We start from the raw sequence: 72,089 nt of genomic DNA, 5'->3' as shown, positions 1-72,089 counted from the left end.
TCAGGCTGCAGGCTGATAAAACTCTGAATAATCTGAACTCAGGACGTCAGAATAAGATGTGAAAATGTGTCTCTGGGCACAGTGTGAATTTATTGCGTGTGTTCCTGGAATTTTTGACCTATTTTCATCAACAAATGTGATCAAATGCGTAGATGGGTTTATTAAGCGTGTATGTGTGTTTGCCAGTGATGTTTGAGAACCAAGAGACGAAAACAAAGACACAGTGAACAGTCCTGAGGGGGCAGTCATGATACTATGAATGAATTCCTCTCCTGTACTAGAAACCACAGAGTCAGCTGTGCTAGTTTGTGTGTACAAGTGCAAAGTCAAGCCATGACAGAGTCCTACTTTATACTTCTACTCCTCCACTATTTAGAGGGAGATATTGTCCTTTTTATTCATTTGTCTCTAGCTGTAGTTACTTTACAGATTAAGATTTTACATGCAAACATATGAATGATCATCTTATAAAATATGATGCACCGTTTATGGACTAAACCACCCACGAGGATAAAATTAGTTGCAACTGCAAAATGCTTCTTAACAGGAGTATAAACTTGAGTCACATGACTTGGAGTCAAGTCACAAATTTAATGACTTTAGACTCGACTTTAACTTTAACACCAATGACTCGTGGCTTCACTTGGACGTGAAACTTTTGACTTGAAAATACTGGATATCTTCCCCCAAGCCTGAAGATTAAGAAGTAACCTATGTTATATAAAAAGTGCGCGCACAAAGACGATCAACTGCCCGATACCCAAGGTAACTCCGACAACTGTAGATTTGGCATTTTTTCACATTAAACTCTTCGAGATTAGAGTTGAGTTCGACCAAAGCACGAGTTTTATTTTGTTTCTGTGCAGTTTGAATGAAGTTTTTTACGATGCTCCACTACTTAGAGTTGATCTCGACATAAACAAAAATACATGTGGACGATGGCGCAACCTTAACGGAGAGGGGGGGGGCAATCGTACTCGGGCACCTTGGCGGAGGTCTGCGCTCTCCGAGTGCCATTCTAGTTTTTAGTGAATATTATTGGGACTTGCATTCAATTATCTTACACTTAAACCTGCAGTAGGCAGAATGTTTTTGGCATCATTGGGCAACAAATACAGAATAACCTTTCAGCATATTGTAATTCAAGTGTTCTGAGAGAAAACTAGACTTCTGCACCTCCTCATGGCTCTGTTTTGGCCAATCATAGGTCATTTCAGAGAGAGATTTCTACCGACTGCAGCTTTAATTCCCCAGATCCACTTTGTTTGAACCAATCTAACAGCATCCAATCAAGTTGCAGGAGAAAACCATGAAGAACTAACGTTACGTTACTGAGCGCCAGTTGACGCCAGTTACTCTGTTGTTAAAATGGCATTACATTGCGTGATGAGCGCATTATGACATGTTTAGGACTCAAAACTCAAAGTTTAGGACTTGGGACTTGACTCGGGACTTGAGTGCAAAGACCTGAGAGACTTACTTGGGACTTGCAAAACAATGACTTGGTCCCACCTCTGCTCCTTACACATTAATGCATCAGTAATAATATAATGTATAATAATGTAATACTTACTGAGACTGCAGTTTTCCTTCCATTATGACTACTTTTGCTTTTGATACTTTAATTACATTTTGTTGATAATACTTGAGTGACATTTTCAGTGCAGTGATGGAGTATTTTCATATTGCAGTATTGCTACCTTTACTTAAGTAAAGGATCTGAATACTTCCTCCACCACCGGTCAGGTGTGCATGTTGCTGCAGATCAACATGTGTAATCCTTAACCACATTCAAACCACTCCACTTATCCCGCTTGTTTCGCCCGTCTTCCTGTCCAGTCTAATATCTAATCTATCAAACCAAGACAGAAACTGGGTTACTCTTCTCTCTTTTCATCTTAAAACAGGCAGATCCGTGAGAGACGAGGAAAGAAAGCACACAGAGCGAGGAGTGAACGTCCAGTAGGACTGAGTGTGAAGGGGTTGTGGGGAGGTGGGAGCGTGGTGAGGTTGGGTTTGTGCAGGAACATGGAGGATGAGGATAAGGCGTGTTCCCTTTGGCAGCGCGGCGCAGTGTAAATCCACCGGTGCCATCTGATGCCTGTGTTTGTGACGGTGCAACAGTGTGCGGCAGACGCTGAGAAAAGATCTGGCAGCTATAAATAGGCAGTGTGTTAAAGAGGAGCGTTGTAAATATAGTGCCCTGGTGTGGTGTCACTTTACACCCCCACCTCCTCCACCCCCTCTTGGTCTCAGCCCCAGCCTCCACCGGACTCCTCTTAACAGTTTCATTATGCCAGAGTGCGTCATGAGCGCTGGAAAAAAAAGACTTGAAAACACAGGAAGAAAGGGAGAAAGAATGAAATGGGGGCTGGCAGCCGTGTAGTTATGGGACAGATTACGCTCAATGTGTGTGTGTGTGTGTGTGTGTGTGTGTGTGTGTGTGTGTGTGTGTGTGCGTGTGTGTGTGTGTGTGTGCGTGTGTGTGTGTGTGTGTGTGTGTGTGTGTGTGTGTGTGCGTGTGTGCGTGTGTGCGTGTGTGCGTGTGTGTGTGATGTAACTGTGGCCAGGATTCCCCGAGTTCTCTGGTGTCAGCAGGTTTGGGAAGCTTCCAAACTACAAGAGAACAGAGGAGTACTGAGAGGGAGGTGATCCTCTCCTCTCTTCTTTCCTTCCTCTCCCTCTCATCCTCTCTCCTCCCTTCCATCTCCTTGCCTATCCTCTCATTTCTTCTCCACTTGCCTCCTCTCCTCTCCCTTTGCCTCCTCTTTTTTCCTTCTCTCATTTCCTCTCCACTCCTCTTGTTTTCTCTCCTCTTTTGTTGTGTCTCCTCTCCTCTCCCTTTGCCTCCTCTTTTTTCCTTCTCTCATTTCCTCTCCACTCCTCTTGTTTTCTCTCCTCTTTTGTTGTGTCTCCTCTCCTCTCCCTTTGCCTCCTCTCATCTGGTTTCTTCTCATTTCCTCCCAACTTGTATCCTCTCCTCTCTTGACCCTCCTCTCGCCTCCCTTCCATCTCCTCTCCTCGTCCTTTCTATTCCCCCTTCTCTTCTTTTCTCGTTACTTCTATCATCTCCTGTCTTCTCCTTTCCTTCCGTCTCCTCTCACCTCTTCTTTCCCTTTTCTCCTCTCCCTTTACCTCCTCTCCTCTTGCCTCCTCTTTTTTCCTCTCCTCTCATTTCTTCTCCTCTCCTCCCATCTCCTCTCCTCTCCCTTTACCTTCTCTTTTCCTCCTCTCTCCTCTTGTTTTCTCTCCTCTCCTCCCTGTTTGCCTCCTCTTCTCTCCACTTGTTTACTCCTCTCATTTCCTCCCAACTTGCCTCCTCTCCTGTTCTCTCTCCTCTCCTCCCCCTTTACCTCCTCTCCTCTTGTTTTCTCTCCTCTTTTGTTGTGTCTCCTCTCCTCTCCCTTTGCCTCCTCTCATCTCTCGACCCTCCTCTCTCCTCCCTTCCATCTCCTCTCCTCGTCCTTTCTATTCCGCCTTATCTTCTTTTCTCGTTACTTCTGTCATCTCCTCATTTCTTCTTTCTCTCTTTTCCTCTTTGCCTTTTCGTGCTTCCTCTTCCCTTATTCCCGCTCCTCTCCTCTCCTCTTTTCTTTTCCTCTTGTTTCCTCTCCTCATCCTTTCTATTCCCCCTTCTTTTCTTTTCTTTTCTCGTTACTTCTTCCATCTCCTGTCTTCTCCTTTCCTTCCGTCTCCTCTCATCTCTTCTTTCTCTCTTCTCCTCTCCTCTATTTTACTCTCCTCCCTTCTCCCCAGGTTGGATTCCTCTCCTCTTGCCTCCTTGTTTCCTCTCCCCTCCTCTCATTTCTTCCTCTCTCCCCCTTCCATCTTCTTGCCTCTCCTCTTTTATTTTCCTCACCATAAACCTGTTGAGAAAGTGTGTCGCTGGGAGTGGTGTGGTCTGTGTGCAGGCAAACTGTGTGTGTATGTGTGTGTGTGTGTGTGCGTGTGTTTGTGTGTGTGTAAGTGAATTTCTCCTATCGCATATAAAATCCTTCCTATGACATCACACAGTGACGTCCCTTGACATTCAAATGTCCGCTCAGCCAGCCTTTAAGGGCACAGTGGTAGCGTGAGTGTGTGTGTGTGTGTGTGTGTGTGTGTGTGTGCTTGCACATCTGGCAAGGATTTTCAAGAGCTTTTTCCTCTTCGTTCCTTTTCAGCTTGAACAAGCGACTTCTTTACAAGACAAAAGTCGGATACACTAAGTCTCTCTCTCACACACTCACACTCACTCACACACACTCACACGCACACTTTGTGACGCAACAGCCACTGGTCATGTTCCCAAGGTCCTGTTCTCAGAGCAGTCTGACTGGAGGCCTTTGTCTACGCTCACTTTAAAAATAAAACTGGAGCAGGGTTACCACACATGCACGCACACACACACACCGTCATTCGCTCTTTGTGCATGAACTAAGCCTGACCCGAGGTGGAAAAGGAGCCCACTGCCAACTCATGATGCTGTTTAAGTAAAGTGTGTGAATGTGTGTGCCCGTACTGTACTGTATGTGTTCTGCTGCTATACTGTATTCATGTGTGTATTATTCCACCCAGCCTCCTCTTTAAAGTGTAATTATGGGCTTGTGTAACACCCATGTGTATATGAGCACACACACACACACACACACACACACGCACACTCACACACACACACACACACACACACACACACACACACACACACACACGTATGTGTATGTGCCTCGAACATGATCACACCACCTGTCATTTTACGGCTTGTGCACAGAAACATGATCCCCCACAAATTACAGGAGCCAGATTAAACTCTTCATAACTTGAGGAGACTTTCTGTTCTGACAGTGTTACTTATTGACCCTCCCCAACACTCCCATTACAGGACTGAAGCAACATCCCAGATCAGCGCCAGGATGGGAATCAGTATCCAGTTTCACCATAACTTCAACCACTGACGTGTCATCACTGTCAACTGATCATTTTATAAAGCCATTTAATAGATCTGGCATTATAAAATGATGCACAGTAGCTTCAATTGAAAAACCAAAGTAAAACCAAAGTATGATCCGTAACTTGATGACTTCTTTTGACCAATTACAGCAGATATACTTGAAAATGCATGGTGGTCAAACTGAAAGCAATGCCTCTAGTATTTCTTAATCCACAACACAGAGAACTTTTGGTGTTGAAAGTGCTTTAGATTTAGAAAACTTGAAAGTTGCGTTTTCACCCACCAATCCTTCTGGCAAATTCTCATCCAAACTATGCAAATTATCCCAAAAGCTCCATGAGTACTTACATTTCTATCATGGACACCCACAACACCAGTTCTTCACTGTGCCATGTTTTACCAATTGAGAAACACTCAACTCAAGACACACTTAATTAGCTTTGTCTCCTAACTCCCGACATCCCTTCCCTTCTCCATTAGCTTCTACTCCAAAAACACCTCAGCCACAAAATGAATCATTGCCTTCCTGAAGGCTTCAAGGGCGCACGCTGCAACAAGCACGGATGATAGTGAGAGCTCTCGCAGCGGATTAGCAAAGCTTTGCCACAACAAGGCCCTCGAGGTCCACATCAACGATAATAATAGAGGTGGCAAATAGAGAGCCAATTGGTAAAAAAAAGTCCCCTTTAAATATCCCTTTTGCATTTATTTTTAATGTAATGTCTTGCAACCGTGACCCGACCCCAGATAAGCGGTTGAAGATGAGTGAGTGGTAATGTCACATTGCAGTTAGGGGTGCTTTTCTTCTATTTTTCATAAAAAAATAAAGAATAAAATGTCAAATATCCCTTTGAAATTATTTACTATAAAGTTGCATCCGCAATTCCATACTAACATGCTATTTAGTACACTAAAACAGTATGTGAGATTTGTTAGTATGTCCGAAACCTTATTATGAAATAATATGGCATAATATTTCCGGTGAAATATTACAATATGCAAACGCTTGACACTACGGTGGCATAAATATCCCACAATGCAATGCGGTAGTGGCGGTGATGTTCATAACAGACATTGACGGACAGCTCTGTAACATCAATAATGTAAGTAAAAGATTCTACTTTGCTAGGCGTAATATATATTTTAAATTAGTTCAGACTTTGATTCTCACAAATCATTATATGGTCACATGAGGTCGGTACGGGTTACCATGGTTACGTGTCTCCAACCGGCAAGGAGGCTCTCAGGAAGTGATGTTAATTACTGCTCAGTGCATCTGAAAAGATACATACTTCTGTTTATTCACACAAAAGCATGTTGAATGATAGTACAGATATTGAGTATGTAGTGCATGGTATGTGATTTCGGACACAGCATAAGCTTTTAATTCCATTTTAAAAACTGTTTGTCAAATAATTTGACATATTACACACTTTCACATATCTATTAATTAGTTGTTTATATCCTCTTTCAATTCCATCTCTTTATTGATGAAATAAATAGATGTAATATCAGTGCTTTATGAGCATTTACAAGGCTCAGAGCCCTCAGTCCCTTGACTGAAGAATATAACTGCCCTGTAGAGGTGGGAATCACTAGAGGCCCCACAATACAATGTTATCACGATACTTAAGTCACATTACAATCTTATTGCGATTTTAAACATTTTGAGTATGCTGAGTATTGCGACAAGATATATTGCAATATTTTGCGATTTATTAAATTTTTCAACTGCAAATTATTCAGTTTGTCAACATCTGTTTTATCTAATAAGATAAAGTTTTCACACTGTTCATCTCATAGTTTTCATTCACATATCTTGAGGTCAGAGGTCAAGGGACCCATTTGAAAATGGCAATGCCAGTTTTTCCTTGCCAAGATTTAGCGTAACTTTGAAACATTATTTAGCATTCTTCCCGACAAGGTAACATGACATGGTTACTAGGTTTTGTAATTTCATATGATACTAGTATCGTCAGTACTTAAGACTGAGCCCGCTGCAACTTCTGAAAGACAGAATAGTGGCAAGTTGTCGGATTGTAAGAGGTTAATAGTTTATATAATAAAAGATTGATACTTAACGTCCGTGTATCGATACGATATTGCCAATATTGGGATACTATGCTGTATCGTGTTTTCCCCCACCCCTACTGCCCTGGTTTCACATTATGTGTGAGTGTGACCCCTGGCAGGTCAGCGGTCAGGCCACATCACAAGGCAAACCCTCCTCAGGACACTCGGACATCTTCCAAGGAGCCGAATAACAGCGAGGACCTTCAGGGGGGGACACCTGCTGAATCAGGCGCTTCTACGCCACAGAGTGTGATGGAAACTGATCCACTAATATCAGCCATGCGGCTATTAGTGTCCCGTACAAACACACTGCTGCCTGTTAATACTGTAACCTGGCACACACACACGCGCTGCTCTATAAATGCACACTCACGCGGTGGCTGTCACACATACCTGATCTGGTTTCAGCTCCACAAACCTTCCCGGCAACACATTATATACCACACATGCAGATACACACACACACATACACACTAGTTGGCCGTGGCTCTCAGTAGTGTCCCGTTCAGCAGACACTTGAAAGGACACCCTAGAGAGGGGTCCTTTTCACAGTAATAGTGCCCGGCAGCACTTAGCGCGGCCCCGGTGGCTCACTCCCACTGTAGTGAAGGGGATGAGGGTTCTCAATTCCACGGCGGCCCACTCTGCTCTCCCCGCCGAGTGGGGGGAAGAAGAGTCTTTCATGGACACAGCACTCCACCGGCTGCACACTCACGCTCACTCCAAAGCACTCACTCACCCGTCGTCCACTGTGGAGTGCGAGATCTCGAATTTGAGCGAACGAACAAGTGGGAATTGGCGATGAGTGTGAAATATTTCTGATTATATTCAGATCGTTCACACTCAAAACGCTGAAACTCAGCAGCCACAACAGAACAGAACAAGCACATGAAAAAAAATGTCCAGCATACACATACAGATGGGTGATAAAATAAGGTAAAAAACAAAATACAATGTCTTAGTAAACTGTTGGATGACCACAGCTTCAGTGATTCTTGGAATAAACTCTACAAGTCTCCAAAACTCCACTGGAGGGATGAACAACGTCTTCTGTTTACCTTGAGATTGTTAAGACGGAGGATAACGTTATATATAAAGGAGATCAAATTGTTCCTCATCTCTTTATGATCCACTGTTGTGTTGTGGCAGCTGATAAGCCTTCAAACCTCAAAATAAATCCTATTCTATCGTCTCCCTGGTACTTGAAACAACAGTTCCTCACCAACACATCCTCCTGGGATTTTTAACGCAGAACTGTTTTCGGTCTGAACACATTGGTACAAAATCTCCCATAGGTGTTCACTTGGGTTGAGATCTGGTAACTTCAAAAGGCCATAATACATGAGTCACATCATTTCCATACTCACAAAAACAATCAGGAATCTCTCGTCCCCTCCATGGAAGCATCTGCATTTGTTAATGTTTCTATACTACCTTGTTTTTTTTCTAGTCTATACATGAGCACATAGATCCAAATTATATGGCCAAAAGTGTAAATACTTTTATATACATATACAAAATGTGAATATGTATAAAAATATTACACCCCTGTTCACATACTTTTGTTTGGGACTGTTCGGTGTTTGCTGACCTACTGTTTGGGTAAATCCCCTTAGTACCAGTTAAGGGAAGTATTAAGTGATATTTTATACAAAAGTGTCTTGTCAACTTTGTGGCAACGGTTTGGGGAAGCCCCTTTGCTGTTTAAATGCCAGAGCCAGGTCCATAAAGAAATAGTTTTCTGAGTTAAAAGGACAGTTTGTGTGTTTTGAAGTGGTATGGTATGAGGTACTTATCCATAGTCAGTGTATTACCCACAGTAGATGGCGGTCGGCACGCCCCCAGTTTGAAGAAGCAGACAGGAGTTACCGTACAGAAGCAAAGCAATGTAATGTCAATGCTGTGGAAGGGGCCGACAGCAAAACGTATTTCAGCCCCCTAAAAGAAAGGCCCACCTAATAAAATCAATAGTGTACGCTATATTTAGAATATTTCCACCAGCTTACCTTGCCATGAGACAGCTATACAGTCTATGCTTCCAACGGGGAAGTGAAGGCATTATCTATGATATTGTGTGACTTCGGTTAGTTTGGATTCACCAAAGTCACACAATAGCACAAACAAACTAACCGATCGAGGCAGCAGTAGACCAGCAACCCCCGTGTTCTGCGACATAAAATTACAGATTTTTTCAATGGCGTCTGGTGGCTTTGGCGAGAGCGTAGATGGATACAACGGCTTCAGTTCCCCATCGGAAAGGGCTGTCTGACTGCAAGGTAAACCAGCGTAAATATTCGAAATATAGCGTACACTTAAACTGATTTCGATTTCTTTTAGGTGGCTAAAATACATTTTGCTGTCAGCCCCATTCACAGCAGTACATTGCTTTGGTTCCGTGTGGTAACTCCTGTCTGCTTCTCCAAACTGGGGGCGTGCCGACCGCCATTTACTGTAGGTAATACACTGACTATGGATAAGTACCTCATACAACCCCACTTCAAAACACCCAAACTATCCCTTTAACCCCCCAAAACACCTTTGGGATGACCTGGAACGCAGACTGTGAAACATCCTGGGCCGACCCCACTAATGCTCTCGAGGCTGAATGGGAGCAAATCCCTGCAGCCAGGTTCAACAATCTTGCGTACAGCCTTTGCTGTTATAGCAGCATATTAATGGACATGGTTTTAGAAAGAGATGTTCAACAATCACATATGGGTGTACTATAGTGTTTGGGTGTCCTCATACTTTTGGGCATCTGTTGTAGCTGCCACCCCTATCAGAGAAAAACCTCTGCAGCTCCTTGACTCTACCAGCTGACTCTGTGTTGTCTAAACACAGTGGAGTGCCGACCCTCACTTTACCCTCATTGTGGAAAATGAGCCTGAGAGCCTGTGGGTCTGACACGGACAGGCATGAGAGCAGCGTGAGGGTAAGAGGAGCTGGGGTGAAAGCCCTCGTCTCATCACCACAGCACGTATTTAAGTTAAGTGAGACGCCACCTTTCAACTGGTTATCTTTCATCTCTCCCTCTGTCTTCTTTCCTCTCATCTCTCCTGACCATATTGCACATTATTCTGTAGCCTCTGTGGTATTCCGGCGTGTGTTTGCCAGCTCAGCATCACCGTTGGAATTCATCACTCGTGCTTCGGCACGGCCAGGATTACAGCAGCATTCCCCGCTGCTCAGTCACGACGTAAATTCAGCTCATCCAAGTGGATATCTGGGCTTTTTGGACTGTGTGTTTGTTGGCTGAGGATCTAGACAGGATGAGCATAATACTAAGCCTTTAGGAATCAGGAAGATAGTTCCCGGGATGCCTGGAATTCCTTCCGGAAACCTTGCTGTCTGACACAGAGGGTGTATTAGAGTCCAGTGTGTGTGTGTGTGTGTGTGTGTTTGAAATAGAGAAAGTGAGAGTTACAGCCTCTATCTCCCCCGCTCTCTCTTCCTTTTGAGGACAGAGCCGGCTGTATCTACTCACGAGACTAGAATTATGGGACAGTTATTCGGGGAAGCCTATTATGGTATGAGGACACAACACGTCCCACTCCCACACACCCAAACACACACACACAAACATAGACAGTTACACCATCGCAGGTGATAGGAATCAGGCTGTTCCACTGTTATCAGACCTGAACGTGATGATGCTGTGGATTCCTCAGATACCTAAGTGGTCAGGTTTATTCCTCGCTATAGACGAGCGGTGCAGACAATTGCCTAATAGCAGTCTGAAGAGCAATAAAACATAATCTATGAGTCGGCCGTTGCACTCATGAAGTCATGCGGAGGAAAAAAGAAAGAGGTTCATAGGATGAAAGGAATGCAGAGAGAACATGAAGAGAAGTGACACACTTTCTTTGTCATCAGTTCAAAACCATGTGTGTTGACATCAGAGACGTGTTTACACAGTAACGTGTAAGGACAAACAGTCAGGGCTGCCCACTCTTCGGTCGTTTTGGTCTTAGTCGACTAAGATTTCTTTCATAGATTAGTTGTTTTTTATGCTCTTTCTCGCTGAATGACTTGTTTCCAACGACAGGCTCCACCACCGATTCAACTTGCTGAATCGGCGACAGAGCCCGTCGGTGAGAGAAATAAAAAAAAGCCTCAGACACGGGCAGATTAGTGCCAACGGTGAGGGACACACCGCAGAAACTAGGCCAGACAGCCGCTCTCCGACGGCCCGAATTTGGCTGGTGTGTCAGGGCCTTAAGAATTTCTTTGGTCGAGGACAGCTTACAACTACCAGTTTATTAAAACGTATTATTTTAGTCTCATTTTTGTAGCTGTGGTCATCGTTTCTATCAGTTATGATAACATTTTACACAGCAAAGGAATTGCTGGAATGTGAGAGTACAACAATTTCACAAGAGCAAAGTTTGCCAAGACAAGAAACACTGTCAGATGATTAGAAAGGCTGTGAACAAGCCGACAGCAGTTTAGCCAGATGATCTAAACCACTTTATTTGGAGGTAAAATTGAAAGTCATTCATTGTGCAGGAAACCCGAGTGTGCACAGAAGTGTGATAAGTATGGTAGATCCAAGTTTAAACAGTAAGTTGGTCTATATATATCAGGGCTGTGCCAAAGTGGGCCCATAAGGTTCGATTTGACCCGCCAGAAGTTTCTAATGAAAGGAATATCTATAATTTTAATAGTCTGAGCATGGCGGGCAGAGACAAACACGTTGCACAGAAAGTCAGTCAATTAAGGGAATTGGGATCCAAGTACCATTTGGTATCTTAACAACATAACATAATACAATACAATAGGTGTTTGCTTTTGGCCCGTGGCCCACCAGTAAGTTTCAGGTTTGGCTCTCCAAGAGAAAAAGTTTGGGCACGCCTGGCCTATAGACTGTATTATATGTCTACAGCAGACACTTTGGGTGATGATTTTATCGTTCACCTTTGTTTCTCTTCCAATAGAGTGAGCATCAAAGCAATTAAGGGGGTTCTCCAGCAATTTAGTATCACACTTCCATTAAGTTGGAGGACTTGCAGAAGACAGACTAACAACAGAAATATCAAAAGTGGTGCAGCGGAGGTGGAAATATCCTAACTTTTAGTCCGTAGTATGGGTTTCTTAGACTTCACAAAGCTCCTCCAGAGGCACAGAAGACATTATACAACCGTTCCACAACACTAACAATGACTAGTAAACTGATCTGCCTAAAATCAGTGGAGCATCCCTTTATCTACCGACGGCCAAAACTATGAAAATAAACCTCATTTCACGTGGTTTGGATCGTCTGTTTATCAGTGTGTATCTGTCCTTCTATCTATCATGATTTCTGTCACAACAGCTGAGACAATGGTCATGGATCATGTCCAGGAACTGATATTAACATGATGTCATGAACGGCACAGAGGCACACCTTGAGGGACGTTAGAGCAGTTTTGAGGGCAAGAACATGACACACGTATCTTACACCTCTTACACCTCTTACACACACACTGGGCTCAGTTGTACATCCCTCATCTCCACTGGGAGCAAGGGACGGCCTCTCCACAACACACACACACACACATATACAGGCACGAACACACACACTTAACCATATTTCTGTACAATGCCAGAATCAGAACAAAGACATAATACATTTTTACTGCATGTTGGCGAACGAGCCGTCCATTTGTCCAATTCTGGTTTGTTTTAAATCATAACGTACCACACATTCATGCTTGTTTCCCACCGCTGGAAACTTACAGCAGAAGAGAATAGTGCCCTTGAGGTCCATTTTTTCCGTTTTGTTTTATGGCGCAGTTTTTGCCATTTTCTCCTATACTGTTGGCTTTGTAGTGCCGTATAGCATATTCGACTATTCTACTTTAGGTTGCATGTTTTTTTTTATTATGTTTTTTCATCTTTCACTCCCAGAACGCACTGGAAAGAATCCCTCCGTCACCAGTTCCCACAGCTCACCTACAGTAGCTCATGAGGGACAATAGATGCATTCTATGAATAGTATGAATAGCTGGCAGCTTACCGAAAACTTTTCAACAGGGTGAAAGGATACTCCTAAATTGCTGTGCTATAAATTCACGGCCACATCGGAGAACCTTCAAGGTCATTTTTTTTGCTCCCGGGCTTTTGTTAATTTCTGTTTCTGCATCTGACAAAGCGCACATATCTGTCCAAGTGCAACCTCCAACCATCTCTCCATTGTACTGAGTTAGTTCATGCTGTGATGCTGCTTCTTTCCTCTTACCCTCCTCTCAAAACACAGACATCATTACTTCAGAGAATCAAAGCACTCGATGAATTCAACTCCACAGGGGAGCGAACGCAGCGTCTAACAGCTGACTGACAGGACTGCACTGATATCGAGGTCATTCTCTTGTTTCTTCTAATAAATGGGCAGTCACTTGTGATGAATGCTTTGATCTCAAAATGACTTACTGATCATCCATTGTCTACGTGTGTGTGTGTGTGTGTGTGTGTGTGTGATATCTGTCACTTGGAGGCTCCCAGCACTATTATAACGAGCATACGGTTGGCGTCACACACAGCTCACATTAACCCGTTGGCTCTTTCTGCGTCTGCAAGATTGTGTGTTTGTATCTTCATCTCTATCTTTGCAAAATATACACACACACACATTTTATGTACTCGTGCGATGGCTAATGTAAGCGTTTCACTCATGTTTTTAATGTCTGATTATGTCGAGTGAGTCAGGGAGAGAACGAGGCAAAGTCTTTGGCTCACAGCTACGACTTGAGTGCCGCCTCGCTCTCCTCATCTAGCCTCATCATCCATCTTTATCAAGCCCCTCACCCTTTGGTCACTGTCCTAAACTTTTGCGGGTCAGCGCCCTGAGAGAAGTCAGCCGTGCACCCAGAAAACTCCCTCGCACTCCCCACAAGCCGCTCAATAAGAACTATTCATGATTCGACACTATAGGCGGTATAGGCGGCAACAGAACAGAACATTGTGCTCGCACACATTTATGCCAATGTGAGGGTGAGCCAGAGGTGAGCGAGAAGCCCCAAGAAATCCCAATCCAATTTCACAGAGAAATTCAGCGCAGTAAAAAAAATTCACGGCGACACAATGAGATGTTTCAAGAGCAAAGCTTCCATCTCTGAAGAATCGCAGTCAAACGTCCCGACGATCCCGCACTCCCCCTTCCCTCCTGAATCCCTCTCTCCTGCTAGAACAAGATCCATGAGTGGCTCCCGCAGATATCTAACCTGGCAAGCATATGAATGTGTGTGTGTGTGTGTGTGTGTGTGTGTGTGTGTGTGTGTGTGTGTGTGTTCCTCGGGCTGTCCCACAGGGGATACGTGCATCTCGTCTCTGAGTCACAGGCAGGGTCTGTGTCTGGGTAAGAGTCCATCAGAACACATCAGCGTCAACATCCCCGAGTTTACCTCAGGCAGACACACAGACAGACACACACACACATTGTACATCGTTAAACCTCCCCAGGGCTATGTGCTATCCCCCCACATCCCCTCAGGCTGAAACCTCAGTTTCTCTCCTCCCTTCACTTTCCACGGCAGACAGGCCGTTCACACACACTGGACAACTGCTAGCATATGCTGCTCGCCTGGGAAACACAGAGAGCTGGCCGGGACTGGATGAGACACTTCATAACACACACATATTTCACCACATAAAAATGACGGTATGCGCATAAGGCTCCATAAGGACCAAAAAGGTGCCCAGATTTTTTAAAAGCAGCGCTGGTTTAAAGCAGCAGTGGTTAGAAATGGAGCAAATGTGATTAAAAAAAGTTATTTTTATGAAAGGCAGTGCTGATCAACAATGAATCAATATTCTGTTACTGTAATGCCTATTTCTCGCCTCAAATGTTTTCAGGAACATCTTGTAGTCTACTATTTAGCTGTAAAATGAGAAAGTTTGTGACCCGGCAGCCATGTTGAGATCAGTTGAGGAAATACCAAGCACCGCCCACCAGCCGGAGCACAGCCAATAAGAACGCTCAATAGGAACGCTCTCTCTCTGAAATGACCCGTGATTGGTCAAAGTAGATTTTTTAAAACCTGAAAACAGAGCCATGAGGAGGTGCAGAAGTCTAGCTTTCTCTCAGAAAACTTGAATTACAATATGCTGAAAGGTTATTATGGAATTTTTGCCCGATGATGCCAAACATATACTGCCTACTGCCACTTTAAACTGATTTTCACTCAGATAACATGTCCTCAAACACCCAAAAGTTGTTGTGCTGCCTGCTGCAAGAAGACGCCGCCGCTCATCACAGTTTACAGTAAACAATGTCCCCTTGTGACAAGCGCTGCTCTGAAAACGTTCCAGTCACAGAAATTTAACACAGAAATGGCTGATTATGCACCAGAATCTTTTCCAAGAAATTGGCACAAAAAAAAACAACAATTAAACAATGAGTGTTTGTCCTACAAATGGTATTTTTGAAACCAGATTGTCACACAGTTTTTGGATTTGTCAATCTGATTTCCACAATTGTTTAATTTAAAAAAAATATATAGCCAGATTCATCCCTAGATTGCTTTAAAAATAAAAAGCAGAAATAAGGGTCCTCTAAATATGCAGAATAGGCAAAAACACAATTGCAACTATGGCGTTTTTACTTACTGGCACACCGCAAAGAAATATATTGTTTAAAAATAATAAGTTTTGACATTGAGTAAAAAGAAAATGTTGGGTTTTTTTGTGTAAATTTGAAGTCTGTACATCCTGACGGCTTGTAGAGGAGAGACAGCAATGGAGACAAAGAAAGACAAGAGAGACAAAAACATGGAAATAGACAAGAAAGCGTGGAGACATAGAAGCAGACTGAAAACAGACAGAAAAAGAGGGAAAGAGACAGAGACAGAAACAGTGGAGCGTACAGAAAGACAGAGTGGACAGCGGGGCTTTACTCTGAGTGCTCTCTGCGCTGAGAGTCATTATCATTCTATGACACAGATGAATGGTACATTAGCATAAGGGAGGACCTTACGTGACACATGGCAGACACACAACTAACGCTCCGTTTTATGAGCTTTCTTCCACCAAAAGTGGATGTGACATATTTTTCCTGCCTGCAGCCAGCTGTTTGCTGTTTGCTGCTTGTTTATGTGGCACATTCACGTGAGTGCGTGACTTCCAACATCCACGGTTCGTCACGGGAAAAGAGGATACGCCATTGTGCTCAATCAGGCTGCCTCAGACAGCCGTTAAAATGGTATGCAGGGTGTGTGTGTGTGTGTGTAGAAGAGAATAAAAGAGAATATAACAGCTCTGCAGAGCCTCACTACACAGTGAGTGTTAGTTAAGAGCCTCTGTATGGACTTGTGACCTTGTTTGGAGTGTGCCTCATTCTGGTGTGTTGTTTGATGAAGAGGCTCTTAGAAAATACACATATCCACACATACACACACACACACACATTCACTACAAATGATATCGATGGTTTTCTAGCACACGGAAAACGAGTGGATGTTTGGTGGGTGAAAGCAGCATCCCAAGGTCTTCCATCCGTTGATTGTTCTACGCTCCCGTTAATAATTTCCAGAGTGTATATGTCCGTGACTATTCCTGGCATGTGATTAGGAGTTTTGTGTAGACAGAGCCGTGCGTAGGGGAAAGTCTCTTTACCCTGGCTAAGCTCGGGGTTTCCGGTTCACTCTCTGCAACTCTGCTGAATGAGTGGAAGTGGCTTCTTGGCGTCTTCCTCGTCTTTGTTGACTCACCGGGCAGGCGGCGTGTATGTCCACAAAAATAGCAAGGGGATCCTTTGTGCGTATGAGGTGTCCTCCTGATGCGGTGGCGTAGTGCCACTTAAGCACCTTAGAGCTGGGAATCACTGGGATTGCCTGGCCTATCCATCCACTAATAATTGGATCAGCGTTTGTCCGAGGAGGCCCGGGCCAGGCTGCAACTAACTAATTGGATTAGTGCGTGTGGCTATGTGTGTGTGTGTGTGTGTGTGTGTGTGTCTGTGAGGGCTTCCCCGGCTTACCGTGTCCCCGGTGTGTATAGTAAAGCTGCTGGAGTAAGACGTGCATCTAACGTCACTCTCTCAGCTGTACAGTCGCTGTTGTGACCCCATGACTGGCTTTTTTCCCGCTGCCATTGCAACACCAAACGGGAGATTCCATCAGCAACACGAGCATGACGTCACTGAGCAAGAAGAGGAAAGAGGAAAAGATTAATTTACCTGACAGGATCCAACTGAGCAAGCTGTTAATGAGTGTGTGGAAGGCACCTATGGGACACCTGAAACTCAACAATGTGTGCCCATTACCACAATTATATAACTCAGTCAGTTAAGTTCTACTTGGGAAAACAAAATTGATCAACGGGTTGTTTTATTGCTCAAGAACTGGATTTTCTTTTCTAAGAATAAGATTATGTTTTGTTCTTTTTCCAAGAATGATTTAATCTTGCTTTAATGGTTAAGGGAATTTCGTTAATTTCTTCTTTTATTGAATGTGCGTCACTAAAACCGAGCATGGAGGTTGTAGAAGCTTCTCAACCCGTAGAGGTTAAAATCATCAGAATCGTAAAAGGCTAAATTCTCAGTAGAGCTAGTTAAAAAGTCAGACATTACTATTTGGGTACATGTGTGGATTCAGCTTTGTGCCTTTGAGGAAAAAGAATAGTAATAAATTACATGATCCCACAACTTTAGAAACTGCAAGTCTACCTGCCACTGGAGGAATTCATGCACTGGCTGCGCAACTCCAGACACAAACTAATTTCCACAAATGGCAAACAGAGAGACTCTTCTTGTGACTGTGTGTGGTATCAGACGATGTTCTTGAAGGAACAGCATGTTCTTCTGGTCCAGTGCATGAGGCACTGTGGTTTACATGTGTTTGAAAGGGCTCTCTGTGCGACTGTCCTCATATTCTCTACAGTGCACAAATCAAAAACAAAACAATTACGTGCTTAATATGACAGGACTATTGTCCAGCTTGTTTAGTGTTACTCATGTACGCAATAATGCTCTAACTCAAAAAGTCCCCCCTCCACACCCTTTGTCACCTGAGCAATGCAACAAAGTCTGAATCTAGTTTGCTCCCGTGTTTGCATGTGTGGGCGAGTGAGTGGGGGCAGGGATGTTGAATATGCCGATCCATAAGCCCCATCGACAGAAAAACTACTGTTCCTCAACCGGAAAGAGCATTGGAGGAGAAACACTCAAACTGGATGTCCTCAGAGCAGTTCAAACACACACGCACACACATACACAAACACACACACACACACACACACACACACACTCAGCAGGCAGGCGAACATGTCAATACTGAATTTTGGCAGAAGAAACATTGGAGACAGAGCAAGAGAACTTGTTCTAAAATAAATCATAAAACTTGGCTAAAAAAAAAGTAGCTGTCTGGTTTCTCCTGTACATCACAACTTGGCACTGCAGAATCTGTGTTTGTTAAGTGAAACATTCACATTAACATCTGACTGAGATTTTAGCACAATACTTCTAACAGGGCATTTGGGGAATTGTGTTAAAGGGTCAATTCACCCAGTTTACAAAAGCATATTTTCTCACGTCTCTCTTGTGATATCTGGCCATGCAGATTTGCTCAGAATTTAGGACACCCCATGGATGTATTATAACGACTGGATACGGGACTCCAAGATGACGACCATTCATTTCAATGAAAATTGCTCACCCAGCGCATAACCCAAAAAAGTTTTTCCACTTCTTGGTATGCATTGTGTAGCTCACCGCATGTGCACATTATTTTCTCCCACTCGGAATTACACAAATAAACTTTTCTTTTCTTCCCTTTTTATGAATTTAAAAATCATAATACAGAGAAGAGTAATAACTGACTTTGTTTGCAGTTTGAGTTGTCAACAGTTTTATAGACGTCTGTTTTATAACGGTGGTCTATCTAAAATTCTGTTTGGGCCGCAGGGGATTTTTTCATTGCAATACCACGAATGGCACAAATCTCCATTTCTAGGCTCTAAAGTTTTTCAAAAATACACAATAAATTAAAAAATCATTATACGGAGAATAATACTTGATCTTATTAGAAGTTGGAGGTGTCATCAAATGTTTTGGTCTATGGGGAAAATGCTTTTTGGGCAGAATGGAATTTCTTCTTTGTTGAAGTATCACAGTTGGCCCCTGCGGCAAATTGCCATCAAGGCTGACTGGTGGCACAGTATCTGGCACTGTATCCAGCTCAGCTGAGATTTCTGCCTCCACCCGAGTACAAATGAGGTCAATGGAATTATGTCTGTGAAGCTCAATTGAAGTTAAAAAGTGACACTAGAAGTATAAAACTTTATTTATTATATAAACATTCATTTTAAGAAACAATGTTCCCGTCACTCTGGATAATCCACAGATGATACTGACTACGTTTACATTTTGCAAACAGGAATTTTGTTAAGGATTCCGATCAGCCTGAGCATTAAGTAATCTGAAAAAAATCATGTGCCTCCGTGTCCTCCGGTGCTCCTAATGGCATCTGCAAGATTTCACAGACCGGAGGAAAACAACCAATCAGAGCCGAGCTGGAGCCTGCCGTCTCTGAGAAGTTGTCAATCACTCGCCAGCTCCGATCAAACGGTCAAACTAGGCAGCGCTGATCAAATATGAATTAATATTCTGTTACTGTAATGCCTATTTCTGGCCTCAAATGTTTTCAGAAACATCTTGTAGTGTACCGTTAAGCTGTAAAATGAGAAAGTTTGTGACTCGGCAGCAATATTGAGATCAGTTGAGGATATACCAAGCACCGTCCACCAGCCGGACGACAGCCAATAGGAACGTTCAATAGGAACGCTCCCTCTGAAATGACCTGTAAAGTATAAAATGTAAAAACCTGGAAAACAAAACTAAAACTACCTTTAACTAACAGTTTTTTTGTAATTTGGGTGACCTAACCCTATAGATAATAAAGTACCTACCTACCTAGAATTACATCTTACAGCATACTTAGTGATACAGTTTAACTATGATATACATTATGACATAGTAATGCACTAATCGGTTCAGGACACACACACACACCAAATAAACACAGAAGAGTGTATGTCCACAACAGAACACACTGTGATTGAATGAGTCCCAGTCAATAGCTCACACTAGAGAATACCAGTCAGATTATCGAGAGCTTTATTGTGTGAGCGTGCATGTGTGCTCGTGTGTGTTTTCCAGCGCTGTATGTGGCTTGTTACTGCAGATCTTTTATGGCATGCTAATTAAACATTCAGCTCTTCATCTGAACCGTCCGAGAAGCAACATAACACTACAGGGAATTCAAACATGAGGCCTCGACGTTCCGCACGTTGCATTTCATCAAAGTCACAGAACAAAAGGATCAAGTGAACGTAACCATGACCCCCGTAACCCTGACACAAGCTGTCAGTTTAAACCCCGCTCATTCACACATCAATCAAACACCTCCTCCCTCACAGATCACTACCACACACACCTACACATAAGCACGCAAAGACACACCATTCATGTGCGTATTTTACAGTCCATAATTAGGGTAATTAGGTACAGGACTGCACCTGTCCTCTGCTATTCTCATCCAAAAACTACAACCTCAGGCTTTAAATGTACGCGTTATTCAAAGCGTGGTGAATTAATTTAGACTATGTGAGCATAAATGCCTTCCAGCGTGTCAGTGTGTACATACAAGCATGTACACATGTTGTATTTGCAATTTTTTAACAGGAGGAGATTTACACAAAAACTAATAAAATAGCCTGACAGTATTTACTTCAGTATTCAGGTGAAGCTACCTACTAGCCAACATGGAAATCACAGGGCTGATATTTCAATATTCCAATTGAGGCATCAAGTTGAGTGATAAACTAAAGGACAAAACTGTACTTAGAAGAGGGGAGCTATGAATTAATTTATTTTAGACTGGTATATGAACAGGGCTTTTATGTTAAACAAATCTGAGAATTAATCTCTGTTTATTGTGATCATAAATACGAGTTAAAGTCAGAGAAATGAATAGGAAAATCTATGTGAAAATCATATTACAATTACATATTACAATACAATTTAAAGGGCGAACCTCCCGTGTTGATTGAAATACTTGGCAATGTTGGCTCAAGATGACCTTGTTTACTGTAAAATTAGTGATCAGCGTCTTATTGTAGGTACCGGAAACAGTAAATCTTTGGTTTAAAAATATTTAATTGTGATTTTATTGACTGATACTGTAATTGCGATATGATTTGCGATATCAGAGGGAAAGATCATTTTTACATCATTCTCATTTTCATCGAAAAACATATTTAAATGATTATGTGTGATTTTTGCAGGGATCTGTACCAAACAAAGATGTTTTCTTAAAGCCGTTTCACAGATTTTCATCCAAAAATTCTGCACGGAATTTAATAAAAACAGATTTTGTGGGTTCTTTTGAATGCTTGCACACCTCTGCAGAACATTTGTGCAGGGAGATAAATATTCAGACAGACCTCGATTTCAGCGGATTTCCTCCTGCGGAAATATATATGTTTGACCAATGAAATCCTTTCTTCCAACTGATTGCCGTCATTCTGCATAATAATTAGCCATGTGCACGGAGAGTGTATTTTCAGAGCAATGGTTCTGGAATAATGGTCATATGTTTTCCAGGTATTCGATTGTCGGATAAATGGGCTTTATTTCGGTCAAACTGAAAATTTTTTGGACTATTGGTGTTTCAGAATAACAATGCCTTCTCAACACCCAATAATGTACGACAAACACTACTACCTCATCAATCGAATGAAAGAGACAATATATGGCTTGAGATCGCCCAGCAGCTTGGATACAATGAAGATGGTAATGTAGCTGATATGCATTTGCTTATGTTATATGTTCACAGAACGGGGTTAGCCACAACAGCTAGCTTTAGCATCACATTTGGGGTCCGATTAGTTTATCTATTGTGTAGTTAACGTTAGCCCCTTAGACATTCTCTGTTTGAATCTGGATAGGTTTTCATTGTTGGACAGTGCACTATTTAAGAGAAACGCATTGGGCCTCATTGATGAAAAGGAACATGTCAAAGTGGATAAATTGCACTGGACTGCGCACATCGTAACTGCTGACAAATGGTTTTAAGTCTGTAGAATACGATGTGGCGGGGACATTTCTGCAGCACACATTTTGCCTTTAACAGACTTCCTCCTCATCCCGCGATTTGAAAATTGCAGTAGGCCATATTGTTCAGCCCTAGTTGGGAATATAAAATCTGGATGAAAACCAATCTCCATTTAAAAAATATAAGTTCTGTCTGTAAAAAATTGGGAACATTTGAAAACAACCAACCTTAAATATGCAACAGGGGAAAGCATATATTCAAAAACATTAGTGGTCATTCTTTGTTTAATGGTTGAGCGATGTAAGATTTGACATTTAGTTGAATATATCTGTTACTTTTCTGCCATCAAGAAAAATTACTTGATAGCTGTGAGGCTGTCATATTTCGAAATATAAACTTGTTTTTTTGGCGTGGGCTGTGTGACATCATTTGGAAAAAAAACACTTAACAGTTTCTCTCACTCTTGGAAACAGGATGTTTTTAACAATTATCTCTGAAAAGAGGCCCACTGAGACCCCTCATCACTGGCCCGCGTGCATATACATGCACACACATACACACACACACATACTCCCACGAAAAACACACATTCACAACTACCTCAAAGACGCACAGCCTTTTGCCATTGAGAGGAGAGCATTAGCCAATGAGAGAAAGCAGGGCGATAGAGGAGGAAGTTAGTGTGGTCACACTGTATGTGTTCATCATCAGCGCCGACAGAAATAGCTCTGTCAGAGAGTAAACAACACATCCCATTCATAAAAATAAAAAACAGCCAGCGAACGCCTACTTCCCTACAGTGCAACGGGAGGCAAAGCAGGAGATAAAGATACAGAGAGAGAGAAACAGACAGATACTGTACAGAGACAGACACAAAGAGAGACGGAAATATAGACACAGACAAAAAGAAAGCGACAAAAGAGTAGCGTGAGACGTGGGGCCGCAGTTAGAGTGAGAAAGAAAGCCTGGTGATGACATCACATCCTCGTCACTGCTGGTTCCACTTCTTTGGTTTGGAAAACACCAGAAACCTACGTCACGTGGTGAGACACCACTTTCCAACTCTTAATCTTTCTCAGTAAGTCAGTCACACACAATGACACGTACACACACTCACTCACACATACTGTATATATGCATATGTACTATCACAGTATGTACATCCTGTATAGAGTAACCATCTATAACGCAGGACTCCACGTATACATGCGTGTTAATTGAAGCCACCAGCTGTGTCCCCGCCCACACATTGTGCCATTACACCAAACCACTTTCCACTCACACACACAATCAAACGCACACACAACATGGGTTACCACGCAATGCCAGATAAGGAAATTGTTCAGCGTCGTTCGAGTTAAATGCATCTATATGTGTGTGTGAGCACGTGCACGGCGAGTCAGAAAGAGGAAGTGATGCAAGCTGCAGTGGAAGGTGTATTTTTAGAAAAAGAGCGGAAGTGTCCATCTCACTTCTCAGGATTAGCACATGCACAAAATACAGACATGCACACACAAGAGCAGCCAGTGAAAGTGCACACTTCCTCGCCACAAACACCGACACAGTGTTCCAGCGGTGCATGGTTAAGGATCTGATGCAATGTGTTTAAAAGGTTTAAATAAAGTTTGCAGGTAATGTTCTTCTAACAATGTGCAGCCAGCAGAACATCCATCATGGGATACAGTAGCTTTCGTATGTACGCAGACACGCCTACGCACAGTCTAAACCAACCAATCAGCAGCTCTCTAGTCCTGCTTTCTGAAATAACCCGCAAGACTACCAGGTGATAATAAAGCTGTGTCATTGCAATACTGATGTCATATGACTGTCATGGCACTCTGCACTGAAGACAGAGTGGGTGTTTTCACTTCCATTTACATCACATGGTAACAGGATGAAACCAGCAAGTGAGACTCGAGTGGGCGACGTTGTCTCTACCTTGATCACTGGACCACAAACCCGCTGTCCCCGTGTGACCAGAGAAGGGTTCAGAAAAAAAAGATGGCAGTTTGTCGGGGCGATCCCCGTCGTACAGTTTAAACCTCAGTGCCCCCAGGAGGACACAGAACCGACCTCGTTCTCATGCAACACCAATAGTGAAACTTAGGTGGTACCCAGTCTGTTCTGTGTTTTCATTTTTCACTGAAACTTTAGATTCAGGCCCACTTAATGAGAAGAATTAATAAAAAACTATAAAGGTAACTTTCAAAAACTATATTGTTATAAAATACCATTTTCTGAGGCATATCATACGTTTTTAGATTGATTCCCTGCTTTCCACTTGTTTCCATTCATTTTAAGATAAAAGGTCCACACTGACAACTTGTGCTACAAACTATAGGTTATCTAGAGCTGCAACGATTAATCGATTAGTTGTCAACTATTAAGATAATCTCCAACTATTTAATAATAATAGATAAATCGGTTTGAGTCCTTTTTTAAGAAGAAAAAAAAGGCAAAACTCTCTGATTCCTGAGCTTCTTAAATGTGAATATTTTCTGGTTTCTTTACTCCTCTATGACAGTAAACTGAATATCTTTGAGTTGTGGACAAAACAAGACATTTGAGGACGTCATCTTGGGCTTTGATCAACATTTTTAGACCAAACAACTAATTGATTAATCAAGAAAATAATGGACAGATTAATTGACATGAAAATAATCGTAGCTGCAGCCCTAAGGTAATCCATCGCAAAAAATATAAACTGCTTTTTCAAATGAAACATTGGGGTGATAGTGAAGTTACAAGCACGTGCTGCATTCAAGGAAGCGTTGACATCCACGATTTGACATTTAGCTGCTGAAGAGCATTGTTCTACATGTTACGTACGAATGTCAGAAAACCGAAACCGGCGCAATCAGGAAACAACAAGGAAACAGACGTCATGTGAAACATAATATAATCGTGATACAGTAGTTTCTTGTATTGAAATGGTTGTTGGATTTCCCCTCAAGGAGTGCTTGAATGCATCAACAAACAAGGAGTTTTCCAAATAGTTCAGTTTCGGAGCTGCATTACATGAGGATGACGCAACGCTGACAAAACAATAAAGACAACTCAGTGTTCGTCATGATGGCTCATGTGTCAACAACAACTTTCAAGTCTCTTTAAGGTGATTTTCATAGTGTAATGAAATGAGTGGAGATCAGTACAAATACATTGTGTTAAAGATGCTCTCCACTGATTTTATATGTCAAAGTCAATTTACAAAACATACCTGTGAAAGCAGCTGTGTAATGTCTTCCGTGGCTGGTGTAGAAGCTTTGTCAAGTCTGAGAAAATGATTCAAATAACATCACCCAAGTATCTTAGCTTTGAACAGGAAACATGCAATACAAACTGGGGATGTGGAGTTTGATAGAAGTGGGCATTTATCTGGCATGGGTGTCTAACAAACAGATACTATAGAGTTGCATTGTAAGTGAAGGATACAGTGTTTTTGGAGCTTGATCCATATTGGGAAGAAACAGTCAGAAATCTCTGTTAAAGCCAAGACACACCAACCCAACAACGAATGACTCTAGAAGTGACGAAGGCCACCAGTTGCATCGCCTCACGTCGCCTTTGTCTTAGCCAAAAAGTTGCACTCAAACACACCGCAAAGACTACAGCCAACGGCCAGTTAGCACGGACGTTCTGCGCCTGCATGAGAGGAAATAAATCTCCACACAAGCAGGCGGGCGGTAGTCTGTATTTGTCATTCAAAAAGGGACACCAGAAGACCAGCAGGGCGAATATACAAGCTGTTGTTATGATACGTACAAGAAACAAAACAGCGTTTGCCGGCCATTTTCACACCACTCTCACTCTAAACTTCGCTTCGTTCCAGACGGCTGTGTCGTTGTGAAAATATCCGTGTATTGGAATGATCAGATGAGATGAAAATGAAAAATGAGAAGAGCCTTCTGTGTTTTTCCTCTTGACTTTACTCATTGGCTTGCTTTCCTCAAGTCTGTTTCTCTTCTCGTGCAATGATTTGTTTAAGTTGAACCGCCAATCAGAGTGATTTCTCTCACCGACGGGCGCCTCCAACAAGGTCAGACTAGAGCCAACGATGCGGGACACACCGAAAAAAGCCAGCGGACGCTCACCGACGGCCCCAAACTGTCCGACTACCAGCCCTAACCTTACCTGCAGCAGTGAGAGACATCAGCAGAGGACAGGAGGAAGGACTGATACCATAAAAAATGGAACTATAGGGCAAACAACAGCATTGTTTTGCATTTTGTGTCTTTTCAATAAAAGGCTACTTATTCAGTCATATTTTCATCATTCAAGTTTTGTTAAGATTATTGTTATAATATCCTATCGTATCGCGATCGTGATCTGAGTGAATCGTCACACCCCTAGAAGGACATCATAGCATGGGAGAAAAAGCGAGAGATAGAGGATGTTTTTTTCGACTCCAACCTTCCACAACAAACACACATAAAAACACGCACACTCAGTCCCCCCGCACCCCTGCGGTGTACCTCTGGGGGGGTTAATGGACGCACTCACTCACCCTGATACTTTCCTCCCCCCTTAAGCTCGTCTTCCACTGCCCCTGTCCTCCCACTCCCCTCTTTTTCCCACTCCACTAGTGTTTTCCACCCCAGTGGAAACACGGAGGGGTGGGTGTCAGAACCGCTCACCAGCGTCTACAGTGTACACAGAAAAATGGGTCAGTTACAGGAATGGATGAGGGGGGCTTCCATCTCGACCATGGAGCAGTGTACATGCTGGGGGCAGGGTGTGTGTGTGTGTGTGTGTGTGTGTGTGTGTAGAGGTGACTGGAGCTGGTGGTGAAAGCCCCACGGTGGCATCACCTTCAGGCACAGGCTGCTAGTGCTTCTCTCTCAAAGACACACTTGATGACTATCATCAATATACCTTTAACACATTTAAAATAATTCAGAATCACTATATTTTGATGTTATATGTTAAAAGAAAACCACATTTTAAACAAGTATGGCTGCAATTATACATAAAAAAGAGTGTGAGTGATCTTAAAGGTAGCTGTAATTCAGGACCTCTCATGTGTTACATCAGACTGAGCGGGATAAACAACAACACACTAATATTATCTCATAAACAAGTAACTCTATTTTGACACTCAGGTTTAAATCTGTCGTATACGTCGTTATGCGTGTGGGTGTCTTTGTTGTTGTTGTTGTGTGTGTGTGTGTGTGTGTGTGCAAGTGTTTGCATGAGTGAATGGTGTTGATGCGTAGGAGACAGTTACGTGTTTTGGCTTACAACATGGCTGTCGATGGCTTGAGTTGTCATGACGATTTTTAGTAGGACTTCACCATGGTGACCATGACTGGACACACACACACACACACACACAAACACACACTCACTCACAAAAGCACAATTTGAATCCAGTGCATTAGAATATTTCTTAAATAAGTAAATGACACATTTTGTCTATTATGTTTTTTACTTATTACACAAAAGCAGTTCTGCTGACCCAGTTTATTTAGAGAAGAAAATGGGATTTTTGTCAAAATGGCTCCTGCTGCCACACCATCTATACTGATCATTTTAAACCCAGATCAAAACTGCTTTCAATATAAACATCAGGATATGAATTGGAGGTCTTAACTGGTCCACTTGGTTCCTAGTAATGGAGATCTGACATTTCCATCGTGCTTCTTTTTCGTTTATACACATCAAAGTCTGTTTCCAGGTCTTGAGGAGTACAACTACATATTTGACAAAAGTTGTATAAAGCCTTTTGTGGCTCCAGGGGGAGCTGCATAAAGCCTGATAAACTGCCTCAAGTGATGTCACTTGAGGTAGAGTCCGTTGGGGCTGAACACTACAAGTTTGAAAATGAAAAAAATGAATGATAGCCGCTCCTCATCTCCGCTTGAGTCTAGCGGATCTAGGCTGCATTACATTAGCCGCTACTTGCATGCCACGGCCGAACCTCTGACCAAACTGTTGGCGCTTGAGTTGGATTGTGGGTAATGTAGGCGCCATGTTTTGTAGGGCTGTTCCAAATACCTTTTTTTTTGGCTCCGGAGATTCAGTAGTAACAGCAAATATTCAAAGCTTCAGCCGGGGGGACCCAAGAATATTTGGCACCCCATTTTAGCATTTTATCCGGCCTAGAGAACGACACCATCGGCGATTAATTAATAGTCAAATATTCGCGTCTAGCCCTAAGGTTTTGACAACAAAAACACAATGTCTCTGATTTTGCTGCATCGAATTTGATCCTTTATTTTCAAACTGTTCATCGTGAGTCTGACGATGTTATATGACTGCAATACAAAATTGTTGGGAGTACTCTCTTTTTTTGCCTGATTGTGACCGCTCCTGTTTTTTGTCCCATCAGACTTCATTGTAGCAATGTCACCAATAAGCACCCAGATCTTAGCAATGAATGTGGTGAGGATAATTGTTACCATAACTGATATAAATGATGAGCCAAAACTTCAAACCTCATCAACCCCCAACCTCATTACATATTATTGTAGGTTTAACCTTTGCTCCTGTGCTCTGATCTTTCACCTCTGAAACTACAGACAGCAGTGGGTTAAACCTTAAAGGGCAATGTTTTCATTTTATGACACACATGCCTACACGAGTTCTGGGTCACTAGTGTATCTGTAGCAGCGTAACTCGCCCCCATGTCACACGTTTTTATACTGCGGTGACAAGAAAGACGCAAGTGTCCTACTGCATAGGTTAAAAAGTCACAGATCCGTTGACCATTTCGACCACGATGCCTCTCTGTGGCACAGAGAGCGACTGTCGCCCACATAGTATCTCCCACATACAGAGGACGCACTCAGACGTCAGCCAATCACACACAACAAAGCTCTGACATCATGGCTGAAATGACAGCTAAGCAGTAACAGCTGTCTAGTAGTTACAGGCCACACCACAGTAGAGTGACGCAACAGTGTGTGTGTGTGTGTGTGTGTGTGTGTGTGTGTGTGTGTGTGTTGGTGTGCATGCTCCGTATGAGAGTCTAGGTCAGCAGTGCGTCTGTATAGGATAGACAGCGTTGGTTTGGTCAACGTGGGAGAGATGAGTCACAAGGTTAAACTGAAGTTGCATTCCAGTGAAGGGAGAAGAAGAAGTCAGAGTAAGTGAGAGCAAAGAAGTCAGAAGTCAGATAGAGGAAGAAGAAGCAGACTTGACAGACAGACAGAGGCAGTTTATGTTTTAGTGATTTACACATCGTCATGTAAATCACATTTTGGACCGAGTAGCCCAGAGCACAGATCTCATGAACTGTGCGATGAGGTTAAGTCCACACAAATGGACAATGTGTTTCCATGCTTTGCTGTGCTACGTGTTCATGTTGCGTACAGATAGTCGTGTGTGAATGGTCCGCTCCGCTGGGGAAAAGAGGGAATCCTGCCCAGACATTCCATGGCACCGACTCCCAAAGAGTTTCCACTACAAGTAAGACACACATACATATACACATACTGCCTCTCAGGATGAATTCCTGTCTAATATACAATGGGAAACAAAGACAAAAAACTTGAGAGAGGCACAGCAGGCACTCTGACAACCTATTGGTATATTAGTGTCATGGAGAGTGGCAGATAAGCACTCAATCGAGTAGTGAACTAGCACATATTACCGCAGCCCGCCTGCACCCAGCATGCAAATCCCTGACAGGACACAGCTCCAAATTGGGCTTCCTATAATGCAAAGTAAGGGCAACCCCCACTGATATAGAAGAAAGAGTTACTTCTGCACACTGAAACATGCTACGCTGAAAATATATGAAGACATACTTATGTTGCGAGTTTCAAAGTAGTCACGCTTCATCACACAAAAGACAAGAAAGAGAGAATTGAAAATAGCCCACTAAACATTTTATTTGCATGCCAGTAGGGTGTTGTCATATGACTTGTCACAAGACTCCAAGCAAATATTGTACAGCAGATAATCTAAACACACTGAAAATTATGGAAAAATAATGAAAACTACTAGGGCTGTCCATCAATTAAAATATTTAATTGCCATTAATCGCATGATTGTCCATAGTTAATCGCAAATTAATCACACAATTTTTATCTCTTCAAAATGTACTTTAAAGGGAGATTGTTCAAGTATTTAATACTCTTATCAACATGGGAGTGGGCAAATATGCTTGTTTTATGCATATGTATGTATATATTTATAATTGGAAATCAATTAACAACACAAAACAATGACAAATATTGTCCAGAAACCCTCACAGGTACTGCATTTAGCATTAAAAAATATGCTCAAATCATAACATGGCAAACTGCAGCCCAACAGGCAACAACAGCTGTCAGTGTGTCAGTGTGCTGACTTGACTATGACTTGCCCCAAACTGCATGTGATTATCATAAAGTGGGCATGTCTGTAAAGGGGAGACTCGTGGGTACTCATAGTACCCATTTACATTCACTGATCTTAAGGTCAGAGGTCAAAGGACCCCACTGAAAATGGCCATGACAGTTTTTCCTCGCCAAAATTTAGCGAAAGTTTGGAGTGTTATTGAACCTTCTTCTTGACAAGCTAATACAACATAGTTGGTACCAATGGATTCCTAAGATTTTCTAGTTTCATATGATGCCAGTATCTTCACTGAGCCCACTACAACCTCCGAAATATCGATTGCGTTAAAGCGTTAACGAAATTAGAGGCGTTATAACGAATATGCATTAACGCGTTATATCGTGTTACATTTGACAGCCCTAAAAAATTACACATATTAACAAAAATGCTACCGGCCGTACACAGAGGGTAAACAAAATTTACAAACATGTAACATTTCAAGCTTCACAAAGGTACAACTTGTTGATGGGATCCTGTAATGGATTCATAATCCTTCATAATCAAAAAAACAAATCATCTATTTATTCAAATAGAACAAATTGTCCTCTAGTATACACAAACCAGCAACCAAAACAAGCTATAACAAAAACTCAACTGTCATTTTGAAGTGTATATTAACAACATTAAGGGTGCTTTCACAAGTGCTTTCATCTAGTCTGTTTTAAACAAACTCTGGTGTCGTTTGTTTGGGCAGTTGTGAATGCAGTAATCTTGCTCTGGTGCAGACCCAAAAAAAAGGTCCAAGACCACTTGCTAGAGGCTAGCGTGACGTTTTTGAATTCATTCCAGATAAACCGGAGGAGAAGGTATTCGTGTGCACAGTAGATCAGCGCTGAGTCAAAGTGAAAAAAACTTTGACAGCAATAATTTGAAGTCCGAGATTCCCTGCATGGAAGTGGCAGCTCACGAGATGAAAAAGATAAATACGCTTCCATCCGACCACTGTCATTTCACTCCAAACCACAAATGTCAACCCTCATGGTGACACGAGAGGAAAAGTCAAGGGATCACCACAGTCATACATTTTGCGTCAATCCATCCAGTAGCTGTTGAGATATTTCACTGCATAAGTGGAAACTTTGACCTACTGGTGGCGCTACAGTGGATGAAAAGTCAGCGGATCACCAAAGTCATTTTGGATTTATCCTCAGGGCACCATGGATATCTCTACCAATCATGGTAATCAATCCAATAGTTGTTGAAATATTTCCATCTGGACCAAAGTGGTGGACCGACCAATAAAACTCCTAATTGACAGTATGAAGCTACTTAACAAGAACATTTGAAGTCCGATCTGTTTGTTTTGGCTAGTTAGACACAACGCCATGTTGCACTGTATGCATCAACAGTCACAAAACTATAAACAAGAAACAAAAATGAAATGACATGACATAAGCCTGTCACATCAAGTTAAACCCTGCAGCCAAGTGAAAACAGAGGAGCTCTGGTTTACATAAGATTGAAGTAAGCACAACTTTTCCCCTCTCCTTTTGCCACTGTCTTTCTGGCAGTGCCACAGTTTAACAGTTCCTCTTCTCCATCCAACCATCAGAGCCCCCACTCCCCATTCACCCATCCGTCCGTCCGCCGCCCCCTCCGCCACTGTCCCCACTGAGCAGAGTGGGGCAGTGGAGCATTTCCACAGCCGCGGCCAGGAGAGCTTCCAAGGCGTCACGGACACACACACTCACATACAATCACACAGTTGCAGTTCCACAAGCTTTCCAGATACACACACAGAAACTTAAAGCGCCAAGAATTATATAAGTCCCAGGCATACCTTATATAAAGACCAGATATGTTCATGGAGAAAAGGAATATCTGGACTATGGAAAAGGCATCTTCGACAGCCACATGTGCCTGTATACACACACACACACACACACGACGGCTACTGGTCATGATCATTGTTGAGGTAATGGCTACTGCTTACGCCACTGTGGTTACCTCATGTATTCTGTTTCTATTCCTGTCTGCTTTGAATACGATGACTCTAACTGTGTTTCCTGGGTGTGTGTATGTGTGTGTGTTCTCCCCAGAGCTCCTACCTACGTGTCTTGTCTATCCATTAATGCTGATAAGTATCCAATTATAGCAGGTGTCTTTCAGGAGAAGATCAAAAATAACACGCACACAGTGACAGATATAGACCTGTGCTTTGCATATTGCAGTCGTTTCGGATGTTCGCTGGCTGTTAATTTGAATAGGAGTGCTGCTAATGATGGATGGTGAGATAAGAAAGGGATGTTTCTCTAACGTCTGTTAAAATCGTGTGCTGCCAGGTGCTATTTGAAATTATTTGTACGTAGTGGCGGACTCAGAGAGGCAGGGGTGGAAAAATTAAAAAGAGCACCAGCTGCACACGGTGGGGCATCACCGCGCAGAAAGATTTCTAGCATGTAGGGCAGCCTATATGGCACTGGGTCATGTTTTCTGAATTTGAAGGCCTCCCTAGAGGGCCCTGCATCACATTTTCTCCACTGGATCACGTTTTCTCCACTGGAAAGGCACCCTAGAGGGCAAGTCACCATGTTTTCTCCACGGGAAGGGCACCATAGAGGGTACTGCATCACATTTTCCCCACTGCAAAGCACTTCATCATGTTTTCTCCACTGAAAGGGCACCATAGAGGACACTGCATCACGTTTTTTCCACTGGATCACGTTTTCTCTACTGGAAAGGAACCATAAAGGGCACTCCATCATGTTTTCTCCACTGGAAAAACACCATAGAGGGCACTCCATCATGTTTTCTCCACTGGAAAAACACCATAGAGGGCACTCCATCATGTTTTCTCCACTGGAAAAACACCATAAAGGGCACTTCATCATGTTTTCTACACTGGAAAAACACCATAAAGGGCACTTCATCATGTTTTCTACACTGGAAAAACACCATAGAGGGCACTTCATCATGTTTTCTACACTGGAAAAACACCATAGAGGGCACTTCATCATGTTTTCTCCACTGGAAAAACACCATAGAGGGCACTTCATCATGTTTTCTACACTGGAAAGGCACCCTAAAGGGCACTTCATCATGTTTTCTCCACTGGAAGGGCACCCTAGAGGGCACTTTATTGTGTTTTATCTACCATAGGGGCATCCACTTTTACACTTTTGCTGCCATTTGTTCGAACATGGGGGAACCAAGGGGTCGGTCGTCACCCCTCCTTGAGTCCACACGTGTTTGTTGAAGTTAAAGTCGTTATTAAGCGTGGTGTGAGTCAAACAAAGAGATGTATGTGTGCTTGTGTACATATGTGTTTGTGGAAATGTGTGTGTGTGGACATGAAGCCCAGCTCCCCCTCCCTTGCTCGCTCTGTGTGGAAAGCGAACCGGAGCAGCGTAATGTAGCTGTTTCCACAGTGGAAGCCTGTTCCTGGATAGGAGCTGCAGTGGAAGTTCCCCCTCATGGAGCGAAGGAACACAAGGAGGGAAAGAAGAGAGGGGAAGAGGAAAGACAGAGCAGAGGAAAGGACTGAGTGGCAAGTTTAAAGAGAGGGCAACAGAGAGAGGAGAGAGTATACAGAGACAGCAAGAGAGGAACAAAGAGTAAGGGGAGAGGAGAGAGAGAGGAACAGAGACAGTGATGCTGAAGGCCTTGTGGGGGAGGAGGTGGAAGGGGCTGTTGGCATTGGCTAAGTGGGTCAGTCTGAAGTCATGACCTGCCATTGACCTGAGTCTGGTCTGGTAACTGTTGGAGGGATTTCAAGAGGAGCCTCTCGGCCTTACGCTGCCATGTTCAGACAGAATATCAAATACTATGGTTGTTAAAGTTAATGTGATAATAACATGTTAACGCAAATTCATTTTTACACCACTAATTTCTTTAACGCATTAACGCAACTTAGGTTGTATTGAGCTCAGGTTTAAAGCTAAGCTAAGCTCAATTTTGGCTAGGAAAAACTGGCATTGCCATTTTCAAAAGGGTCCCGGACACACTGACAGCTGTTGTTGCCGGTTGGGCTTGACTTTGCCATGTTATGATTTGAGCTTGTGATTTTTAGCATATTTTTTATGCTAAATGGAGTACCTTGCGATTAACTGTGGATCATCATGCAATTAATCACGATTCAATATTTTAATCGATTGACAGCCCTACCAAATACATATATAAAAAGTTAATTAAAAGGTAACGTGTGGTGGTTTTGGCCACTAGTGGAGCTGTGGAGCAATATTTTGATAAGAATGTTCCCGTTTTGTTTATTCCCTTTATTTGGTTGTTGAGGTAGTAGTGTTTGTCGTACACTATTGAGTGTTGAGAAGGGGACAGCCCATTGTTATTCCGAAACACCAAAAGCCCATTTGTCCGACCTAAAAAACAAACCCCAAACCCCCATTATCCCAAGGCCCCCACACTCTTCGTGTAACAAACAGAAGCACGTGGCTAATACTATGCAGAATGGTGGCGATCAAAGGATTTCATTGGTATATTTCCGCAGGCGGAAATCCGCTGAAGTCAAAGTCCGTCCGAATATTTTTTTTAAATTTCCGTGCAAATATTTCAAATGAAAATCCGTGCTTTGTGTGAAACGGCTTTAATATTGATGGAGAGTGGCAGTAACGTGCCAAGAAAAATAGAGATGCACCAGCGAAAAACGGGAAGGAGAATTACTCTCCCATAAAAAAAATAAAGGTTTTAAAAAGAAAAAAACGATTTCAGGTTAATTAACACTTCTTTTAAAAAATGACTTTGCAAATGTTTTATAAGGAACAATGTATTCATTACATTATTTAGGCCTTACCCTGTGGAGTTTTCTAGTAAACAAACACGCCTTTGAATAAGTAACTAACCATGATGTTACCAAAAAGTACAAGTTGACAGAGAGTTCTTTTTCTTCATAACTGCATGGGTTGAATTAAATTATCCAGCTAACAACACGGACGCTTTACAGCAATCAAAATATGTGTCTATGTGTATTAATGTATAATATGTATTATAATCTATGTAATGTTTGGTCATATCTGGGTCAACATGTCAATCTTGGAATAAATGTTCCTTAACAACATGTAGGAAAAGTTGTGACCTATAGTATCAGCTGAAACAAGTCGGCTTCAAACTATGAGTTTTACACTTATGCTATATTAGAGCCAATCAGAATTGTGTATTGTCTGCAGTCACGGTGCTATCTAAAACAATAACGTCACTCTGGTTCCTTCTCTAATGACCCCTCAGCCACTTATTGGATGAGGATTTCAAAGCAGCACGGCAGCCGGCCAGACTGAGGCCCAAATGAAGCTATTTATCTCACAAGCACACAACTTTCCAAACATTACACAACATTACTGAGCAAACATTTAGACAACAGAACCCTCTCTCTAACAGAGTTAGTTAGGTGAATCACATCCGGTGAGTAAGCAGATTATTCAACAGAGAGCAAAGGGAGGAGTGCTGTCTCCTTCATCCCAGTAACAGAGCTAAAGCTGCTCTGATGTCACTCCTACTGTCACAGATATTTCACATTAACACATCAACGCACTGATGACTTGCAATGTACAGCAGCTCACTGTAGCACCATGAAGTTCCCCTTAATCATCATGAGGAGCACTCAAGTAGTGAAAACAGCTGCGTAACATCTGTGGCTCTTAAAAGAGCTTTCGGAAAAATAACCCTGATGATGCCATCAGGTCATCACGCTACTGAGTTGCATTATGGGAACTGTAAGATTCTACGTTTTTGGAGCTTGGCCCAACTAGAAGCTAAAAGTCAGTATAACTCTGCTGCATTGAGTTTGACCATTTTTTTTAATCAATCCCCCAACTTTATGAAAGTGAAAATGGATTATCGCTTGACAAAAATGTGAGCTTGTATCAAATGCCCCAGCCTGGTCGCACGATAAGATGTATGAAGGACACGATAATGCGCAAGGCGAGTAGTGATGTTTGTCGCGTTTTTTTTGTGACGTGTGTGACATATCTTCCGTAGTGATGTCACATTGTTTCTGTCCGTATTTTACTTAGTTTACATACTTATTTTAAGGCCAATCATGATGTTTTTTCTAAACCTAACCAGGTGGTTACAGATACTGTATGTAATGGTGAAAATATTTGTTCTGATGTGTTTTAATGCTAGGATAAAAAACTAATTGTAACACTTAAGATGGGGTATTTTCCTACCATATAAAGACCAGTTGTTCCTATAGACATCCCATAGTTGAGCTCTTTTGTCATTTGCCCTTTTCAATAATTTCTATTGTATGAAAACTATAACAGAAGGTTTTATCTACCAAATGTTTATAAACAGGGTTCAAATCACGCTTACTTGATTTCCCAGTATCTGCCACGCTTGCAAGTGACTTTACGCTTTGGATCGCAGGATTGCAGTCACACCCCATCTGGAGAACATTGCAGGCAGACTGCAGCAGAGCATTATGAATGTATCACAGAAAAAGCAGGACCTTGGTGGTCTCAGACTTGGCAGAACCTTGAGCCTCAAAAACCTCCAGCCCGGTCAGAGCTCTATTATGTGGTCATCTAAGTGTGTGTGGGGGAGGACACTGGGAGCATACGTCTGCAAATGATGCAAAAGATGGGTTTTTTCGATATAATTTCTCCAGCTTGTTATTACACAAGCAGGTGGGCGTTTAGACGTAGACGCACTTACAGTGAAACAGATTTTTTGATTACCAATATTCCTGATAATCACACATTCAGACCTCGGAACTCCCTCTGAACGTCTTACATCAGCAACAAATTAGGTTAACAGTTTTGGGCACTGCACTCCCACACAAGTGAGCACTTCCAGTTATGGGGAGCGGCACGCGTAAATACTTGCTCTTCAGGTATGCAGCTGGCCAACAATCAGGAGAGAAGCCCTGATGCTCCTCTCTCGGAAATCTCTCTTATGGAAAATTCTGGGAGTGTCTCTCAGTGCGCACCAGTGGCTTCTGGGAAGTTCACATAGCACCAATGGGTGGTTGGGGTTTATTGCTAGTGCCTACGCATGACCGTGATATGCCATGTTGCATATGTTGGATTCCCGTATTCAGGTAATTGTTGTGCGCCAGGTTTCAATCGTGAGAAGATGAATTTAAATGTCAGAGTTGAGAAGCGGTGAATCATGAGGTGAACCTTTTAAAAGAAAAGGTGAAGGCTGAGGGGAAGCCAACTCAAATAACAAGATGAATCCTCTTGTGCAACTCATCGAAAGACGTTATTCACAAACGAGCCGCCGCATTGAAGCACAGTGACTTATAGTTTCGTCAAACAAAGAGAAAGAAGGAAGACGACTAACACGATAACGAACAAGACAGAGAACGAGGAATTATTAAATATTGTTAAATTTATAAGAGGATGCTGTTGAAGGTGACTGCATGAGGTTACTCAGGGTCACTCCTGAATGAATTGAACAATGTGTATGACCTGCTAGGGTGTATAGTGTATAATTTACATCACTGTATACAGAATACACTGTATCACTGGGTATAACATTTAAATTATTATAAATGCATTCATATAAGAAATATATTAATTGGATATCAGGAAATCCCAGACTATGTTTTAACTTTTATTTTATTTGATCTGTTTTTAATTCTATGTTCCCCTTTTTGCATTTATTTTTACCTGTCCTATTTTTTCTTGTTTGTCTGATGTTAATGATAACTCTTTATTTTATTTTTTTTATATTGGAGAGGATTTGTATAAGACTCTTTGCTTCCTTCCTCCCCTGCACATATCCATTTAGTTTTATTACCAGCTGCGAGCGTTTATGCCGTATTGTTTTCACCTTGTGAGTCTGTGTATCAGTCATCATGGCAAAATGTGCTCCTGGAGACACCGACTGTAGTGGGAACTACCACAGAAGCGGTTTAGAGTACTTTGCCGGATGTTTATTTCTGTGGACAGATTTTTTCACGACGATAGCGTCACAACCGTGCAAGATGCAGTCGAGAAACTTTACAGGTGTGTAGTTAAGATCAAAATGAAGGCCGAGTTCAAAGACGGTTGTGGTCAAAGCAAGGGGCCAGAAGTAGGGGGGTAGGAAGTGTGGAATTTTACGCATTTGCCCGATTTGGCGTCGCAGCTGTTGTGATCCCACTACAAAATGGTCTTTAGGTATTATATATATATTTTACCATTTTAATTGTGCAAACAAATAAACGATAGTCATAAAGCGAGATCAGTGAAAACTTTCTCCTGGTTAGATTACTTCATCTTGAAAACCTGAAAGACCAACAGCTCTCAAAATTTGACCCAAATAAGAAGTGAAACTGTTGTTTTGTTTCTGGTTTTGACTGATTGAAATATGTTTCACATTGTCAAATGATGAAACATACTAAATAAAGCCTACTAGAGTACTAGAAACAACTTTGAATAACTTATAGCGCACATATTTTCTTTTAACTTCAGACCATCCAAGATTGTTCAAACTGCCATAACGGGTGCACATTTGTCCAGTATTGTTATTTTGGGGATGTTTTTAACAACAATCATCTTGAGGACATTTTGATAGAAGAGAATAGAAGAGAAACAAATGTCAACTCTTCATAAAATGATTAATTTTCATCTTTTTTTACGCCCACTGCAGCCTCATTTAGTGAAAACGCGGTTTCACTGGAACTTCACAGTCAAGGTTTGATCTACATGAACCAAAAATATGCAGGTGTGAAAACTCCCTAAAGATTAAAACCTTTAAGTCATCTGCAAACCTGACAGGGATTATTGAATCTTATCACTTAGAAGTTTCTTTTTAGGGCTGTCCTCAACCAAAGAAATTCTTAGTCGACTAAACCTCATATGATTTTGTTGACTAATCGATTAGTTGAGTTAATCGACGATAGATCTGTAAAACTGAATTTCTCCACAAAGAATCACACACACTTTAAATCTTGTGTTTATCAGAGATGTGCTTTATAATTTTCTTGGAAATAAGTCATTCGGCATGAAAAAAGCATGAAAAAAATAGACTAAACGTCTAAAGAAATCTTAGTCGACTAAGACGACGATTAGTTGACTAATCAACTAAGAAAAATGTTTGAATATTTGCAACCAACACTGACAGCCTGTAGACAGCCTGTAGACACCCAAAGGTCAATCATAATTACACTTTTATAAAGGTTGAAAGGTAAAACTATGACTCTACATTGACAAATTATTTTAATCTCATTCACCCACACCATACACTCAATGAGTCAACTTGTAAAACAACAATGCAAATCTTTTATATTACATGTACATGCAAGCATTCACGCACAAATACAAGTGTTCACGCTCACAGACAGCCAGAGACAGAGACATGATCAGACAGGTTTCTCCCTACAAGCTGTTGCCTCTCTGAGCGAAGCTGCAAATACCTGAGGTTAATAAAGCCTAAACTTGTTATGTCTCATTAATAAAAGCCTCTCTGCACAGTCTTCCAAGCATTTCATTCATACACTGTCAGGGAGAGAGTGAATGGAAGCTTGGCTGGTGGTGTTGTTAGTATTTGTTAGACCTTGGATGTATAAAAATAAATGAATAACTGTCTCAATAGGATATACAGATAATTACCAGAGTCAGTGACAAAACTGAATCCTTGCAATATAAATTCACAGCTGACAATTAATATGCAAACATCAACATGTGGTGTGATGATGTAACACATTAGGAAATATGATTTTGTCCCTTTAGCTCAGTGGGTAGAGCGGGTTGTCCTTTAACAACAAGTTGGCGGTTCAATCCCCGGTTCCTACAGACTGACTCCTTGAGCGAGACACTAAACCCTAAGATGCTCCCCGGGTGCTTGCAGCAGCCCAGTGCTCCTAAAAATACTTAGGATGGGTTAAATGCAGAGGTCAAATTTCATGTATGTACCTGTATGTTCTATGACAAATAAAGGTTTATTTTTTTCTTCCATTTTTTAATCTTTCTTTAGTAAGTTTCACTCAGGGCAGTTTCATTCTCTCTTTTTTCTTTTTTACAGTAACGCACTGATCAAGTGGTTACACACTTTCACACCTGGAGGCGGCCCAGTACAACCACCGCCGAGCAGCTAAACTGGAGCAGTTGAAGGCAGGGCTGTAGTCAAGACCAATTTAATCAAGTCCAATTCAAGTCCAAGACCAGGTCCAGGTCCAGTTGAGTCCGAGTCAAGACCAAGTCCCAAAGCAGTCGAGATCAAGTCAAGACCGAGTCCAGAGCAAATAGAGTCCTGTTTCTGTCTTTCCAATGCTAATATAGTAATTAATGAGTTAGGATGGACAGAAATAAACTATCTATAAACAATATTGATCCATCTTCCAACATCAAACTCAAACTAATCAATGCATAGAATTTAAGTTTGAGGATCATTACAGGTTTTTTTTCATGCATCGTGTTGGTAGACGTTCTGTACAACTGATCCTGAATCAGCAAACAACTTGACCAGTTCTCAATAGCAGAGCCCGAAACCAAGACAATTCCGAGTCCAACAAGACACAAGACCAAGATAATTCCGAGTCCAGAAAGACACAAGACCAAGACAATTCAGAGTCCAACAAGACACGAGACTGAGACAATTCCGAGTCCAACAAGACACAAGACCGAGACAAGTGCAAGACTCCCAAAAATTGGTCTTGAAACCGAGAACAGACTCCAGTACTACAGCCCTGGTTGAAGGTTCAGGACCTTGTTCAAGCGCACCTCAGTAGCGGTTTTGCTCATTTATTCATATTTTGTTTCACTTTTGTTTTGCTTTTTGCACCGTGTTGTATCTCGCTTCTTGTTTTTTGCACTATGCCCTTTGATGCTGTACACTGCAAATTTCCCCACTGTGGGACTAATAAAGGAATATCTTATCTTATCTTATCTTACTTTCCCCGTGCAATCAGAGTTTTATTTTCTCAAAAATTCAAACCAGGACTGCAACCAACAGTCCAAAGCCAAAAAGATGCAACTTACATCATTTATGATCAAAACAAGTAGCAAACCTTCATATTTGCAAAGCAAATATTTGGTAATTTGCTTGAAAAATTACTAAAATATTAAATTGATTACCAATAGTTGCCAAATAAATTGTTGAAGCTCTAATCAAAATGCATAAAGATTTACTTAAGTACAAGCTATGTACTTTTAAATAACACATTTCTGTTGTGAAAATCATGCACAACAAGTATGTTATTTACAGTGGTAAAAGTAGTTTGTATCAGTATTAAATATTCACTTGTAATGACTGATTACAAAGATAAATGCAGCCATTTTAGTGTATTGTACCAGAGTAGGACTAGAAATAGGACACATGACGTGATGTGAAATACACCATGTCAGCAAGATTATTATCACAAAAAGTAAGAGGAAGTCACTGTAGCAGTAGTATTAGCAGTACTATAAGTAGTATCACATTTAATTTTTTTTAATTAATTTTTAAGCAGTATCCTCTTGCACGGCTATTTTTCAATTTCAGAAAGAATATAACACAGTGTGGTAATATGTCCTATATACTGTATATGATTCGGTTTGTGTGTTTCATTGTCAGTGAGCAAATAGAAAGAGGGGAAAGGTCGTCGGGGTTGGAGTAGTCTCAGCAGGTTTGAGCTGAATCCTCTGTCCACTACAAGTTGACTTCATTAGAAACACATCAGATACTTCAAAAAAGTATCAAAAGTGTCAGCAGGGGGGAATAGCCCAAACAAGGAAACTTTCCACCTCTGCCCACGGCTGTGACTCATGCAGAAATGCAACCACTTGTTTATCTGCAAGTGTGTGTGCGTGCGCGCCGCTCTAACCGTGCACATGCCCATGTGGTCAGCGTGTGACCCAGAATGACATTACTCTGAGCCACAGCAAAGCGTCAAACGCAGAGCACATATTTAGACCCAATACGCAGATTAAAAATCACAGAATACACACACACATTCTGCTCAAGTGTTGAATATCTGAAGGGCGACAAAGACACTGACTCAGCTACCAAAATGTCATCACTTCTTTATATGAAGTAAGCCTGAACATCAATTATGAGCTGTCAAGCAAATACCTGGGAGTGGAATGAGCGGAGGTGAAACTAATGAAGGTGTTCAGGTAGATGTGTCACCTCACAGCAGGGTCCAGATGTGAACAACTAAAGGTCAGAAAAACATTGATATCAATCCACAAATACATACACACACTTTTGCATACAGCCAAAATGTCCAAACTTTAAAAATGGCATCCTTGGCATCATACCAGGCCCTTGCCAGCATGTTTTATATAAACTTTTCTCATAAACTGCAAGCAAATATTTGGTTAATCCTCCATCCCTTGCTGCACCTCTCGCCGTGTCTTTTCAAGTGGACACCTACTGGATCTCAACTACGAGGAGATTCTCCCCGTTTGTTGTCTGGTATCTCGATCTAAACACTCCCTAAGAGGGGGAATTCTGTGATGTTTCAGCTCAAATGACAAAACCACATCACACACACTAACACACACACACACACACACATATACATATACACTAATACATGTTCCTGTTTCTGACATCTCCTAGAAAATGGCCTTTAAACAACTGCCTACACTGAGGTGACTCATACGCCCGCTGTTCAGATATTTCCACACACTATCTTATAAATTACACCCACACACACTTAAATTCGCCGCTGGTAGTTAAGTTGTAAACTTATTACCTGCAGTTGTGACACAATTATTTGTTTCCAGTAACCTTACATAACAGGTGAGTGGCTATGTGCTTCTGGTTTGCAGGTGCACAGGTACTGATAAGGAGGATTTTATTTTATTTTTTAATGCAAGATGACTGAAGTGACCACAGAGACAGGCTCATATGTGAAAACCAGACAGATTTGGGATAAAAAAAAGTCCAAAACCAGGAACAGGCATGTGATCAAAAGGTTTCCTTTGATGCAATTGCTCAATACCGAGATTGTCATAATTTAGGGGGTTTTCTGTGGTGCTGGCAAACTTCTGTATGTGGCACACGAAGGGTTCAGAACATGGAAACCATAAGCATCATGGGTTTAAAGATCCCCCTCAGACATGTTTTAAGAAATATAAAAATACTCTGTTTGGAATAATAATTTGTGTCTGATACGTCTTGAGATAACTTCTGTTGTGATTTGACGCTATATAAAAATAAATTGAATTGAATTGAATAAGTTTTTTTCCCAAAAACCTTAAAGGTGCTTTATACAATATTCAGAGCATTAATATAGCAGCAAACAACTATTTGCTATGTAAAGACATAGTGGAGTAATGTCTACCTGAGCAGAGAATGAAGTCACTCTCCCTCTGTGTGTGTTGTAATCACAGCTTCCGTTTGCTTTGTTGACCCTTGTTAACATTTGTTCACATCATGCATGTGAGTGCACCCCAATGGCTAGCTCATGGCCACCGCTCTGCTCTGCTATCATACGTTGGTTATCTTGAACTCAAATTAAAGGTAAGTGAGGGCGTGTCAAACTAGCCACTAGGCAGATATTATGCAAATGTGTTACTTGGTGACATCACCACGTTACGGAAGAAAAGACAAGACTTCAGTCAAGCTGTTTCAGGCAGTTCAGGAGCAGTGTTTCTGTGGGGGAGAGTAACTCCCTTTGGCGTGGACTTTGGGCTTTGTAACTTTGCAGAACTTTTACATGCACAAAAAAACTGTATGACACACTAAAGGAAAGGGAAAAAGTATAAAATCATAATAGGTACTCTTTAACTTTATGACAAAAATCTCTTCTGTAGATCTGCTCTGTCAGTAACACCAGGGTTTGAATAAGCAACCTTTACATTTGCATGATGTGCTGATGTTGAAGCCGTCATGAGAGCTCCATCACCCACATAGGATCCTTGTTGTTCACCGCCTGTTTGATATTTGTGCAACTGACCTGACTGGTATCCCCATGCCACAATACAACTCTTCCTTTTAATTACTGATCTGCTGTTGCCGCAGCGTCTCATTAAACGTGGAACGACTACTGTTACCCATTTGGTTGAATGCTGTCTGCGTCTGCGACTGACAAATGTCCCGCCCCAGCACGTAACTATTTGCTTTGTCTGTCAGTATATCCAGACTTGAAGGGTGTAGACAGACTTCTGATACTCACAATAATAGTTATTATAAAGGAGTCGAGCCAGTTTCCCTGAAGAGCAGCTTTATATCATGAAACCTTAAAAGTGAAATCATATCAAGACATTATCCACTTATTAATATCATAAATATGATATTTCTAAACGGATGTAAAGATAGTCACGCCACATAAGGACACTGCACTGGTCGACCTCTGTCAGAACCAGTCCACTATGACTCCACACATAAAAATGACGTGGACTTGGCAGCAAATATGCAGAAGCTTAAATGGATATTATTTCTTTGTAACCGAACAAACTATCACACTCACACATCCCACAACGTTTGCTCGCTCAACTATCACCTAATGCTCCATCCTGTGAGGAGAAATATATGGATGCATGGTGGAGGCCTTGTAAAACTGCAAGAACACAGATAAAAGCGGCTTCCCAAACCAAACAAAGGGGCTGGGTTCTACTCACACTGCCACACACTCTCCAAAATGTACACAGCGCTATGAATCATGCTGTTAAATTTCATTGCAGGGTAATAATAAGAGAGGCGATAAATCTGCCATCCAACAACCGAGGGAAACTACAGAACATTACGTACAAGCTGCTGTGCATTACCACTTTCTCCCTCTGTCGCGACACACACACACACACAAACACACACAAAAAAGTGTAAAAACACATCATGATAACATCACATAATGGCCCACAATCCCTCAGTGATATACAGTACACCTCCTGTGCCGTGGCTCGAGGAACACCTCTCTCTCCTGTCTTTGGGCACTGGTGTGATAAGGCAGTGATGGGTTGGATTACTTCACTTGGGTACTCCCGGGGGGAATCCCCCTGGTGTGACTGTACGTGTGTGTGTGTGTTGTCTGTGTGTGTGCGTCCCCACAGAAAGGGAAGAATGCCACTATTGAGCGCCCTGCCATTGCGCCAGCAATCCTCTCCCCCGCATCCCCGCCCCTTCCCGTCCTCGCTTGCACTCTGACGTACAGTTGGAGCAGATTTGGTGACACGAAGATAAAAGCCTTCCTCTGTTTCTCTGCTTTCCTCTTTTCTCCAGTGTCACCAGAGCGCTGAGTGCCGGTGCCTTGGCCGTAGACATAGAGAGCTCATTCAAACTGACACAATCACTTTTCACTTCTGCTTTGCGATAAGCCAGAGTGTCTCGGCGCAATATGGCCACCATATAGTCAGCAGCACTGTACACGAGGTCTAATGATGCTACACCACTGTATATATACTACAGCTGTGCTCCAACAACTGTGACTAACAACAGAGGCACTCTTTATGCAAAGGACCTAACTTCCTCTGTCATAAATCTGACAACTCTGACAATCCTGCAGAGGCAGCAGACACTCAACCTGTCAGAGCAATTCTTTATGGCCGGATAATTAGTTTTACACGCAGCAAGAAAAAGAAGAACAAAAAGAATTCATTTGATTTGTAAAATTGTATTTTGTCTGGCAGGAATTCCAAAGATTCACTCACCATTCATCCAAGATGTTTGCTTTGCTGTTTGGCAACAAATTGGCAGCTTTACGTGGCACTCCTACCCTGCAGAGAAAAGAAAGAATAACGTCAAGTAAATTCCAGAGAGAAGATGGGATTGACCACGTCATCAACAAGTTTTAATTGTTTCATTTTCTTGTTAAAACTGCACGGTGGAAAAATAAATGCAGCAGATTAAAAGAAATATTGCATGAGGACAAAAATAGAGGGTAGTCTTATTTTTTTACTTGTTGAATGGTTATGTTAGTTAACAAAACTGCACACCATTGTTCTTGTTCCACCTTGCCAAAGTATATGAAGTTATATGGCCTTTCTGATTTTGCTCTGACCACAGTGTAAGTCAGGGATGGGGGATATTTAAAGGAGACATTTCATGCTCAGTTCATTGCTTGTGCACATACAGTTTGGTGTCTGGAGTGCCTACCAACCTACAAACTGTTAAATAAGACAACCCAGTTTTTTTTGTGGGCTGCCTGGATCAGAAAACATGTGATTCAACAAACCAATCAGATTTGGCTCCCCTTCCTATGTCACATGCAGGCTCATTCTAATAAACCGCCCACAACGTGAGAGCTAGGCTACGTTCCAAGTCACACTTTTTCTTTTTACGTTTAGTACAAAAAGTACTAAAGAGAGAAAAAAGAGATGAATTCTTCATAGAGAGACAAGGAGGGTCACAAGGACATTTTAGTTTTATAACTGGTTAAAATTAGGGCTTGGTTAAATTTGAGGTTAAGTTTGTATTGGTTATGACAAAAGGTAGGGTGAGTCTCCAAGGAAATGTTTGTAACTCAAAGCAATGTCATCCTTGTTGACAACAACAAGCGCTTGTGCTTGTGAGTATTACTGTCTCTCTGTGTGAATGAGTCACCTGACACGCGACACTGGTGGACGCAGTTGATTACCCACACGTCCAATTCTATTAAAAGGACACGGTCATAATCTCTAATCACTTCCATGTCTGGCGGAATAAGAGAGCAGGTTAATCTGGATTACACGTCACCATGGTGAGGTCACACAGCCGAAGCAGCTGATACCCTGACCAGCCAGGAGGAGAGACCAGGTGAAACACAAAGACAGGAGACAAACAAAGAAGCTGATGAGTTATTCGAAGAAAGATAAATTATCCATTTACAAGAGTTTACCTTACATGACCAAAATAGGCTTACAGATACTAATAGGGAACATGAACAACAAGGGTATTGTAGTACTTATGCAAAATTTCACAAAAATAATAAAAATATGAAAGCCTCTTTTATAAAAAAAATAAATGATCCTTTTATAAGGGCTTACACGAGATGACTCAGATTTGCCTTAAATCTGACGTGAGGGTGAACAGCACAGGACATGAAGAAGAACTTGTGATCTATGCCTATAGGATACGTTTTACCTTAAATCAACTCAAACAGCAAACAAATGTATTGAAAAGTGTCCTGATGAGATGGCACATTATGATAAACAGATAAGAACCACATTAGAGAGCTAAAAAAATGTTGAAGTGATGCCAGGATTATCCATGAAAGGTGTAATATTCACCCTTCAGTTAATGCCCCTGCATACAAACCAAACTAGGGTTCACCTCCATCAGATGGAAGACTCAAACTATTCACAACCGTTTCAGCAAGTGTGGAAAATGTGAATTAAAAGGGTGAAATTTCAAATTAAATTCAATTATAGACTTCAACACAGCGTCAATCCGGAAGAGTTTTTTTTAGCTGAGGCCTGGTGGCATGTGATGTGCATGCCCTGCAGCTGATTCTGGCATGTAGGACTGACCACAGTGTTCCCCAGCATTAATCACCACTCACTCTTCAAGCATGTTATAAACAAAACGTAGCATGACTGGAATGTTGGCTCCTCTGCACATTTCACTGCATACTGGGATGTGATGAATTGGGACAATTTGGGTCATTGTAGGCCTGTGTTTTGGTGTTCCAACAGGGATTTTCTCTAATATGTACTAGGGCTGCACAATTAATCGAAGATTAATTGCGATTTTGGCTTCCCACAATTAAATGAACATGATCGACTGCAATATTGACGTTCATAGAAAACTCTGCTGCATAAATCAAGCGCATCCTAAACTAACAGCTAGAGATGCACCGTGAATCAGCAGCCGATCGAAGCCGGACAGTTTTCAGTAGTCTCATATATCCGGTCACACACACATGTGCAGACGCAACATGATGGTTTTACGTCGGCACACAGCAGCACAATCAGTAACGTCACACACACACACACATCATGTCGTCAGTTTGGAAGTTCTTCAGTGTGAGTGAAGAAGACATAAAGCTGCAATTTGTCACAACTGCAAGTCCAAAATAAGCCGCCAGAGGAACAGCCTTAAAAACATCTGGAACAACTAACTTAATCAGAAACTTATTATATTGTAATTTATTCCCATGATGCTGCTCAGAGTCATCACAGTGACCCACTCATCTGCCAACAGCACGGAGCTAAAGAGCTCCATTAACTGGAGGTTGAGTTAGTTGAGTTACATAATGGTGTGTTCAAGCTCTGCTCAGTAAAAATATCAGGCGATGGTAAATTATAACGCTATCATGATGGGTTCAAATGGTAATCCTGGTGAGATGCTTGAGTAAATCCAGTTGTTTTCACAGCAATATAAAATAGATATTAGAGAGGGAATTATGACATGTTTAACTTCCTAACACTAGCTCTAAGCAGCATATGATTAGAATTACTTTTGCCAAGATTATTTTTTGGAATCAAAGCAAATATTTAAATAAAAATCTTTATTTCCTAATCATTTGAATTGTGTGTTTTTATATAAATAACCACTATAGATGACAATAACAAAAGTAAAATGATAATATTTAGAGTTTTTGATGGTTGGAATGAAGCACAACATGGAAGTGATGTTTATTTAAATGTTAAATTGCAATAAAGATATTTTGTCCCTAAAAAAATCTATGAATAATTGTGATAAATAATCTTAATATTGTGATTATCATTTTTGGTCATAATAATCGTGCAGCCCCCATTATGCACTCATGCATAAGGAAAAATGTCCTTATCTGCAGATCAGAGAGTGTAAAGGTGTTACACATGGAGAGGGATTCCCCTGGGGGCAGCATAAAGTGTGCACACTCTCCAACTTTTTTGCCCTTAATGCAACAACTTCTCCTGCACCAGCGGTGTATCCTCCTGACTACAGTGCTTTTTTACTCTTAAAAAAACAGTCTGTGCTCAGTAAGGATATTTTGTCCCTAAAAAAATCTATGAATAATTGTGATAAATAATCTTAATATTGTGATAATCATTTTTGGTCATAATAATCGTGCAGCCCCCATTATGCACACATGCATTAAGCAAGTTTAAAGGTGTTGCACATGGAGAGGGATTCCCCAGGGGCAGCCTAAAGTGTGCACTCCTTTCTTTACCTTTAGCCTGCAACTTTTTTGCCCTTTAATGCAACAACTTCTCCTGCACCAGCGGTGTATCCTCTTGACTACAATGCTTTTTTACTATAAGCTAAATAAATAAAGATATTTTGTCCCTAAAAATCTATGAATAATTGTGATAAATAATCTTAATATTGTGATTATCATTTTTGGTCATAATAATCGTGCAGCACACATGCATTAAGCAAATGTCCTTATATCTGCAGATCAGAGAGTTTTAAGGTGTTAACACATGGAGAGGGATTCCCCAGGGAAGCATAAAGTGTGCACACTCTCCAACTTTTTGCCCTTTAATGCAACAACTTCCTCCTGCACCAGCGGTGTATCCTCTTGACTACAGTGCTTTTTTACTCTAAACTAAAAAAAAAAAATTGTGATAAATAATCTTAATATTGTGATTTTCATTTTTGGTCATAATAATCGTGCAGACCCCATTATGCACACGTGCACAATAAGCAAATGTCCTTATCTCTGCAGATCAGAGAGTTTAAAGGTGGAGAGGGATTCCCCAGGGGGCAGCATGAAGTGTGCACAACTTTTTTACCTTTATTCTGCAACTTTTTGTCCTTTAATGCAACAACTTCCTCCTGCACCAGCGGTGTATCCTCCTGACTACAGTGCTTTTTTACTCTAAGGTAAAAAAAACAAAAAAAAAAAACAGTGTGTGCTCAGCTTAGCTGGTGTGGAAGAAGAAGAAGAAGAAGCAGCGCTGCCTGTGCGAAGCTTTCAAAGCCATCATCACATTCACAAACCTGTTGTATGTGTCTGCAGGTTATCCTACAACATCTTCAGGTGTTTTCCAACCCTTTGTGTCCGGATAGAGAGAGAAGCTGTGAGCAGGGAGATCTACTCTATTGCGGTTATATATCATCAGCTGACTGGTAAACTATGCCCTGCTGAATAACAACACTAACACTGAGTGTGCTGATTTTTTGTAGTAAACTGTATATCCTATATCGTCTTGGTCGCTTTTGCCGGATGGGATTCGCTGTACGGCTAAAAATACCTGTCTACGACTATATTTGGCTTGGCTGGATCACAATCGCGACGCTAAAATAGTCGGGCCCGCCCCGGGTACAATGAATGGGCTCTCTGCTATCTCTCTCTGCCTCTGTTGGACTCGGCCAGCTGCTAAATTTAGCAACAAGGCTTGCGTCAATCACGAGCCTCAGTGCGTCAGGGCTGGCCCCGCCCACCGCAGCGCGTCATTGGTCAGAATCAGGACGTTGACCGAGAAATACGCGCCTCCTGATTGGCTGCTGGGGATTATTGCTCTTAGCAGGCTCCGGAGGTACTTTTTTAATTTTGAGGTTGCTGAGCACGCTGGATGGATTTTGTTTTTATCAATGTGTGTATACCAGAAATTTTGGGTGGATGCTGATTATTTAAGAAGGAAAACTAGGGCAAACAATTCAATTTTCATTTTTTTGTTTTATTGTTGATATACATAGATTATATACATCATTTGTTTTGACTTGTTTGTTTGTTGGCATTGGTGCCAGCTGCTAATAATGTATACTCATACCTGTCATTCCTCTTTGGTTACCGAATAGCTGCAAAAATCCACATTCACAAGAACAGATGATAAATAAATCTGATAATAGGATGAGATAATCCCATTTGTTTCCACTGTAATTTCCTTTCTTTAAATAAGTGTCAATGTCTTGACAGAATAAGACTGGACACTTTAGGGAAGTCAATGATATAAGTTGATTTGTATTAGGAAATACAAAATTACTTGTTAGGATGGAGATTTTACTTGAGTTAAAGAAAGGTTATGAAAATAGTCAGAAAGAAGCACTTCCTGTTTTATCAATGTATGTGTACCAGAATATTTTGGGTGGATGCGGAACATTATTTAAGAAGGAAAACTGTGCAAACAACATCCACATTCACAAGAACAGATAATAAATAAAATCTGCTAATAGGATGAGATAATCCCATTTGTTTCCACTCTAATTTCCCTTGTGTCAGGATTTTTTTTTAGTAAATAAGTGTCAATGTCTTGACAGAATACGGCTGGACACTTAAGGGAAGTCAATGATATAAGTTGATTTGTATTAGGAAATACAAAATAACACGGTAAGAACTACTGTAATTTCCCTCATGTCAGGATTTTTCTTTAAATAAGTGTCAATGTCTTGACATAATAAGGCTGGACACTTTAGGGAAGTCAATGATATAAATTGATTTATATTGGGAAAAAGGTGAAATCATCTAAAAACACTGTAAGACCTGATAACAGACGCAAATACATGTTAGGATGGAGATTTTACTTGAGTTAAAGAAAGGTCATGAAAATAGTCAATAGTCAAAGAAGCACTTCAGATATTTACTGTCAGTTGATTTAATTGACGGTGATGTTGATGGTCTGTGGCATGACGAGATATGACAGAGACTTACTATAGATTTAAGGCACATAATCTATATTGAACATCTTCACAGGCAGGCTCATGTGTCCCAGGAGGCATGAGGTGAAATGTAGGCAATAATTATATATATTTAACGCATGAAAGTCCTGCGTTCAAAAGTTTATTTAGTGAAAGTACAGAGGTAGCTGCAAATATAAAAGTAATACGTATGCTTTCATGTAAAATCTGGATCTGCAAAGTAAACTAATGACTACAGCTGTTTGATAAAAGTAGTGGAGTCGGCGTGATGATGTTTAGTACTTTCATTTAGCCGCTTGTTAGCGACCGCCTTTTTTAAGACATAAAAACTTCAGAATTCACAAGTGGGATATTTAATGATGTATTTTATATCGTAGGAACAAAACTTTAAAATCTCTTCAGCTCTGTGTTAACCACAGACATTATTTCAGGCATCTAACTAAAAACCCATTGATTTCGAGACGAGGGAACCGGAAGTACTAAAATGCCAACTCATTACTCGATACTCTCACATTTCTTATAGAAAAAGTTGATGGTGACTTAGAAGTAGTAGTTTTTTTAAGCAAATTAATATTTAAGTACTTTTTTAAGGTATTATAATGATAAGAACAGAGTTTGGCAGAAGGTTTTTAAAGCAAATTAATATTTAAGTACTTTTTTTAAGCTATTATAATGATAAGAACAGAGTTTGGACTAAAGAGCCTAACAAAGGTGTCTGTCTGTCTGCCTTTAACCAGTAATGGTGCACGCTCGCCAGCTGGATCCCCCTCAGCTTCCTCCCCTGCAACCATCAAACCAACCTCCTCTCTCTCTCTCTCTGGCAGTGTGAGTGAGGCTTATGTGTCTGGTACTGTAGGAAGAGAGAGAGAGAGAGAGTGACGTCACCTCTCCCATGGCGTCACATTGACGTAGCGCATACCAGGCGCTCTATGTGGAGGCAGAGACCACATAAATGCACTATTTGACTTTCTCCCCTCAGACGGCACACATAAACAAACCCGCGTTACAACTTCCACACTCTGCAAAGAAAGCACCCATCAGCACTGACTGCTGACACACACTTCAACAGGAGCGGACGCAGAGAAGAAAGGCTCTTTATATATCCGGGAGTTTTTAATTTTTTAACATTTTTTTTCTACTTTATGTAGAGGCTATAGAAAAAAGAAATAAGAAGAAAACTTTTTTTGTCTCCGATGCATCCTGATAAATATTAAGGCTACTTTTTTTTATATTTTTCGACTCTTTGGTGATTATTCTGGATGGAAATGGGATACTTCATGCGAGGTTATTACCACATGTAAAGACGGAACCGCTACAGCAAACCAGTAAGTAAAACTCAATGAATGAGACTCTAATATTCTAACATAACATATAACATTTAACCCTTATGCTACCTAATATATGGCATGTTGAGTCTATTTTCTTATTTATCTGCTCTGTCCAACTTTGTGCGTCCAACCTGTTGATGTGTCAAACTCCAACACGCTGCTCTCACATCATATGTTCCTGTGTCTCCAAATAGCAAAATGAAGCTGGATTTGAATTTAATTTGCTCTGGGGAAGGTATCATTTCCTTTCTGGTTGTCATGGAAATGAGATGCCTCTCACTCCACACAATGAATAGTGGAGTCAGACGCACTAATGGTCTGAGTGGAGAATAGTCCAACCTACATTCAGCCAGGAGCTGAGAGACAGAGGAGAGGAGAGGAGAGGAGAGGAGAGGAGAGGAGAGTAAAAGCTCTTTGATTTCATGCCATGTGAGGTTTTTAATTTTTTGCATCATCATATAATAGAATAAAATAGAATATATAGAATAGAGACTTTATTGTCATTGTCATTGACAACAACAAAAAAAACAGTTTAGCAGCTCTTGGCAGTAAAAGCAAACATTATAAAAGCAAACATAAAAAAATTCAAATCAAAATGTAGACAAATAAATGGATCATAAAGTGCAGGTGCCATGATTATGGTTCAGCAGCTAGTGTTGGATAATGAGTGATTTACATAGTGTGAGTTTGGGTTTATATACAATATCACTGATTAGGTAGGTTATTGTGTCATAAATTAAATTGTGGCATGCTTTTTAGGATTTAAAGCTCCACATAAAGGTGATTTTCCAAATACAGGTGCAAATATCAGCTGTGTCACTGTCTCTGTCTCTGTGAGGACATGGCCTCTCCTCCTCATTGATCTTATGCTGGAAAAAAAATAAAAACTACCCTCATGCAGCCTTTTACCATACACCCACATCACATTTCTGAAGCCCTCTGTGAAGTATTTTCCTTGAAGCATCCGATGGTAACACAGTATGCTGTATTCTATAACAGCAGCTGCCATGTCTTTAGGCTATATAGTGTGATTAGAAGTTTAACTTTCTGGTTTCACCTTTCTTTCTTTCTTTCTTTCACACACTCAGGTTTACGCACGCAGACAGAGAGACTTTCTGACAGTCTGATTTACAGGACTCACATATTTCTCTGCTCTCTCTCTCTCCTTTATGTCCTCTCTTCTTTTCTCTTTGCTCTGTTTGCTGGAAGCCTCGCGCTGTCCGGGGTTATTGGTGCTCGAGGGGGCTACCGGGGGCTACCGGGCGCTCCGGGGCGCGTGCTTTACCGCTCTTATGGCGTTCTCTTGGTTACCGGTGCGCGCGGGGCCAGAGAGAGAGCCCCGTGCACCGACCGGCTCGAGAGAAGAAGAGAAGAGAGGAGAGGAGAGGGGATCATTTTGCTCATTTAGAAAAAAGAAAAAAAAAACAGACTGTAATGTCTCACTTTGCTGGAAAATATCTACTTTTTTCTTTTTAAAGTAAACATGACACTTTATTCTCACTTTTTTTTAAGCTTCCACACAGGCTGTGATAAGATATACGCTCCTAACTTAAGATCTTAACATAAGATTGAAGAAGAATTGGTCTATTTTGGCTTTTATCAAAGAATATCTTATTCCTGCTGCTGCCATAACCAAATAGCTTTATAAGCGTAAAGGTTTTTTTTTCCTGCACTCAAATGAATAATGTCATAACTGTTCAGATCCTATAATGAAATACGTGGTATATACAGCCTGACTTGATTGTTTTCTCAGTTTTTTTTTTTTTTTTGCCTTTATTTAAACACATTTTAAGATAATGTGTGTGTGAGGCATTTAATTTGTATTAAAAGCCATTGACCATCTTGTAAGTCCATATGCTCACACCTCCTGAGCACTGCTCTATTACAGACATCATTATCATCTTACACCTTCCTTTAAAAACGAACAGCACACACAACCAACAACTACTTATCCTGATTAAGGAATCATCCCAAAAAAAAGTGCAGTGTTTTTCATCTCTGAATTTGGTCTGTATAAGAGTTTGGAGAGAAAAGTGGGCTGCTCCTGTCTAACAAACACCAATCTGTTGACACAAAGATATAAGACAGCAGGTTGCAGGTGACAGAGGCTGTGGCTTTGTCAACAGACAATATTGAGATGCATAGCAGGAGATGGAGTGGTCTCTCGACTTGACCGCATCCCAGAGGGTCTATGTGTGTCTGTGTGTGGCAGAGAGAGAGAGAGAGAGAGAGAGAGTGTGTGTGTATATAAGAGTGTGTGTGTCTATGAGAGAGTGTGTGTGTCTATGAGAGAGTGTGTGGGTCTGTAAGAGAGTGTGTGTGTGTGGCAGAGAGAGAGACAGAGAGAGAGAGAGAGAGTGTCTATATGAGTGTGTGTGTGTGTGTGTGTGTGTGTATGAGAGATTTAGTGTGTGGCAGAGAGACAGAGAGAGAGAGAGAGAGTCTATATGAGTGTGTGTGTGTGTCTATGAGAGATTTAGTGTGTGTCAGAGAGACAGAGAGAGAGAGAGAGAGTCTATAAGAGTGTGTGTATGTGTGTGAGAGAGAGAGACAGAGAGAGAGAGAGAGAGAGAGAGAGAGAGATGTGTCTATAGTAGAGTGTGTGTGTGTGTGTGTGTGTGTGTGTGTGTGTGTATGGCAGAAAGGGGGCGCTCTGGGCCTTGAAATCCTGCGTCCATAGTGCGTCCTGCTGCAGTGAGAGAGTCGGAGTCCTCTGGTTTGGTTTCAGGTCCGACTCTCACATTTCTAGATTTTCTCTCTCTGCCTCTGGATGAACCCTGAGCAGGCGAATACGGTGCTGATCAGAGGCAAGAAAAGCGATGGCCTGGAGACTGCTTTTATAAAAGTTGTCACTTTTGTAGGTCTGTATTTTTTTTTATAGAAGTTGTGTATACAGGTTTTTTTTAAGCCTGGTTGAATTTGGCGCACGATTAAAAACTAATACTAATAACGGAGCATATGCAGCGCAGTGTTAGAATGAAACCTGTCGCCCACGTAAGTGTAATTCTTGAAATGAGCTAAAAGTCCTCAGTTGTGGTTCATAATATTTCTCTTTGTAGCATATAGATCTAGTTGGTGTATATGTCATGCCAAAAAAATTGCTCTATGTTTAATTTTAAATGTGTGCATCTTTCCTTTTTGCTTTGTCTTCTGATGGATTTGCATGGATAATTGCAATGATTTACCGAGACTGGCATCTTGTTCTGATGTGCGCACATAAGTTTCATCTTCCTGCTTCTTTTCATCCGATTTACTGATTTTATCTGTCACATTAGATTTTCCGCAAATAATCTCTTTTAAGTGTAAAATCAAACTTTTGCAAATTGTCTTTAAATTGTATAGCAACGTTTCTCTGGGTTCAGATGTTTTGGGGAGTTAAATGTGTTAAATGAAGTTTGGGAAAGGCCCTATTTATAGGGGGGAAATAGCAAAACATCAATTTGCCTATATAAGTGTGATTGAGTTTTTAAAATTGCTGCCTTGCCTTGTGATGATCGCTGAGTGGAGGTGACTATATACCTTTTTTCATTCAGCCTGCATCACCACATCACTGGCTGTAACCCAGACACATCTGTTCCTCCAGACTCAGGTTCGGAAGAGCGCGCCCAGCCGAGTTCGGAGCTCCGGAGACCGGACACTTCCTTCGAGACGCCCGCCGAATCCTCCGCGCTCCAGAACGCCAGCCCTCCACCCAGAACACCCAGCACCATTCAGCGCGCAGCTCTTTCACCAGGTACAGACTCTATTTCATACATTCATTCACTTTTTCTGTCTTTCTTTCTTTTCTCAGCTGATGCTTTGTAAGTGCGACTGTTGTGGCTTATAGGTCTGTTTTTGTGCACCTATATTGAGGTGTGATAGGTGTTTGTTTTATTGTAGGATAATTAGGAATTAGGAATTTAACTTCTTTTACTTTTTCTTTATTTATTTATTTATTTTCTCAGCTGATGCTTTGTTAAGTGCGACTGTTGTGGCTTATAGGTCTGTTTTTGTGCATCTATTGAAGGTGTGATAGATGTTTGTTTTATTGTAGGAAAATTAGGAATTAGGAATTTAAGTTATTTTACTTTTTCTTTGTTTCTTTCTTTTCTCAGCTGATGCTTTGTAAGTGCGACTGTTGTGGCTTATATGTCTGTTTTTGTGCACCTTTTGAGGTGTGATAGGTGTTTTGTTTTATTGTAGGAAAATTAGGAATTAGGAATTTTACTGACATAATAGCCACTCCTTTACTATTTCATACATTCTTTTACTTTTTCTTTCTTTCTTTCTTTCTTTCTTTCTTTCTTTCTTTTCTCAGCTGATGCTTTGTAAGTGTGACTGTTGTGGCTTATAGGTCTGTTTTTGTGCACCTACTGAGGTGTGATAGGTGTTTGTTTTATTATAGGAAAATTAGGAATTAGGAATTTAACTGACATAATAGCCTGAGTTGTATTTTAGTTTCTGTATACTTTTTATTAAAATTCAATAGCAAATCATAAACAATTATAAACGTGCTGGTGATCTTTTCTTTGCTCGTGTGTGTGAGTGTGTGTGTGTGTGTGTGTGTGTGTGTGTGTGTGTGTGAGTGTGTGTGTGTGTGAGTGTGTGGCAAGTGCGGACTGAATTGACATTTCAATCATTAGACAGAAATAAGAGACTTCTGAGATCAGGCACACCTAAAGCTGTGGGCGAATCACACTAATGACTCAATCAGGTCTTCGAAAGCCTTTAGGAGTATAAACAGGCCATATTATTGCAATATTTTTGTATTATTTCAGCTATATTTTCTATGTATAATTTTTGATCATGAACCTGTCAAATAAATATTCAATCTCCACATAATTTCATTCATGTCCTGGATGAATTAAAACAGATGATAAAACCTTCAAATAATAAGTTAAAAATATAGATATTTGGTGTAATTGTGTCTCTGTGCTTTTGTGTGCAATATGTATGAAAATCACTTTGTGTGAAGCCACTAAATTCAAAACAATTAATCTGAATATTAATTCACTGACAGAAAAAAAAAAAAAAAAAATCCTGTGTTTTTGTATTTATGTCTGCAACTTGATGTTTTTATTTGTTAGATCTATGGCATTCTGACAATGAACAAGCGCGCTCAGTTATTGGAACAGCTGCAGTTTGTCCAGTTGAAATGCACACCTCGAGGTTAGAGACTGTTTCCCTTTGCCTCACTATGCTGCACCACCTGTGTCTGACTCTGCTTGGGTTGTCTGTCCTCTTGCTTGCACACACACACACTCACACACACACACATACACACACACACGCGCGCGCACACACCTGCTAGCATGCAAGTGTATAGGCTGATAAAGGGGATCTGATGGTGGTGTTGGACTGTAAAAGTTTTTACTACAAGTTTGCTTCAGTGGCATGAAAATAAAGACGTTCCACGGATACAATTCTATTTGTATGGGTGAGTGTGAGAGAGTGAGCATGGGTGTGTACATGTGTGTGTGTGTTACTGAGTGAAGGCTAGTTACACCACCAAATGTAAAGAGGATGAGACTTTTACAGACACAAGTGGTTTTACAGGTTCCTTGTAGGATAAGGGCGCATGTTATTGGCAGAATGAGCGTATGCAGGTCCATGTTGACATCTTTAACATCATTATGATGAAAATTTGTGGTGTGTGTTTGCCTTTATGTGTGTATGAAAAAACAACTCATCAAAAGCATCTTTCCTCACCTGGCACACACACACACACACACACACACACACACACACACACACACACACACGTCACAGTCCATAAGGTTTGAAGTGTGAGCTGTCATTATATTTGTTTTACAAAATTACTTTTCTTTCATCTCTTCTCAGGCATATCAACTGAAAACGTATTGTATTTGAAAGTAAAATACTGTATATGACAGGTGCAATAAGTCTTAAACACATGTAGACACGAACACCTAATACTGATCTGAGGCTTGACCTACTGACACAACACAGAGAGCCACAAAGTTCACCACTCCTCCGCTCAGGGTTCATTTTTTTCTTTCTCTTCTTCCTCTGATGCCTCAAATCAGTTGCTAAAGCTACTTTAGGTATAGCCCAGGAAGGCCCCATGACGCCCATAATACTGAATGTGTGTTTTTCCACGTGGGTTGAAGAGCTGGTCACTAGTAGAGGAAGAAAAAAAACAACATGATGACGTCAAGCACACGTAGGACTGCAGCTTGACTCATATCCTCAATATAAAAAAAAATTATCTTGCAGCTCAATGTTCCTATTGAGACATACTGCAGGGTTGTCTGGTATAGTTAATTTTGAGGAAATAATTTATAGTTAAACTAAAGAAAATTGTGGTTTCATAATGGCATTCTTTTAAAAATAATTGTAGGATTCTTTTTTATTACCCACCAGGTGAAGTCTGAGAGGTCAGCTCTCTGTTGACCTTTAGTCTCTTTGTTATAACACACCTAATCATAGAAATGTGAAATAAAGAAAATAATGAATAGGCTAAATAGATATTCTTTTTTTCTATAATTAACGCTACAACTTGAGTCATCCTTTTGTTATTCAAGCGCCCAAAGCCAAAACGGGCATGCTGCCCCTCAGGTATAATTTAATGGTTTTCAAATTAATGTGTCACTCAGTCTGCTTCCATTATGACTACATCAAGTAGACATATATGACTACTAAACTAAAGGTTGTAGGCTGATTTTCTAAATGTATTCTTAATAGTCTATTAGTTTTGTATAAATAGGGATACATGTGGGTTTATGAAGTTACAAGACTTTTATTTTGTTGAAAGAAAAAAAAAAAAAAAAAAAAGGGTTGGAACTGTTTTTTAATAGCCCAGCAGGAAACTAGCTGGTGCTTCCCTGACGGAACCTGAGTGCGTCCGTTTGGATGACGGTATTTGTGAGAGCTCTTAACAACAGCAGGACCCGGTATGTCCCGTATTTGACTAGACACACATGACGCGCAGATCACGGCAGAGCGCGCACATGCTGGGCGTCAATGGACGCAGCGCTGTGTTGACAGTTCCCTTCAGGAGCGACGAGCAAACACCACAAAACCCTGCTGCTGCTGCTACAACGACACTCAGGACTGATTAGCCCGCACACACACACACACACACACACGTGCACGCTCAGAGGCACGCACGCAAACGCAGGTGGAGTGTATTACGTCAGAGGGTTTGATAAAACAAGACCATATAGTCCACACACACACACACACACACACATGATGAGGTGGTGGCCTGCTGCTGTGACAGAATTAAATCAAGGGGGGAAAACTCAAGACATACCGACTGGCGTCTGTAGCAGTTAGAGGAAATATCTGTGTCTGTGTGTGTGTGTGTGTGTGTGTGTGTGTGTGTGCGCGTGTGCGTGTGTGTGTTGTACAGCAAGCATCCAGCACCACCATGGGGTTCCATTATTATTTAATGTTATCTCATCTGCTTTGCCATCTGACTAACCAGAGTACACCCACACACACACACACACACACATGCAACAACAAACCCTGCACACACACACACACACACACCGTGGTGTAGATACTTCAGCCTGCAGAGTGGATTTGCTTTGACTGCTTTGCCTCCGAATTGCGCGCCGATGAACCGCAGCTTCTCTAACTGAACTGTGGGAGAATCAACCTGTGCTGGGGTGGTGTGTGTGTGTGTGTGTGTGTGTGTGTGTGTGTGTGTGTGTGTGTGTGTGTTCTCCAAATGTGTCTACTTATTCAGTGAAGTGCAAGAAGTGTTAAAGCAGGAAATTGAGTAAATGGCAGTAAATGGAAAGATTTTCCTTGAAAGGTGCATTCAGAAAGCTTTTTATAACATTGCGAAATCTCTGACACCTCAAGAGCTGAAAAAAAAACAAACTGCCTGTTCCAATGGAGCTGTGCAGAAATTTTTAGTCATGCACGGTTTAATTGTTGACCCTGTTCAGCGCTATACCCTTGCATGTGCCTCCAGCAGAGTACTGCCTTCGTCCTGCAGATTTACTGAAGGGTTGTGTGTGTTCTGTGGACAATCTCTTACTTCTTGAAGTCCTGCTTTCCTGTTTAACTCGGTGATTAACTAATATGTCATTTCCTCACTGACTACTGATTGTTGCCGTACAGCTGAACTCTACTAACACTGCTTGTTGACTGATGTGATGTGCCACGCAGCTCTAACCTCCCTGTGTGCTCTTTCTCCCTGACAGACATGCCCTGTGTGCAGGCTCAGTACGGGCCCGCCCCTCCAGGCTCAGCCTACTCTGGCCAGTCCTTCAGTTACCAGGGCGACAGCTACAGCTCTGACTTCATGACCCCCGACTACACCAAACTGGACCTGGGCGGTGGCGAGATCTCCGCCGCCGCCACCACCTCCCTCCCCAGTTTCAACGTCTTCGTTGAGGGGAGCTACGAGCCCAAGTCCTCCTGCCTCTACCAGATGCCCACGCACAGGCCCATCAAGAAGGAGGAGGAGAGCTATCCGACTGCTCCGCCGCTGGAGGCCATGTCCTCCTCCGCCATGTACTTTAAACAGTCTCCCCCATCCACCCCCACCACCCCGTCCCTGCCGCCCCAGCCCGGCACCTCCTTTCTGTGGGAGGAGCACCCGCTGGCCCCTCCGTCGCACCCCCACTCTCTGGGCTCCGGCCTGGATACGGGGCCCCTCAAGTCGCCCCGCTTCACGCACTTCTACCAGCACTCGCCCCCCCACAGTGGCGGCAGCGTCGGCGGTTACGAGAGTCTGGGCGGAGGGCTGGTTCGCACCTCCTCCTCGTCCTCCTCCTCCTCGTCGTCGGTGTCCCATCCTCACTGTCCACCCCTGGAGCAGCCCATGTACCAGCTGCACCGCGGTGCCAGTGGCAGCAGCCTCGCCTTCCGCTCCCTGGCTCTCGGGCCCTGTGGCCCCCTACTAGGAGACAGCCTGCCGTCGCCTCCCCAGCGTGGTCCCCAAGGAGAAGGCACCTGTGCGGTATGTGGGGACAATGCAGCCTGCCAGCACTACGGCGTACGCACTTGTGAGGGCTGCAAGGGCTTCTTCAAGGTAAAAACCCCTCAAAGCAAATAAGTCACATATAAAACCAATCAAAGCTTAAAACTGCAACATATGCCTCGGTCCATTTATGGACTAACTCTACTTCTATATGTTTCCTCTCTATACTCCTAAAAGTATTTTAAAGTCCTCTTTTTCCTGATGCACATACTCACATTCATAACTGACGTTCCACCTTAAAATATCACCCAGTTATCTGCGAACAAGCTGCAAACTGACTGACGTGTTTGATTTGAAACAGGTTTCTTGCATTTGCCTCGCTCCCACTCTGCACCCGTCTCTGCGCTCTCTTAGAGTCATCATGAAAGCACAACACGCCCACAGGGGTCGTCTCTCCCGGCAACCAAGTGGGCAACTTGTGTGTATGCATGCGTCCGTGTGTGTTTGTGTGATTGCTGGTGTTATGTGAGAACTCAGGATGGTAAAAACACATACTCTCACTCAGACAAACAGGGAAAATCTCCCTCCATGCTCAGCCACGCAGAAATAAAGTGCGTTAAGAGTCCTGCGGAAAAAGAATCCTCCATGAAATCAAAGTTTCCTCTCAGCGTGTTTGTGGTGAATCAGTGGCCACGAAATTGACCAAAATTCACTGACAATACCGGGGACGATATGAGTCAGTTTGAGATCTGGTCCGTCAAATGATTCAATCTAACACTCCTCGATTCGCTGTCTCACATCCTATGTTACCACACACGTGCTCACACACACAACTCATAGCTTAACATCACCAAGATGTTTTTTTTTAGTCAGACAGATTTAATTTTCCTCGTGCAAGTCATAAATCACAACACAACAAACTTCTCTGACACGCACATCTGATACAATACCTCATTCAAATAACAGCAAACTCACATTCAGCGACGCTGAAGTCATTTCTTTGCGCAGTTTTTATATTATAACATTTTCACTTGTTAAGGAATCTATTGGTTGCATGAGACAAGATAGTGAAATTAAGAGACAGCAAGGAGGAGGGTGCAATCACAGAGGTAATTGAATAATGCCTCTGGTATGTGGAAATGAATTATCCTTCTTTTCAATTAGTTTCACAATTTGTTTTTATTTAGTAATTAATGAAAGCGGCGTCTGGTGGCGGGAGGCCGCGGGCTGTCTGCTCGCTGCAGCGCTCAGCAGCCACACAGCCTGTCAAACCTCACCATGTTTCCTTTACACACACATGCAGACGCAACCAGCCATGCACACGCAACATATGCACACACGACCACATCTTCATACAGTATAGCATGTACATGTTGTTCAGTCTGTTTCACCCTGAATCCAGGATGCAGCAGCAGGAACTGAAACATGCCTTTCACACACCTGCTCTTGTTCATATTCATATAATCAGGCACATTACCTCCATTATCCCGATGGTTTTATTGTCCCCTAAAAATATTTTCCTGATTATATTTAATTACCCCTGAATAGTTATTACACATTAAACCATAGTATGGGCTTGCAGTAAATTGTTGTTATTTCATTAGTGCAATTTGAGGCACATTTTCACTGTGAATTAATTTTAGCTCTTAAACAAATACTGTAGTTATTTTTTTTTGTCCCTGTGTTTATTATTTTTGGCAGAATAATGTAGTCCATTCGCTGATTTCCATTAATTTAGTGAACCTATTCAGAATTAGAATATCTAAAATTAAATACTAGATCTCAGCTGTTAGTATAATACAAACATTATGCTGGAAACACAAAAAAATAATATTAAAAGGTGACCTGTTTTTATGCAGCTACTGTCCTACCCAGTGGGTTACTTACTTTAGCTGTGCTTTTATTAGTGAAAACACACGGTCGGATCAGCTCATTGCACACAATTTTTATTTTCCACTGCTTACACAGCATGCAAGTCATAAAAAAGGTTGGGAGGTGGCAGTCTAGTGGTGAAAGAAGACTGAAAACCAACATCGTAACGTGCACATAACTTTATCACTTAAATGCATATAAGTAACATTTCATTCATTCAGGAAATGTAACCAGAATAAACACCCACACACATGCACAGACATATCTATGTGGAGGTGCATGGCTTAGCACTTTGAATCAGGTTATAAAAGTTATGCTTTTTCCATAAAGAAAACACCAAAATCAGCTCAGCGATACCTATACGTAATTCTTCCACCTTTCACTTCCTCTACAGAGAGAGAGAGAGAGAGACATTGCCTCAGAATAAGAAGCTGCGGAGAGGAGGGGTTAGAGGAGACAGAGGGAGGAAAAGGGGGGGGGGGGACAAACAGTCCCTAAAGGCTTTTAATTTAAACCAAGGCTATTAGCACATGTTACATGTCAAGGATCTGCCTCTGCATGCCTCCATGCAGCCCTCACAGCATGTGAGCTTCTGTAAGCGTGTGTGTGCGTTTGTGCATATAACTCATTCCTCAACTCTGACTGTCAGCGTTTAACTGAGCGTTGGAATATGCCCACACAAACGTTACTGCCACCCTAAAATTTCAGTTTCTGATACCAAGCAAATTTTAGAATTTGTTCTCATATCATGTCCTGATAGTGAAATTCAGCCGCTAACATCGTGGGGAAATTACAAGACAGATGAGATGAATTAAACTAGAACAAAGTATACTCCACGCTCTCACACACACCCACACACACACACACACACACACACTTGTAGGCTGTCCTCAAAAGGTACACAATGTACAGAGCACAGGGAGGATCTACAGATTACGCTACGCTAACCATATTGAGATAATTTGATCTGACTATCAGAGACTAGTTAGTTACAGAGTATTAGCTCTGATATGTAGTGTCTCTGCTGAGACGCCAGTCATACCCCACGCTGCTTATTAGAAAGCAAAGTCACAAGAGCCCCAACCACATACACACACACTGCAGTGGAGAGAGACAGGAGACAGGCCAGCTCATGAGAGCTTAATTTAGCAGAACCTTAATTGACCATTTCAAACTCAGGCCTTTATTGGAACCAGCTATCTCATAAATTAGGCCCTGAGGTCACTGAGGGGAAGAAGAACCTCCCCCTCAACCAGCCACCAGGGTCAACTCAGCTTTTACCACACTTTCACCTGAACCCACAGTGTGCTGCAGATAAAAAAAAACACACACACACACAAGCTCACACAAAAAAAAAGGATCAAGGTTACCCTTGAAAACCTCAAAGTATCGCTGCACACAAAAAAGTTGAGCTCAAGCATGTTAGATGTTGGACAAAGACTGTGAAAAAGGTCTTTAAACTTTGTGTTGGTGCAGAGTTGTGAAGGTGTAAATAGACGCCTGTGCATCATCCAGCCAGCCTCTCATGCAGCTTAACGTTTGAATGAATGAATGAATGAATGAAAGACTTTATTTCGAACATAAAAATAAATAAAAACAGATACAAATTAATAACAAACAAAACAAGAGTAATAGTGTCCGAAAAGGAGTAGGTAGGAGTAAAACTTATAATTCTCTACCCCTTTCTCCTCTAATAACTCATATATCATATAGAATGATAATATAATATAATATATAAACTATCCCAGATTTATTTACATCCCAAATTAAATATATGAACAGCATCCCAAGTTTATTTACAACCCACAAATCCCACCGGATGAAAAAGTAGATATAAACCAACCCTTAACGCAACCCTTAACACATCTCGTCCTCAACCATATACCTCCCAAAAATCTCTTTTTTGTATAGCTTTTTAAAGTAATTTATATTTGTGCTCCGCTTCAACCCATCATCTAACCTATTCCACAATTCCACCCCACAGACTGAAACACACCAACGTTTAGTCGGGACTCCCACTAAACGGATGCTATATTCCCCCTCAACCACATTAATGACCATAACTAACTTATCCCCGCGCGCACGGGTCACTGACCATCGAGAGGATGAGATGGAGACATCCAGAGCGATCTGCGGTGCCATGGCAACGACTCTCATCCGGCGCTCGCGCCCATTACGCGCCAGTTCCGCACTCTCGCGCCGGAGCATATGGAATAATTGGTGTGTTATTGGTCTCCCGGGGGCACGGGCATGTGTGGCGCGAGGGGTCCCTAATTGGATTTATTTGTTTTGATGTGTTTTAGAGGCGTTAAAGGAAGAGGAGACGCTGCGATACTTTCACGACACTGTGTTCCAGTTTGGTTTCATTTACAGTTTGTTCTGGTGCTGAGTGGACTATACTGGAGTCACAGCATGACGGAGGATAAATGTAAACACTTTGCAAAATGACAGTAATTATAGTGTAATTGTAATCGGTTCGTTGGAACAGATTTTGCACCCCAGGCAAAGGCTCACCTATAGTGCCCAAGAGTTTTAATCCAGAGGTGCGTAAAGATTGGCAACAGGAGGCCTCACCAGATCCACTGATAATATATACATCTGTGGTTTGTTTATATTAAGGATAACTGCTTAGTCAAGTCAAGTCAAGTCAAATTTATTTACATAGCACATTTAAAACAACATGAGCTGACCAAAGTGCTTTACAGACATAGGCAGAATAAAAACAGGTCAACAGTGCAGATAACAAAATCTCACACATCAAACAGAGAGACCAAGATGAAAAATCCATGAGTAAAAGACTGTTATAATGAGCATTATAAAAGGCCAATTAGTAATTCCATTACAAAGAGATGGTGTAAGGCAGAACCACCTACACAAGATGGATGGTTGAAAATTGTGAATGAAATATATGATATGGAACTGTTAACCCATAAGGATAAGAACACAAGAGGAGCGTAGAGTGTAGAGAGAAGTGGGAGAAATGGACAGTGTTTACATGTCAACGACAAGATGAGGGAATGAACCATTGAATATAGTCATAGCAATAAGAAAACTTTGTAGAGACAGGGCATTATCTATATCTTTTTATGTTTTTTGTTTTGTTTTATTGTTCTATGTGTATGTTGTCTTTCTGTAATGGAAAAACAATAAAAATAAAGTATAAAAAAAAGGCCAATTAGTAATCACAATTTAAGTACATTCAACAGCCAAAGAAAAGAGCTTCTTTTATATAGGCTTCTCCTGCATTCTCACACTATAACAGGCTAAATGAAGAAGCTGTGGACAGTGTCTAACTGTGAAAATACCTCTAAATGCAGTTTTCATTGAGTCATTAGAGCACTTATTCCACTTTTATACACATCACCTCCAGTCTCCAGAGCGCACGGGATTGGCCCATTGGTGCGCGCGGAGCGGACAAGTCATTCACTATCATCTCTGTTAATATTGTGTTTCATCCACGCGGGGGAGCGCGCGCGGACCCCCACGTGGCCCGTTTCTGATTTCATTTTAATAAGGTCAGTAATAATCGCGCGAGCCCAGCCGAGGAGAAAACAGCTCCCGCGGGGCCCATTGAAGAGAGGCGCGATGAGCGAGGCCCCGGAGGTGCCACGAGCTGACCCGCGAGCTTCACAAACAATCTGATCACGCAGAGCTCTTACGGCCACTGTCTCGCGGGACCCGCCTCGGCACGCCACGCGCCTCGGTCCCCATTGTCAGCTCGCGCGCTAATAAAACCGTCCCTCCTGCAGGCGAGGCTTGTTGGAAAATTAATTTTATCTAATTATACTGATGTCAACGCCGCCTTTCAGCGCGTAATTAAAATCTGACCTGCGAGCTTCTGCTTTCATTCTTTGATGGGGAAGAGGAGAGGAAAAAAAAAAAAAAAAAAACAGAAATTGAATTAAGCAAATCAAATATTAGGTGGCTGATTGTGTTTGGAGGCTGATTATCGGAATGCCTGTTTTTCTTTTTCTCTCCTGCAGCGCACCGTGCAGAAAAACGCAAAGTATGTGTGTCTGGCCAGTAAGAACTGTCCTGTGGACAAGAGGAGACGCAACCGATGCCAGTACTGCCGCTTTCAGAAGTGTCTGAGTGTGGGCATGGTGAAGGAAGGTAAGAAGAGACCACACACACACACACACCTGATACTCACACCCCCCTCCCCCCCCCACACACACACACACACACAAACCAGTATAGTGCATCACAAATCTGACCTCCACTCCATGATGATGAAGTTTGTCTCTGCAATCAGGCTTTAATAGGCCGGTAATGACCTGGCCTGTGGCAGCATCACACACATCCATAGAGCAGCAACTTGTCCTCTCTCTCTGGTGGAGGAACAAAGTAGAAAAACACACCAATTAGTGACTGTCACCTTTTAAACTCTTGAATCCGGATGATTTCAAAAGCTTTGAAAGATACACATCCTGCTTCAAGCATTCTCACTCTCTCTCTCTCTCTCTCTCTCTCTCTCTCTCTCTCTCTCTCCGTTTGTGTCATCACATCTGATATAGCTGACTGTTGTTGCATAGCAGAGATGTTTTGCTGATGTGTACAGCATGGCACTCACACTGCCCTCATTTCTCACCTGTTTCACACACATACACGCTCACATAAATGCAAACAAACTCAAACACGTGTGTGCGGCCCATAGAACAGCTCCACTGCCATCTGCTGGCTGCTGGCCTCCTGTGTATGGACTGAGGGAAGGTCGGAGAGCTCCTGTGGAAAAAGGCTCAGTCATAATTTTATCCCTATAAAATACTGATAACAAGCCTATCAGTCAGTGAATAGAAGTTCTCTTTGTGCATGCTGCGCAAATACTATCAGATTCAGCTGAACAACCTCTTCATTATTGCCTGTCTACTGTCTTTCTCTGGTTCACAGTGGTGCGTACTGATAGCTTGAAGGGGCGCCGAGGCCGTCTGCCCTCCAAACCAAAGAGCCCCCTGCAGTCAGAAGCGTCTCCTCCTTCTCCACCCCTCAGCTTGCTCTCCGCTCTGCTCCGGGCTTATTCCCACTGCACGCCCCGTGACCTCGACTACAGCCAGGTACCCCCCCCCAACACACCTTTTTTCATTATGCGTTCAGTGAGAAATATGGCTTTTTATTCAGTCGTTTATCTCCGTCTCCCCCCCACAGTTCAGCGCTGCCGACCCTCCCTCCTCCTCCTCAGATGCCGAGCACATCCAGCTCTTCTACAGGCTGCTCACCATCTCGATGGACACCACGCGATGCTGGGCCGACCGGCTGCCTGGCTTCTCCGAGCTTCAGCGTGACGATCAGAACCTGCTCATAGACTCGGCCTTCCTGGAGCTGTTTGTCCTGCGATTGGCTCACAGGTAAGACAGAAGGGATGCAGCCTGTTTTGGTGCCAGAACAGAAAGCAGATGGATGACAGCTTTAGCACATTTCACTTTTTAAAACTCCCCATCCATACATGCACATCTAAAAAGTTGTTCCACAAGCCTTCAAACACACACCTACGACTTTGGCAGTTATTAACAGGCAGTTATTATAGCGTTACAGTACAGCGTGTAACTGTGCTGCTGTGTCGGTGCATCTCTCCAGAGTAGGAGGAGTGGAGCTGAGTAATCGCCATATGAACCAAATTATGAATGGAGTCTGTAGCTATGACAGCAGCTACACCCACAGAGTTCCGCTCCGCTCGTCTGATATCTGACGCACAGAGAGCTCTGTGTGTGTTCCGCGGGCTAAAACTGTACACACATTGTGAACTGTGAATTGACAGGATCAATTCCATCTAAAAGCTGGTCAGCTGAGAAACTGAAAAGGGCCGTTATGGAAGGAAATACATATTCAATTCAGCTGACTGGAATAAAAAAAAGAAGAATCGACTTCATTTACCTCATGCGTCCAGTGGTGTGTGTGTGTGTGTGTGTGTGAGCACGTGGATACCTGTGGTGCCATTATGACTGCCCTCGCCCATCTTTGCCTCAGAATTGCCCCGGGTTACCGGTCTGTTCTCGTGAGGCATGCGGCTGGTTAAATTTATGGGGAGGACGGGGGCTGGGCTACAAGCTCATCCCTTTGTCTGCGCTGCGTCTAGGGCAGAAAACCAACACAGTCACACACACACTCAAGCACACTTACTCACACACACTCACGCACACCGATGATGTAGAGTCCCAAGTTTCTCTCCTCCTCCCAGTGGAGGCCCAGGTGCAGGGTGGGTAGAGGATGGGTGGTGGCATCACAGTCCCAGCAGGAGGGGGACTCTGACTCACGCTGAACGGCGGACTCATAGGGGCCTCTATCAAACACACACAAACACACACACACACACTGCTCATCTTCCCATCAGCCAAACTCCCACGGCACAGAGGAAAACACACACAAACACTGTCTTACTTTGTCCGTCTTCCGTGAGAGCAAAGGATGCAGTCCACGCTCCCCGTCTCATTGTTGACGCGGCGCTGCATTGACCCCGTGTTGAACTCAGATGCCTTGCAGACCCCCGCGCAAGTGTGTCTGTATGCATGTGTGTGCGTGTGTGTGTGCTCAGTGTGTGTGTGTGCGTAGAGTAAATTTGCTCCGCTCTTCTGGGCCGGCATTGCTGTAAGCACCCCGTTACCAAACAGTTTCTGGGGTTATTGGTTGATTACCGTGGTGACAGTGTCGTCAGGAGTGAGAGGAATGTGTGGCAGACATCCAGCTGTGTGTGCATGTGTGTGTGCGTGCGTATGTGTGTGCGTGCATCTGCATGGCTGCTTATTTGCCAGCCTGTCTGTGTAGTTTTGCTCATGTGCTGCGATCAGATATGGGTCAAATAGTATTTTAAACCTCTTAGTAGTAGCTCAGTGTACCAGAGGGGCATGTACTCAACCAGGGCAATGCAGACCGTCAGCTAAGACTCATACATTTAGAGTGAATTGGCTTCTTATTCTATCGTTTTCCAAAGTTTATGATACTTAATATGTTGTTTTTCTGTGTTACAAGGCCAATGCCAGCCATTAATTTGTCCATCTATTTGTCGATCTGTTTTAAATGCATAGTGTCAAAAAGCTTTGCTCACAAGCACAAAACTTTTTTTTTTTGAAATTCCAAATATGCAAATTATTTTATGTTATATTTGATGGAAATGTGTTAAAAAAATATATGAAAAAGATTTTTACATAAAAAATAAAGATGCAACCATTTCAATTTGGTAAATAAAAGTGCACTAAAGCAATGGGCGGATCGAGAATACACTATTTTGAGACAACTTTTTAGACTCTATAATTTGCATAAAGCATTGAAGCCATTTCAGGGGGAATTTAAGAGGAAAGAGTCAGAGTCCAGGGGTCAAAATACTACGACCATTAGCATAAATAACTATATCAGAAGTCGAGAAATTCAGTGTCCGTCCTCAGCAACAGGTGACAAGCTTCTCCCATCCTGCCACGTCCACCCTCTCACAACAACATCCCTACTTCTTATTTAGATCCCTCCCTTTACTCAAACTTCTTTCTCTGCTCTCTCCAGCTCATGCGTGACCCTTGTGGCCCGGCAGCTAGTTCTGATCGGTTTTGTGTTTGTGTGCATAATTGTGGAAAGGTATTTTTGACTCTGTATGATTGACAGAACTGGTGATGTGCGAGAGCGTCTGTGTTCTGCTGAGAGTGGGTGGAGTACCTCTTTTAAACTGCAGTGAGGATAATTAGACATAAATGGTATTTCATCCTCTCCTCATAACTGCTAAACCAATGTTTATGTGCGTAATTTGAGGCTTCCCCTCTTTCCCCCTCTCTCTTTCTTCTCACTATCAGCTGTTTTCGAAGCACACTTTCTGCCCTCATACTGTCTTCTTGAGATCTTCCAACTAAAGTAAACTTTTTCTAGCTCTCTGCAGAAAGCCCCGCTCTTCTTTTAAGCACTAACAGAGACTCTCTGCTCGATGGTAAAGGAGTGGGATGTTGTGTGTCGTGAGTAACCGATGGCTAAATACATCTGAGAAGCCTTTTCATTTCCTCATTAAGGCTTTGTGTTTCCACTGCACACCACAGCCCAGGCACATTAAAGCCATAACAGTTTACCTATCTGCAAACACACACACACACACGGAGCAGCCCTCTGCCCTAACCCCTCACCCCCGCCCCGCCAGAAGGAAACGCAGGAATGTTTTAAGATGCTATAATTTGGAAAACACAACGTTAATCAGCTGCATGCCTGTGTTTGATGTGTGTCCCGTTTGTGTGTGAGCGCGCACACTGCCAGGTTTTCTCATTGTTTTTTATTGTAATTGTTTCCTGGCCCCGGTATCACAAGCCATATTTACAATACATGAGGGAAAACGCAGCGAAGAGAGATCTAACCTTCGTCTTCCTTTTTCTCTCTGTGTCTCAGGTCGATGCTGTCGGAGG

General features: G+C 42.0%; 1 protein-coding gene and 2 long non-coding RNA genes across 8 annotated transcripts in view; 1 reads left to right on the top strand and 2 right to left on the bottom strand.

Annotated features, from left to right (window-relative positions):
• Positions 1-15,169: 15,169 nt before the first annotated feature.
• Positions 15,170-50,310, bottom strand: LOC119496979. Of its 2 annotated transcripts, none has more exons than XR_005208845.1 (3): positions 50,005-50,310; positions 45,807-45,872; positions 15,170-17,116 (listed from the first exon to the last, which is right to left on the bottom strand). It is a non-coding gene; the product is annotated as an uncharacterized LOC119496979 (long non-coding RNA). The 2 variants fall into 2 exon arrangements; XR_005208846.1 differs by lacking the exon at positions 15,170-17,116 and adding an exon at positions 42,118-42,366.
• Positions 50,311-52,579: 2,269 nt separating this feature from the next.
• The window catches only part of nr4a3 (nuclear receptor subfamily 4, group A, member 3), a 23,257-nt gene continuing 3,747 nt past the window's right edge, over positions 52,580-72,089 (top strand). Inside the window, exons 1-8 of one of the 4 annotated variants that reach the window (XM_037784375.1) lie at positions 52,580-52,967; positions 56,554-56,703; positions 58,037-58,118; positions 61,130-61,962; positions 67,707-67,836; positions 68,614-68,777; positions 68,869-69,068; positions 72,073-72,089. The exon at positions 72,073-72,089 is cut by the window's right edge and continues 162 nt beyond it. In XM_037784375.1, the coding sequence (XP_037640303.1) occupies positions 58,055-58,118; positions 61,130-61,962; positions 67,707-67,836; positions 68,614-68,777; positions 68,869-69,068; positions 72,073-72,089 (1,408 nt within the window). In that variant the 5' untranslated portion in view covers positions 52,580-52,967; positions 56,554-56,703; positions 58,037-58,054. Of the gene's footprint in view, positions 52,968-53,593; positions 55,208-55,564; positions 55,832-56,553; positions 56,704-58,036; positions 58,119-61,129; positions 61,963-67,706; positions 67,837-68,613; positions 68,778-68,868; positions 69,069-72,072 lie in introns of those variants that run through there. The other 3 variants (XM_037784371.1, XM_037784374.1, XM_037784376.1) reach the window with 3 other exon arrangements.
• LOC119496809 overlaps positions 67,843-72,089 on the bottom strand; it is a 17,152-nt gene continuing 12,905 nt past the window's right edge. Inside the window, exons 2-7 of one of the 2 annotated variants that reach the window (XR_005208808.1) lie at positions 72,042-72,089; positions 69,861-70,000; positions 69,646-69,792; positions 68,940-69,089; positions 68,364-68,448; positions 67,843-68,054 (exon numbers count right to left, since the gene is read on the bottom strand). The exon at positions 72,042-72,089 is cut by the window's right edge and continues 152 nt beyond it. This is a non-coding gene — a long non-coding RNA (uncharacterized LOC119496809). The remainder of the gene's footprint in view (positions 68,055-68,363; positions 68,449-68,939; positions 69,090-69,645; positions 69,793-69,860; positions 70,001-72,041) is intronic. The other variant, XR_005208809.1, reaches the window with a different exon arrangement.

This window comes from Sebastes umbrosus, chromosome 11 (assembly GCF_015220745.1).
Source record: "Sebastes umbrosus isolate fSebUmb1 chromosome 11, fSebUmb1.pri, whole genome shotgun sequence".
Classification (NCBI taxonomy): Eukaryota; Metazoa; Chordata; class Actinopteri; order Perciformes; family Sebastidae; genus Sebastes; species Sebastes umbrosus.
This window is presented reverse-complemented; position numbering and strand designations above follow the sequence as displayed.